The 72,089-nt window shown below is 34.6% G+C and overlaps 6 protein-coding genes and 1 non-coding gene across 9 annotated transcripts; 5 read left to right on the top strand and 2 right to left on the bottom strand.

Annotated features, from left to right (window-relative positions):
• Positions 1-99: 99 nt before the first annotated feature.
• Positions 100-172, bottom strand: TRNAR-CCU. Its single transcript has one exon. It is a non-coding gene; the product is annotated as a tRNA-Arg (tRNA).
• A 12,844-nt stretch (positions 173-13,016) lies between these two features.
• On the top strand, positions 13,017-13,497 carry LOC109175525 (monothiol glutaredoxin-S10-like). The gene has a single exon (XM_019324792.1). It carries the CDS (start codon positions 13,100-13,102, stop codon positions 13,412-13,414), a length of 315 nt encoding a protein of 104 aa, XP_019180337.1. The 5' UTR covers positions 13,017-13,099; the 3' UTR covers positions 13,415-13,497.
• Positions 13,498-16,703: 3,206 nt separating this feature from the next.
• On the top strand, positions 16,704-17,012 carry LOC109175384 (monothiol glutaredoxin-S10-like). Its single transcript, XM_019324648.1, has one exon. The coding sequence runs from the start codon at positions 16,704-16,706 to the stop codon at positions 17,010-17,012; it is 309 nt and encodes a 102-aa protein (XP_019180193.1).
• A 7,978-nt stretch (positions 17,013-24,990) lies between these two features.
• Positions 24,991-29,242, top strand: LOC109175385 (serine/threonine-protein kinase CDL1-like). The gene is made up of 5 exons (XM_019324649.1): positions 24,991-25,092; positions 25,246-25,397; positions 28,079-28,268; positions 28,368-28,759; positions 28,847-29,242. The coding sequence occupies exons 1-5, from the start codon at positions 25,029-25,031 to the stop codon at positions 29,240-29,242; spliced, it is 1,194 nt and encodes a 397-aa protein (XP_019180194.1). The 5' UTR covers positions 24,991-25,028.
• A 3,384-nt stretch (positions 29,243-32,626) lies between these two features.
• Positions 32,627-35,659, top strand: LOC109176284 (lipase-like). 3 transcript variants are annotated; one of them, XM_019325747.1, is made up of 11 exons: positions 32,630-32,931; positions 33,035-33,106; positions 33,236-33,321; positions 33,620-33,685; positions 33,811-33,858; positions 33,953-34,017; positions 34,091-34,163; positions 34,244-34,405; positions 34,594-34,788; positions 35,013-35,101; positions 35,218-35,659. In XM_019325747.1, the coding sequence occupies exons 2-11, from the start codon at positions 33,040-33,042 to the stop codon at positions 35,429-35,431; spliced, it is 1,065 nt and encodes a 354-aa protein (XP_019181292.1). In that variant the 5' UTR covers positions 32,630-32,931; positions 33,035-33,039; the 3' UTR covers positions 35,432-35,659. The 3 variants fall into 3 exon arrangements, with proteins under 3 accessions (XP_019181293.1, XP_019181294.1, XP_019181292.1); XM_019325748.1 differs by lacking the exon at positions 34,244-34,405 and having other exon boundaries at positions 32,627-32,931; positions 34,091-34,177; positions 34,533-34,788; XM_019325749.1 differs by lacking the exon at positions 33,236-33,321 and having other exon boundaries at positions 32,629-32,931.
• Positions 35,660-37,092: 1,433 nt separating this feature from the next.
• On the top strand, positions 37,093-38,346 carry LOC109175386. Its single transcript, XM_019324650.1, has one exon. The coding sequence runs from the start codon at positions 37,093-37,095 to the stop codon at positions 38,344-38,346; it is 1,254 nt and encodes a 417-aa protein (XP_019180195.1).
• A 4,596-nt stretch (positions 38,347-42,942) lies between these two features.
• On the bottom strand, positions 42,943-55,495 carry LOC109175967 (non-lysosomal glucosylceramidase). The gene is made up of 18 exons (XM_019325354.1): positions 54,815-55,495; positions 53,236-53,346; positions 53,051-53,107; positions 52,834-52,910; positions 52,648-52,747; positions 51,486-51,559; positions 51,114-51,214; positions 50,915-51,018; positions 50,538-50,591; positions 50,384-50,439; positions 50,249-50,287; positions 48,648-48,789; positions 48,266-48,450; positions 47,840-47,907; positions 47,563-47,635; positions 46,245-46,306; positions 44,035-45,337; positions 42,943-43,500 (listed from the first exon to the last, which is right to left on the bottom strand). The coding sequence occupies exons 1-18, from the start codon at positions 54,893-54,895 to the stop codon at positions 43,242-43,244; spliced, it is 2,946 nt and encodes a 981-aa protein (XP_019180899.1). The 5' UTR covers positions 54,896-55,495; the 3' UTR covers positions 42,943-43,241.
• Between the last annotated feature and the right edge of the window lie 16,594 nt (positions 55,496-72,089).

Genomic DNA, 72,089 nt, shown 5'->3' on the forward strand with positions numbered 1-72,089 from the left:
GTACTTTAAATTGTAATATGATAAAAATATGGATATATGGGTTAAACATCCATAATCGGGCTATTATTTGACCAGCGTTGGAGCGAAAGCCTTTTTACTCGCGTCAGGTAGGGGTTGAACCTACAACTTTCTGCTTAGGAAACAGACGCTCTATCCACTGAGCTACAGACGCACATGTGAATTTGGCTTTGAGAGAATTTATTAATTATTTCAAAGATTCAACACATTAATATAATACAATATAAAGAGGAAATTTCAATTTTGGTCATATGACTATAGGGGTCTTGTTAATTTTAGTCCCTGACTTTTAAAAGTGTCAATTTAGTACCTTAACTATGTAATTTTTGTTAATTTTGGTCACTCCGGCCAAATTTCGCCAGAAATTTTAATAATTAAAATAATGAGGATATTTTGGTCGTTTCACGCCTCTTTTATTCTTCTCCAGCGAGTCTATATCTTTCTCTCCCGTTTCCGGCATTCTTTCTCCTTGTAAACCCTATCTTTAATATCATCAAGCCTAATTTCCCCATCATCTTAGTTCATTACATTCGCCGTAAATGGGAGAGGAAGGAATGGACTCGCTTGGGAAGAAGAAAAGAGACGTGGAATGATCAAAATACCCTCATTATTTTAACAATTAAAATTTTCCGGCTTAATTTGCCCGGCAAATTGGCTGGAGTGATCAAAATTGACAAAAATTGCATAGTTAAGGTACTAAATTAACACTTTTAAAACTCAGAGACTGAAATTAACAAGACCCCTATAGTTATAGGACCAAAATTGAAATTTTCTCCAATATAAATAACAAGTATAGATTATTATTTTTTTGGTGAGGAACAAGTATAGATTATACTTTACAAGCTACATATTTCTGCAAACAAATACTCTTTGTTAAAATATTAAAAAAAATTATCAATTTTATTCCATCCCCATCACTACTTCACACAAATGTATCAATTATTGCTATTTCTTAAATTTGTTACTCAACTTTTAATTTCTCCAAAATCAATCATCTTGCTCAAAAAAAGAAAAAAAAAGAAAAAAAAAAAAGGAGTTAGTACCTAAAACGGTCATCGACTATAATGATTTTTTTCAATTTCGTTCTACACGACTTTGGTGACGTAATGTAGTTCCAGACTTTTGTGTTTTTGCTCAATGTAGTGCTTCGTTTGTTATGCCGCCCATTTGGTGTTAAATAGAGGGACAATTCAGTAATTTCAATATTGGCATTTCTTTACTCCTAAACATGCGAAGTGCAAAATCCCTCTTTCTTTTACGAATTACTCACAGAATTACGATTCCAAACCTACACATATGAAATTTGATTCGCAGGCCTGGGAGTAATTCGTAAAAGAAATAAGGATTTCGCACTTCGTAGGCTGAGAGTAAAGAGAGGTCAATATTAAGTTTACTGAATTGTCCATTTATTTAACAACAATTTGACCGAATAACAAACGGATGACTAAATTGAGCACAAACACAAAAGTCTGGGACTATATTAGGACACCAAAGTTATTTATGACGAAATTGAGAAAAATAACTATAGTCGAGGACATTATATTTTGGTATTAACTCAAAAAAACACCATGCTTAAATAAAAGTAACATTACTCATAAATTAAACTCTCTTGGTTGCCAGATGACCCCAGCCCAATGGTTCAAACCATTATGCCTGTGGAATTGAGTAGAGCTTTGGTGTCAGGTTTGATCGACCCAATCTCTAATATTTGGGATCTGGATATCTTATCTGCTGATATTTTTATTTCGGAGGATGTGAATCGCATTGTTAGGATTCTTGTTATCCCGGATTATGAGGATTCTTGGTATTGGTTGAGTGATCCTAAGGGGCAGTCGGTGAAAAGTGGCTATAGGCACATAATTGGCACATTTGACAATAACCCGGTGAACTTTGATAGATGAGTTGCTTTATGGAGTTTGAAAATTTCCCTGGAAGACTTTCTTATGGAGAGCCCTGAGTGATATCTTCCATATTACTACAAATTTACTTTTAAAGAGAGTAGAAGTGAATCCCTTGTGCCCTATGTGTAGTCTTGACCATGAGAATGTTATGCATGCATTTGTTTTGTGTGATTATGCTAGGCGCGCTTGTTTGGCATGAGTCTTCTTTGCCCATCACAAATGTTGTTGGAAATACTTTTGCTATGTGGTTAAGAATGTGTTGATTTCCATGACAGAGGATCAAATTGGAAGTGTGGCTGCTGTCCTCTATCACATATGGCGTGCCAGAAATCAAGGAGTGTGGGACGGGTCTCTGCCTCGGCCCAGGAAATTAAAGTGTGGTGTGCGGCTGCCTCTTCACTGCAAGCATATCGCCAAGTCCACCAGCGTGCTCCATCGCAGCCGGTTGCTATCTCCGAACCCGTGGCTGCTCCTCGGCTTCGCTGTTTCTTCGACGCGGGGTACCGGCCACGCACGGGAGAAGCATCGTTTGGGGCAGTTTTGGTAACACACAGCGGCTCGTTCGTAGCGGCATGCAGCGACAAGCTCGCAAGTTGCTTCTCACCACTCATGGCGGAACCATTGGCTTGTAATGAGGTTCTTTCGTGGCTCAAGGAGTCGAGGATTGCAATGTGTTGGCTGTGGATCTATTCACCGATTGTTCGGAACTGCATAACTGCGTTCTCTCCAGGAGTTCTACTGTTTTGTCCTATGTTGGGTTGATAGTTGATCAATGTAGGGCATATCTTTGTTTTCGTATTGATTCTTAAATTTCCACTCTAGAGTTTTAAATTCTCATGCTCATATTTTAGCATATGAAGCTTTTGCTCAAATTAACTCTATGTACTAAGATTCTGTTCCTCCTGACTTTATCTCTTTGCTCATTCATTAATATACTCCTGCAGTTTGCTTTCAAAAAAAAAAAAAAAAACCTCTTAACGCAATTATGGGTTAAATAACCATTCTTCCAAAAGGCTGAACCCCAACCCTAAGAGCCCCCCACACCCTGGCCCAGAGTATCAAGAGGCCAATACTCCTATGCATGGCAAATTATATCATGCACCGCGCGTCCTTTTGTTAAATGAAAAGAAACGTTGTTTTTTTTTCCGTCGTTTCGCACCCTTTCGCAAAAAGTAACTCTGTTATTCAGTGTCATTTTGTATACACTGCAGTTTCAGTTCAACACAACTACAATTTCATTTCGATATAACTATAGTTTCATTCGATATTTATAGACTCAAATATGTGAAAATGTTATTTAATTTTATTTTATATACACTATAGTTTCATTAAAACACAACTACATGATCATTTTGATATAATTACAGCTTCATTGTACAATATAAACTCAAATATGTGAAATGTTATTCAGTTTCATTTTATATACACTGCAGTTTCATTTCACTATAACTACAGTATCATTTTGATATAACTGCAGTGTTGGTTTAGATATACTGTAGTGTCAATTGGTGTTTAATACACCAAACAAGCGGACTCCGTTAATTATAACGGCGGGCCGTTTATTTACTTAAAGAAACGACGCCATTTTTTACCGCGATACACATGCACTGCGATCTATGATATAACGACTATCTATGCATGTATATACTATAATACTAGAAGTCTAGAACCCTTTGGGGTTTTAGGTGCTTATTACGGGCCTACTAATTGGGCTGGGTTCTTATAAAGTTGTAGACAGGCCTGGGGCCAGCATAATTGTGGAATGTACTCAATGATTGACAAAATGATTCTTCAGTTCTGCAGATGAAGCTTGCTTAGCTTACTGTGTTAGGATTAAGCGCTAACTTGAATTTATTCTCTTACATTTACGTATAATTAGCATCACATAGCTTTCATCCACTAATCCCAACCCTTCAAGTCTTGTTAAGATCAAACACTTATCACTACATCAAAAATTATATCTAGTAGTGAAAGCACAATTTTATTTCTTTATATTTGCTTAGCGACTAGCACCGTACGTTTCGATAGCAGGACACTAGACTTACCCACCAAACCTCCGTGCAACAAGAGGAAGGGGAGGTGACAAAGAGAAAGAAAATAAGTTAACAAAGAGAAAAAAATTAATATAGTCATAGAAAGTAATCAAGTCTAAGAATACTATTTAAGTATTATGATTGATAAAGAGATTTTGCTGGATTTGCTAGGTGAGAAAGAAGCTGAGGAGGATGGAGGCATAGTGCTCTCAATGGATGAATGTGAAACTTTAGAATATATAGTGATGGATTGAGCTTAAGAGAATTTGTCAATGGTGATCACTTGAAGAAATATAGTGATAGTAAAGCGTATAGAGAAAAGGGAGCCCTCCTTCCTAAATCTCTCATTGAATTTTCATGAAAGTTACTATTGAGTTAGAGACATTAAATAGAGCGGGCACTTCTTGGGAGGGAGAGTTTGGATGGAGTAGCTCGTGCCAAGGCACGTACTTCTTGGAAAGAATTCAATTACAATGAGATTTGGATTGGATTTCCAAGGCACTTTTTGAACAAACTATATTTCTGTCTATGAAAATATTAGAGTGAGGGGTTTTAAATGCTAATTGTACTTCAAAGAGTCCATATATATTAGTCATTACAAAATACATCTTAAACTGTGCAAAAAGTATTTTAACAAAGTTAAATGTGTATTTTGTAGTGATTAGAGATATGATTGTATATTCTCAGGATACCATGTCACCTGGTATCCCAACCAATTAAATTTAACAATTTCGTTGATTTTGAGAGAGAAAAAAATTAGATCATTTGTTAAATTGAATATTAATGAGGAAAAGTATAGACTACGACATTTAAATATATATAATTGAAAACCTAAAAACACATTAACTATTATTAGATTATATAATTGAGAACCTAAAACAGGTTTCTCACACACACATATAGAATTTGGATAAGATGGGGATTGTGTTTCCTATGCGGACTTGCACTTTTAGAGTTCTTGTTGTGCACTGGTGTTCTCTATATTATTTTATATTTTATTTATTGATTATTCTAGATGGTTTAGAACAAGTCTAGAGAGCGATATATATATATATATATATATATATATATATATATATATTTGGGGGGATCAAACTTGTTAGATTTTGAAACTTTTTGCAAATGAATTGACTTGTGAAATTAAGATTTTCACACTATTCCATAAAGTAATGTTGAAATCTTAATTACTTAGTCCAAAGAAATTTTAGTGAGTACGCATATGAATAAATTAGTTAACCCTATTTTAATGATTTAAACATACTTTTGATCTTGTTAAATTAATGAAGCAGTAATTTGTGAGTGATATATGGATAAAATGCAATAAAGTAAAGAAAAGATAGAGATTTTTATAGTGGTTCGTCAACTGCCTACTACTCTCTTCTCTTAGAACACTTATGAGATTTCACAAAGTATTTTCACCCTAATAAAAAGTGGTGAGCGCTTGTGCATGCTTAAATCACAAAGCCAACAACAAGTCTCAAATAAGTTTTTAGAAGTCTACACTTGCTACTCTTTCTCTTTCTACTTCTTCAAGTAGTGATTTTGGTTGGTTAACATAGGTGTGTTGGTCTTCTCCAACTTGTTGACTCAGCTTCTAGATGGTAAATCTTTTATCGTTGCTTGAGTCTAGTGTTTTGTTCTTAGCCTTTAATTTGTCTTAGCAATTTTCTCTCTTTTACTATTTAGCTAGATAGCACGTACTTGAAATCTATTGCTTCTTTAATACTTAGAAATTTTCTCACATAATGATGTACTAGCACTTTATTTCATCTTGGATTGAAGTATTTATTTATAGATTCTTTGAATTTGTCCATTGGAGGGAAAGAAAATTCAAATGGTAGTTTTGACTAATGGGTAATGACCAATAATAATTTTTGCATTTTAGGTTGTCCTTTGATAGAATTTTCACCCGTTCGTCTATTCATAGACTCCCTGAATTATCTTTCTGTTTTGCATGTTAGATTGTCCGCTATTAAAAGTTTTTAATAATTATAAAATTGACCCAGTAATTTTTTTTATTAAAACTCTCGACCATTAATATAATGAACACTAATGAACGATTGAATCAGTCTTCACTTTTTACCGAAAGACCTTGTACTCATTTTATATATATATATATATATATATATATATATATATATATATATATATATATATATATATATATATATATATATATATATATATATATATATATATATATATATATTACTCAACTCATGCATCTTCACCCAAATTTAACCTTATAAGTTTTTTTTTGAAGGTCAATCTTGCGATTGTATTAATGAATCAAAGCCGAAATAGCGTCAGGTGGGATAGCATCCCAGTACATAGCTTGATCCTGTGTAAATGCTAATGTAGCTAAAGTATGCGCATGTAAATTAACATGTCTAGAGATGTAATCCAAAGTAATATGATTAAATAAAGACATAAACGTTCTGCACTGGTCAATTGTGACCCCAACGTACGAATGGATCAGCGTGTGATGGTGTCGTATAATCGTAGCCAACTCCATGCAATCCGTGAGTAAACTTACTGATGTGTTGTTTCGTTCAAGTAGCCAGGATAGTGCTTCCTTGTAAGCCTGAGCCTCCGCCATAAGTGGTGAAAAACAAATCGGTAATTTGCCATTCCTTGCTGCCACAAAAGAGCCATCTGGCGCTATTATTATCATGCCGTATGTAGCCTCGCCCGTATCGTGCCGGAAACCCGCGTCTACATAACACCGTAGACCGCCCTCCCCTGTATCATTTAAGTGCTCCGATGCCGCTGCCGGTTCGGTTCGGCGGACCTGGGCAGCGCCGTATGCCTGTAGTGCTACGGTGGCTGCTCTAGCTAACTGGGCAGGCCGCATCATTGATCCCTTCCAGACAGCTGAATTCCGGGTTCTCCAAATATAATATAATATTGCTACCATTAACCGGGTCTGCTCCTCCGTTAAGACCCCCATAGCCCCTTTTAGCCATGTTGTAAAAGAGTCTGCAATAATATTAGTAATAGGCAATTGTGTTATATTCCAAACAAGTCTAGAATATTCACAGAGTACTAAAGCAAGTAACACATCTTCATGATCTAAACCACACATTGGGCATGTTGGGTCCACCTCCACCCTTTTAAATATCAAGTTAAGGGTTGTTGGCAAAATGTCACATATGGCTCTCCACAAGAAAGTTTTCCACTTTGGGGGTACTTTTATTTTCCATATTGCAACCCATTTATCAAAATTTGCTGGATTATACTCATAATCACTCACAATATGCCTATAAGCATTCTTTATTGTATATGTCCCCTTGGGGTCACTCATCCAATACCATGAGTCCTCATACTCAGGACTCGCAGGGATCATATTTATTCGCTCCACATCTTCAGGAATAAATAAGTCAGACAAAATATGTGGATCCCAGGTATGAGTCTGTAAATCAATTAATCCTGCAACTCGTGCCTCTCTCAATTGCTGTGGCATTTCTGTTTGAATCAATGGACTAGGATTATCTCGTAACCACGGATGTCCCCATATTAAAGTTGTCTGCCCATTCCCAATTCTCCTTCGCACCCCTGAGACTACCATTGCATGAGCTGCCATTATACTTCTCCAACAGTAACTTGGGCAATTACCAATAGTTGCATCTGTAAAACTGGTTGTGGGATAATACCTTGCCTTATAAATTTTAGCCACAAGTGATCCTGGGTCCGTTAAAAAACGCCATGCCTGTTTACCCAGCATAGCTAGATTAAAAGCCCTTAGTTCTTTAAAACCCATACCACCATACTTCTTTGGTATGCACAACCTGTCCCATGCCTTCCAATGTATTCCTCTTTCTCTTTCATTCCCCCACCAATATTTATTCATAGTTCGCTCAATTGACTAACAAACTGCCTCAGGTAACAAAAAAACACTCATCGAATAGGTAGGCATAGATTGCGCTACACTTTTCAATAACACCTCCTTACCAGCCTGAGAAAGTAACTTTTTATTCCACGAACCAATTCGTTGCCTGATCTTTCCCTCCACATACGAAAAAACAGCTCTCTTATTTCTCCCTACAAAGGAAGGTAGGCCCAAATATTTTCCAAAATTGGGTGCTTGCACCACCCCCAAACAATCCGCTATCCGCACCCTGTCAGCCTCCTGGGTATTTCTGCTAAAACATATATTAGATTTATTATAATTCACCACCTGGCCTGAAAATTTCTCATACCTTGCAAGGCACTGCCTTATAACTCCCGCCTCCTGGATATTTGCTTTAAAGAATAGAAGACTATCATCCGCAAAAAATAGGTGCGATACAGGTGGCGCCCCCCTTGCAACTCTGCACCCATGTATTGAGCCTGCCAACTGTTCATACTGTAATATCATCGAGAGAGCCTCTGCACAAATAATAAATAAATACGGAGAGAGAGGGTCTCCCTGCCTGAGTCCCCTGGTTGGTTTTACATGCCCCTGCTATACCATTAACCATTACAGTATAATTAACAGTCGTTACACACAGCATAATGAGCTTTATCCACTTCTCACTAAAACCCATAACTGTCAGCATCCTTTCAAGAAAGTTCCACTCCATTTTCTGTCATAGGCTTTTGACATATCTAACTTCACAGCACTCCACCCCACTCTACCACATTGTTTTCTATTCAGATAATGCCCCACCTAGGCTGCTACTAGAATGTTGTCAGTGACTAGCCTTCCCGGGATAAATGCACTCTGGGGTTCCGATATTAATCCTCCCATTAGTGTTTTCATCCTATTTGCTATCATCTTGGCCATGCATAACTCTGTAAATGACATTGCTCAACGCAATCGGCCTTAAATCGGCAATTGTCTCAGGCATCTCCTTCTTCGGTATCAAAACAATGTTAGTATCATTCAATCCCTCGGGAAATACACAGGAATTCAAAGCATTCGTTATAAAGCCAGATACATCTCCTCCCACTATCTCCCAAAACTGTTGGTAAAAAACCGGGTTTAACCCATCCGGACCCAGTGCCTTATCCGGATACATTGAAAAGAGAGCCTCTTTAACCTCATTAGTTTCAAAAGGGCGGTCAAGCATCACATTCTGTTCTAACGTTACTCGTGGGGCTAGGACCCCAAAAAGTGGATCATCACAACTCAATCTACTAGAGGCAAAAATATTGTCAAAGTAATTTTGTATAGCAGCATGCATATCATCCCCCTCCACCCAGTTACCAGCATTACATTTAATACTAGAAATAAAATTCTTTTTCCTACGTGCAGAGGCATACCTGTGATAAAATTTTGTATTCGCATCAGCCCCGCGTAGCCAGTGCTGCTTAGCTCGCTGCCTCCAGAACACATCCTCCTGGGCCTCGATTCGTTTCAGGAAATTCTCAATCTGTTAGTACTCAGCTAGCGCTACCAAATCTCGCCTATTTCGTATGGCATCCTGCCTCTGCTGTAGCTGGTTAATTCGTTTCCCGAATTTATGAAACTGGTCTCCCCCCACTGCATTAATTTCTCTCCACACAACTGCTGGCAATGCAGCAATCCCTCCGTCTTCCCCTCCTGCCAGGCCGTTTCTACTACTTCTTTGCACCCCTCATCTAATAGCCAAGCCATTTCAAACCTGAATCTCCGCGGCCCCCTTCCCCTTGGCATGCAAATCGCATTAATACTGAGGAAAAGGATCGAGTGATCCGAGGCCCGGGTTCGAATATTCTCCAACCATGCATTCTCATTGAGCAGACCCCAATCATTCGTTATCAAAGCCTTGTCCAACCTTTCCTCTATCCAATTCGGCGTCCCCTTCCCCTTCTGCCACGTAAATTGGTGGCCTCTCATTGGCATTTGCATCAAACCACAGTCATCCACAGCATCTCCGGAACCCCGTAACAGACTATTGGGATACGGATTTCCCCCCTTCTTCTCGTGCTGATATAGCAGATTATTAAAGTCTCCTATCACCACCCAGGGCAATAAGGATCTAGTCTTCAGAGTACCAAGCAAATCCCATGTCTCCTCCCGCCTACCACGCTCGGGGATACCATAGATACATGTCATGCGCCATAACTTATTAAACAAGCTTACTTCCACATCAATATGACTCTGCGAGTAGCTTAAAAGCCTCACCGTATTATTCTTCTTCCATAAAAGCGCCATCCCTCCACTCAATCCATCGTTATCAACATAAAACAAACCTTCATACCCAAGCGTAACCCGGATCCGTTCTGCATGTATCCGTGGTACCTTGGTCTCCATCAAGTACACAAAATCCGGCTTCTTACTGGACGCTAGGCCCACAATCTGTCGAACTGTGCGTGGATTGCCCAAGCCACGACAGTTCCAGCTCAAAGTACTCATGATGATGGGCGGGGCTGAACACCAGCTCCCGCCATGGACAAGTTTTTTGAACCATCCGTAATTGTTACCTCATCGTTTCCACTATCTTCACCCCCCTCCGTCCCATATCTACGATGCTTTGCCGTAGCCACCACCACCTCATCCTCAGACATACTCGTGGGTGTGACACCCCCACTTCCCTGCCCCCCATCTACCACACGTAGTTTGACTCCCAGTGGTCGTGGTTTCCCGCCAACCGGAACAAGCCAGCTATCCCCAACCTCTCTAGGAGCGCTCCGGGATCCACCAGCTCGCATATCCGGGCCGTACAGGTACCTTTCCACCGGAATTCCAGCCTCCCTAGCGTGTATACAGAAAGTATGCAAGTGACCCATACAACCACAAAAATAGCAAAACTTATGCAGCCGTTCATATCTAAAATTTACCCATGCTGTAGTCTCATCTCTCTTCATCAACCTCATCCTTCTTCTAAGTGGCCTATCAACCGAGATTGACACCCGAATACGGTGAAACGTTAGCCATGGCGCCCCTTCAAATCGGTCATCATGTTTAACAAAAGAGCCCAAAAAATTCCCTGCCTGTTCCAGAATTGCATGTGACGTGTATCCCTTTGGCATATCATGCAACTGTACCCACATGTCAATCATATCCAGCTCTACATCCACATGATTTACCCCATCCAACACCTCTCGACACACAAGAGCATTATTCTCAAAAGCCCAGGGTCCCCCATCCAGCACGTATTCCATATCCGTCTTATGGAAAAAAAAAACAAATAAGAACAAACCCCTTTGAATCTCCGTTACCTGTACTCCACGTACCGGTTGCCAAACAGACGCCAGAACCTGCCTCATAAAGTCCAGTTTTATCATCTTCTGCGTCAAAAACCGCCCGACAATCCTCCAAGTCTCCTCCTCCTCCCCATCACCCTCTACCCCCGCCTCTCCACCCTCCGGCATAAACACCGCCCCCTCCTCCTCCATCAACGCCATCTCCGCCCATCTATCCGTCAACTCCGCCACACCCCCCACTACCCCTTGCTGCCGTGTAGACCCCCCATCCCCCCTCCCATGCTGCCCCGTACCCGTACTGCCTCTAATCCCTCCTCTACCCATACTGCCTCCATCTAAACCTCCCACGCCATCCCCATGCAAACCGCCTAGGCCACCTGCCAACACAACTCCCCCACGCCTGCCACGTTCCCCCCTTCCTCCACTTTCCCGTACTGCTTCTGTCGGCTGGAATCTCTCATTCGCACCATACTCCCTAATCCCTCCTCTACCCATACTGCCTCCATCTAAACCTCCCACGCCATCCCCATGCAAACCGCCTAGGCCACCTGCCAACACAACTCCCCCACGCCTGCCACGTTCCCCCCTTCCTCCACTTTCCCGTACTGCTTCTGTCGGCTGGAATCTCTCATTCGCACCATACTCCCTCCGTACTTGCCCCCAACCAACAGTTCGCCGAGCGTCTTGCGTTCCTTCTATCGTCCGGCGGAAATCAACACCTTCCGATAATTCCCTATCTTGTGTTTCCTCCATCTCAGCCAGCCCCTCGTCACGTCGGTTAACCTCGCCATCCATAACAACATTATCGGCCATCTTTCAGGGAAGATTAGAATAAAATTTGTCTGAAAACCTAGGAAAACCTTAGTAGGTCTGCAAAAACCCTAGAGAGAATCTAGAGAGAGAATTATCACTTATAAGTTAAGTTAGCATATATCATGGATCGATCGCTTTCACAGTTCACGTGACCGAAGAGACAAGTTAGGATGCCTCTTCTGGAACTGGACCAATCTAAACATAACATATATTCTCTCTTCATCACCTTTATTGTGATGTTCCCATTTTCACATAACTTCAATGCTTTGACACTGCATATACGCATGCATGCATATATCCTTCACTTCCCAATTCCCATTACACATCATAAGTTGACATTCTTTAATTAGGGCATCTAACTCTAATTCTCCACACATTCATGTACACTGTATTTGGTAACAAAATGTAATTTCAATTCAATTTCCAATAATGTCACACGTAATAATTATATTGCCCAATATGTCACATTTTACTCTTTTATTTATTTATTTTTACAATTCAGGCCTTAAATGAACCAACTTTCTCATTTGTTTATTTTCTTCTTTAGTATTTTCTTATATATATAAATTTTATATACTAATACTAAACTTAAATATTATGAATATATATATATATATATATATATATATATATATATATATATATATATATATATATATCATTTTAAATTTTTAATTGAGATGAAATAATCTTTGAGATTGATTTCATAATAAGTTGGGACCTTTAAGAAGTATGGAGTGCTCAAGGTTGGGTCACAATCAAATAAGGGGTTCAGAATCAATTTATGGGGGCCTATAGGTACTCTCTTGGCTACTATCAAAAGGAAGAGCATTTTAATTTGCACACCTATCACAGCATCTATCTAAGCCAAATATATATCTCAAAGAACTTCCACTTTATATATATTTATACATTTTGTAATATTCCACCTTTAGTTTTCTTCATCACCAATAAACTAACTATATATTCCGATTATTTTACATAACCTCAAGCCAAAATGTAGGGGATTTTGGAATTGAGAATTCAACCTTTTAGAAGAATAAGATTATCCAATATAATCCAAATCCACCACAATATTCCTGGCTACCTCCCTATATAAACGCCACAAAACGTAACCCCCAACACCATCTATCGCAACTAAACCAAATTAAAACACAAAACACTGTTATTATTAATTGTTTGGTACGTTTGATCTCCCCGGCGGGCGGCAGTAGTGGCGGCGGAATGGATCGCGTAGCGAAGGCGGCGGCGCAGAAGGCGGTGGTGATCTTCAGCAAGAGTTCGTGCTGCATGTGCCACGCCATCAAGAGGCTGTTCTACGAGCAAGGAGTGAGCCCCATGATATACGAGCTGGACGAGATGGATAGCTACAACGGCCGGGAAATGGAGCGAGCCCTCCTCCGCCTCGGCTGCAACCCCGCCGTCCCGGCGGTCTTCATCGGCGGCAGGTTTGTCGGCTCCGCCAACACCGTCATGACCCTTCATATTAATGGCTCGCTTAAGAAGATGCTCAAGGAGGCCGGTGCTCTCTGGCTTTAGCTTATCTTTCGTGACTTATTTAGCAAGCTAGCAAGGTCACTTTAACTGTACTTTTTAACCAATACTTTGACCTTGTTGCTACACCTTCTCATCTTTTTTTTTTTTTTTTTTTTTTTTCACTCTTTGATTTTGAACTTTATATATCAAAACAATATATGCATGCATAAATTAATGTTGTATAGTGGCCTTAACCCGCCATTTGATTGGAAGGAGGGAATTAGGGGGAAATTAATTGCAATTGTATGAAATTAAAGAGGAATAATGTGGGAATAAAATGAGAATTTAAATTACAATGTTTGGTTGAAAGAATATAATTATTGGAAATTTCAATTCCAGTGGTTGGTATCAATGAGAATTGAAAGGGAATAAGTAGTATAAAGAGCAAAATGTCCATACTTAATATACAAATTAAAACAAATGAAACATCAATTTTATATGTTAGAAAAGATAAAAGGGTAATTTTGTCTCAAAGGTATCTTTTTTGTTTTTTGCCCCCCCCCCCCCCCCCCCCCCCCCCCCAAAAAAAAACCACAGAATTGAAAATACAAGAGGAAGGCATGAGATTCAAATTCCGTGAAAATGAGAAAATTACAATTTTGTGAAATTGCATGCAATTCCTTCTTACCAAATCAATGAATTTTCGAATTAGGTAAGAATGAAATTCTAATTCTCTCCAACCAAACGGGCTATAATATGATTATGCATGTACTTAACATATCATTAATATATAGTAGTACCGATTTATCTCTTTTGTGTGATTTGTGGCTATTACACAAGAGCAAGATTTATCCGATTTAATTAACCCGAATGGACAACATATTGACTAGGAAGGATAAAGCTTTGTATTAATATATTGTGTAAGATGATTACAAGAAGGATTGTGTATTTTAACGAGACAAATATAAAGAAATTTATATTGAACTTGGCCCCATAATCGCCCCCAGAAAAAGGTGGGCGGTTAGGGTCCTTTGACCACGACTCGCGCCCAGCCAGACCTTAGCTGCCTGAGGCTGAGCATCGAGCTAGGCCGCCTTGGCTGCTCGAGGCCGATCACGAAGCTCAGCCTCAGTGCTCGGCCTTGGCCGTTTGAGGCTGAGCGCTGAGCTCGGCCTCGAGGCCTCAAGACCAGCCACGGAGCTGACCTTGGGTGCCCGAGGCCGAGCTTTGAGCTTAGCCTAGCTTGGGGTCTCAAGGCCGGCCATGGGGGCCAACCTTGGGTGCATGAGGCCGCGACTGTTGGGATCGGTCTCGGGGCCAACCTCGGAGGTTGACTCGGGTTGTCTTGACTCGTCTTCTCGGGTCGATTTGCTCCAGACTCGTTCCCAATATATCCATCAACACTGTTGGTTAGTGACAATTTCTTCAATTCATTATAGAACAATAATTGTAAACAATAATGAACGGGTATCAAAATTGCATCTAGCTAGTGAAGATGATTGTGTCAATAGGCGCAGAAAGTTACCTCATATATATGTAACACTTTATTAAAAGCTAATGCATGCTATATATGCCAATGATTCTACCTACTTGAATTGGTATCTAAGTATTCTACGCCATCATAAAAGTAATGCAAAGTCTGGGGAATTTAAATAAGTTAATATTATCCCCAATTTTGAAGTGACCTCCGATCCCAATATATGTGGCGATACAATTATTATGACGAATTGTAATATCATTTTGGGTTAGTTAATGGATATATTCTGCATGCAATACAAACAAAAATTATAATCTTCTCTTGGTGCCGTCTCATCAGGTAACGGTATATTCTAACTAGGATAGCTCGTCCATTCTGACATATGATATTTATAAATTATGCCTGTGAGAACTTAATTACTGATTCATTACTCAGGTGAAGAGATCAATATTCGAACCTCGACAGCGACAGTGTGAGAATTATGCCTAAAGTATTGGACAGATCCTTTATGTACACACCACCATTTGACCCTGTTGATCGAGCCATTGAGTCATCGATCCTCCCGAATACTGAGGTTGGGGTCCTTGGAGTTGGAGATTTAACCTTCTGGAAGAAGAATATTTATAAATTATAGGCTGCGCTGTTGGGATGTGAAACATTGTCAATTCTTTGGACAATGGTCCTACCATTTAGTGTCTAGGTGTAGTTGTATTTCTAATCAAACTCTTTGTAGTTAGGTCGCAAGGTCTAACAATGATGTAAGAACAATTTTTTTTGATAAAAAAATAATAGTACAATATTTGTAAAATAATGTATAATTGTACCATTATAGAAATACAAACAAAAAATATTAATATCATAATGACTTAAATCATTTTCAATAATGTAAAAGCATAATTGAAATATTGAGTCATGTTCTAAATAATCAAAAGAATATTAATTATCCAAAAAACAAAAAAAAAAAAACAAATAAAACAAATAAACTTAACCTAAATTTGTTTTTTTTTTAAATGCAAGAAAATGATTTTCAAGGTTCCTTATTTATAATATCTGGTGCTCAATTTTGAATGCTATGTATTTAGTCGGGCCAATTAATTGACCAAAGTTTATATTAAATTTTATATTGTATTTTTTAATACACTGTAACATATTCGTAGTATATATTTAACACTCTAACACTAACATTTTTTAATACACTCAAGTGCCATTTTTGCCCCTTATTTTCAGTAATTGATCATTCTAGATAGTGTTATCATATTAATTAGTTCACAAGTTCTCATGAAAAGCATAGTTCTCATTTGAAAATAACCCCTCTCATTTTTTACTTGATTTCTTATCTATCAAATCTTGCAGATCGATAGTTTAAATTTGTCTATAGGTTCGGGAGTAATTTTCATATAAACCGAATTATATATATATAATGTCCTTTTATTTTTTATGACAAAAATTGTTGTAAATGATATTGTAAAAATTCCAATTTAAAAACCATTCTACACATAAATTGATAAATTAATTTTAGAATAATCAAGACTTAATATGCCTACTAGATTTTTAAATTCTAATGAGCATTAAAATAAAAAAAAATATATATATATAAAAAGTAGTCAATTACATCATATCGGTAATATCACTTTGAAAATGAAGGATTTGTATAGTAGTGTACGTTGTTGTCGTTGCGTTAAGTGATAATTAATGAAGATTAAACCACAAACCTTCACCTCTCTATATAAACGTCACCCGGACCGTCACAATGCAAACTAGCTCCAAACACCATCACAAGGAAGAAACCAATTAAACACACATATATTGACATATTATATTGTTTCTCGATCCGATCCTTTTCTTCACGTACTGCGAGAAAGCCGATCGACCCAAATGGACCGCGTAGCGAAGGCTGCCTCGCAGAACAAAGTGGTAATCTTCACCAAAACTTCGTGCTGCATGTGCCATTCCATAAAGGGGCTGTTCTACTCCCAAGGGATAAACCCCATGATATACGAGCTGGACGAAGATAACTGTAACGGCCGGGAGATGGAGCGAGCCCTCCGCCGGTTAGGGTGCAACCCCGCCGTCCCGGCTGTCTTCATCCGCGGCAGGTTTGTCGGCACCGCTAACACCATCATGACCCTTAATCTTCATGGTTCACTCAAGAATATGCTGATGGATGCGCGCTGCAGGCTTTAGCTGATTAGCTTAGCCTGAAAATATTATGTATACTCTTGTCAAATATATTTTTTTATTTTCAATTTCTACTTTCTTTCTCAAATTTTTGATGACATTTCAAGCGAGCGAAAGCATAAAAGGAATAGAAAATGAGAGTATATTCAAACTTAATTATGAACATCCCTATTCTTAGAACCAATACAAATGACAAACACCTTGTGCAGTGAGCATGGTCTAGCCTTTGTGGTTCATGTTCAGTTGAGTTACCATGATTTACATCCTCCCAAATGCTTTGTCGTGTCAGGGTGGGGGGCCTTAGGGTTGAGGTTCAGTCTTTTGGAAGAATACAAATGACAAACAGATATATATGGACTATATATGGAGGATAATAGGAGATTCAGCGTTAAGAGTTGTCATTGCGGCCAAGAGTTTGCCATGGCGTGGAATTTTAAATCCCAACGAAACAGAAGCTATATATATATATATTGCTATTCGTAAAGCATGAAGTTGGCTGAAAGACAAAAATCATGACTTTGTTGAGGTGAAAACTGACTATCCTATTTGTAGATTATTCACTCCCTCAGCAACTTTGGGGATTCCTCTTTTGTTATGCTTGTTCATGATATCAAGGAAATGCTGATGAATTTTAATCACATTTTCATTAGGTTTATTAGGCCATCTGCGAATCAGACTGTTCATAATTGAGTTCGAGAGTCTGTTTTTTTGTCAAATTTTATAGAGTGGTGAGCCTACCCTTAAAACTTTGTTGTAATATTCTCCGTTTGGATTTGATTGAATGACATGCTTTGTCTTTGTGTTTAAAAAAAAAAAAAAAAAAAAAAAAAGGTAATTTTTGTTATGCTTTTTAACCAATACTTGACCTTGTTGCTACAGCTTCTCTTATTCTCTTTTGTACTCTTTAATTTTGTACTTTTAAAATTATACATGAAAAATGTCACTTTTAAGTTAATTTTTGTATAATATTTTCTTTGATAATCTTTTGTATTTTAATAAATATTATATATATATATATATATATATATATATATATATATATATATATATATATATACACACACACATATATATATATATGTGTGTGTGTGTGTGTATTATTTTATATTGATAAAATAATTAAATTAAACATTTTTTAATTGGCCTGTTTGTGGGTGTGTGCTGTGTGCCGCCGAACAATAGCAGAAGAATAAAACAAAATTTCAATTCTGCCGTCTTGATTTCGTGTGCCGAATGCCGAAGCTGAAGCCAAAAAGAAAAGGCTTCTGCCTTTGTAGTTTGTTTATTTCAAACCACGAAGAATGTTAGCCATTTTGAGGGCGACGGCAATTTCATTTTAATTGGATGGTATTGTGTGAATTTGTTTGAAGTGAAAATTAATAATTGTCCGTGAGGTAGGTCGGATCGGATCAATATAAAAATGTAATACTTATACTAAAAAAATATTTTTACATTTTGATGTAAAAGTATTACCTTTTTTCTCAAAAGTATTACAATTTTCATTATAAGTAATGTTTGTGAGGAAAAAAGTAATACTTTTAAATCAAAATGTAAAATGATTATATTTTTAAAAAAAGTAGTACATTTTCCCATGTAAATATTTTATTCCCGGTTTAATATTATATTTTTCAGTATAAGTATTACATTTCATCTTGACTTAACCCGTATGTACAAAGATAGGGTCTCACACCAATTTTTGTCAATTTTTTTTTTTTTTGTGTATAAATTAAAATTAATTAATTAATAGTAAAATAAGTATGTACTGGTAGTTATTTCTTAAATTTCACAAGAATTATAAATCACATCAAACTTTATGATATGCTTTCATTTCTAATAGTAAAATGAGTATATATATATATATATATATATATATATATATATATATATATATATTGGTAGTTATTTTTAAAATTTCACAAGAATAAGTCACAACAAATTTTATGATATGCTCTCATTATTTTTGCATACATTGATTTCACATAACGTTAGAATCATTTATGGGTTTAATTGCAATAATGATTTATGGTTTTTATTACCTTCCCTTGATCTTTATTTAAAGAGTGGTGTAAATGCATGTTTTGAATCGTTTTTACTATATTAGTTAGTGCCTTTGGAAAGCAAGTATCCTTTATATAATAAAGCTATATGGTTTGGAAAATAATTAATGTTACAATTAATGCCACAACATTCTTTATTATATATAAAAAAAAAAGCACAACATTTAAAAAATAAAATAGTTATATATTATATAATCATATAAAAAATATACTTTTGAAAAATAAAATAGCTATATGTTCAATTAGAGTTTAAATTTACACATACGAAATTTAAAATTTGCTTTCTAAATGTAATTATCTTAGTTATTATTTGTATTGTGAAAATTATAATATAGATGAAATACAATTAAGAATAAATCAATGTAATTATGTAAATTATCTCTATAAGTTTATTTGAATATGCACATAATTAGAGATTATATTAACCATACAAAATTATAATTATAATTTTAATTTTAATTTTGTATTTTATAAAAATAATAAATACTTGACCAATGGAAGCTCAAAAATATTATTATATTAAATAATTTAAAATATTTTAGTTTTTTATTTTTTATTTATATTTATAATAATATAATTTTTTTCCGTGCATCGCGCGGGAGAATTACTAGTTGAAATAGTAGAATGATTAAAGCATTGAAGCAACTGAGACGCCGGGGAAAAGTTTGGAAACACATCATTTTGGGAGAATCTCTTGCATTTTTATCTATTCTTTTTAACTTGTATTTTTTTTATAACTAATATAATTAAGAACATTTGTGCCTAGTTCGTCAATTCCTAATTAATGAAGTTAATGTTTCTTTGAGTTTTTGTTATCTTGTGTTGCATTTGTGATTTATATTGTTGAATTGTACTGTGTGTATATCTTATTAATAGATGAGTATGTAGGAGATGAAATCTCATGTTTACCCTTGGTATTGTAGAGTTTTTGATGACTTTCCATCTAAGAAATCAAAGATAGTCAGATAGACACGCCACTAATTGAGTAACTGAGCAATGATTTATTATTGGGTGGGGTATATATGAGGACTCAAAACAAGAAAATTTTACTTTTTGTAGGTAAATAATTCAGTCTATACTTAGAAATAATTTAAAAATAAAACACGCATTTTCCTATATTTAATAATAATTTAAAACGAGATTTAAGATTTACTTTCTCCGTCTCATTTTATCTGTCCTACTTATTATTCATGAATCAAATCAATTATTTCTTCTTTATTTATTTCTATTAGTATTTTTTTTATAATTTTTAAATTTATTTTATTTTATTTAATAGTACTTTTAATATAAATTCTAAATATATAAATTTTATATACTAATTTTAATCTTAATATTATGAAAAATTAAATTGTAATAATTTCAATCAAACCTAGTTAATCCAATCTTACTCATGGATGAGCGAGTTGGCATTTAAGATTTTTGGGTTGAAAAAACGTACAGGTTGATGCGCCGCCTTAAAAGGCAGTGACAGGTGGAGATAAAATGTCAACTCCTTCTATACATACAGAAAATGATTCGTGGTCGGTCTAGCTGCATATATGCATCAGCCTACAGAAAGATCATTGCTTTATTTTATCCTTCAAGAATCAACACTAGTAACGCAAATGTGCATAGTTACATATAACATACATATACATATATATATGCGTGCATTGGTTGAACTCAACTGTAAATGTGGTGCATATTACTACGTTTTTCAATTCTTTATATATGCAATATATAAAGAATTAAACTGATGAATATATTGAAAGCAGATTCAGAGCAAATCGATCAAAAGAAATGGAGCAAGGCAAATCGAACTAACTTATGAGGTTGGCCCCGCAGCCGAGCGCAAGTAAAGTAGGACCTTGTGGTCTAGTGACACCAAATTGTTTTTCCATATGGGAAGTTGTGGATTCGAGTCTCGGTGCGGGCGGTATTAACTATTTGTGCTTCAGTACATTGAGAAATAGTCTCATATGGAGGTTGTGAATTTGAGCCTCAGTGCGAGCAATATTAACTCTTTATGCTTCAGTACGTTGGGAAAGTAATTATGAACATACATTGCATTGTAATAAAATCAGTAGTACTCACAAAAAAAAAAAAAAAAAAAAGGGGCCACTAACCGCCACCATCTTAATGGTGGTCAGGTGTTTCCCTCATCATCTAGAGTAGATATATGCTTTGATAAATATAGGGAAATGTATTTGCAATTGTTATATCCTTTACCACCATCGTCTATCTTGCCAGATTGAACTCTATCCATATCAAATCATTCTAACTTATTTTTCTAAAATTCTTTTTTTCTCTAATATAATTTAATTTTTTTCATTTTCCTTTTGTAAAAATAAAATTAAAGTATATATATATATATATATATATATATATATATATATATATATATATATATATATATATATATATATATATATATATATATATATCATTAAAAAGCTTTTTAATAGATTTAAAAAAAAAAAAATCATACACATACTGGTTTTTTTTTTTCTAAAAAAAATGTAATTAACCTACAAATACATTAAGTCATTATTACAAGTTTATTTAAATCACTTCTTTAAATTCTTTATTGTAAGTTCATTAAGTTAATACAACAAGTCCATTAAAGCGCTACTATAATTAAATCACTAAGATGCATTTATTGTTGCTTTATTAGATTATTGCATGGTAACTTTTGTGTGCATACCAAGCTAAGCTAAGGGCCTTCTGTTTCAAATTTGATATATATAGGTGATTTGAATGACTTTGTTTTATTTTAAGGGTTGTTGTTTGTTGTTGTGCATGTATGTTTTTTTTTTTTTTCTTTTTTTAAAGGTCATCTCAACTTCACTGGATTAATAGAGTCACGCAATCAACTACAGCCGGCAGGGCCGTTCCAATAAAAATGGGGTCCTGTGCGACATCGTAATTTGGGCCCTTTTTCAACTATTTCATATATATAAATAATAAATAGTTGTACAATTGTATAAATACATTACACTACTCTAAAGGATCCAATCTCTTACTTTGCCACAACTATTTGCAATATCACCCTAATCGGTGGTCTAGGCGGCTGGCAGGCTAGGCGGCCGACTAGGCTGCCTAAGTGCCATCTTGGACTTCTAGGCGCCGACAAAATCGCCTAATCGGTCAATTAGCTATTATTTCATTCTTTTTAAATAAGTTATTTCACTCAAAACTACATTATTTTGAGCGAAATAACCATAAATTGTTCAAACTCATCTTTTTATAGTTAATATTTAATATTTTAGTATTAACTATTAAAGTATTAAATAGTTTATAATTATCAAATTTTAAAAATTTTAAACAAATTTTTAAAAAATAAAATAAAAAATACATGAACGTCGAGGTGCCCTAGACGCTAGGCTCCCCCGAGTGCTCGAGGAGTGCCTAGCAATTTTTTCAATCAATCAATCATGTATATAAGTATACAATTATTTATTTATTTATTTATTTTTACAATTGTGCTCCCAATTGAAAAAAAAATTATATATATATATATATATATATATATATATATATATATATATATATATATATATATATATATGTATGTATATAAGTATTTTTTTTTTTTACAATTGTGCCCCCAAATTTGGGGCTCAATTGTAAAAAAAAAAAATAAATAAATAAATAAAATAAAATTATATGTATACACATACTATACAGCAGGCTACACTGCTTGCTGTATACTATATGTATATATCTTTTGTAATTGGGGCCCCCAAATTTTGGGGCCCTGTGCAAGGTCCCTGGGCAAACATGCCCAGAGACGGTCTTGACTACGGGTAAAATCCTAGTCTTCATGTGTTCAAAGGGATCCAATCAAGAGACATTCTTGAGCCTTTTTTCCATTAGGTAGGATTTGAACATCACACTATGGACGTGGACAAACCAATTATGCTAAACTCCGAGAGCAATATTATTGAGTTATTTAGTTGTGGGTAGGGTGCATGCCTTTGCTATTTAAAGTTTTTTTTCCTCCTCATTTTTTTTTTTTTTTTGAAGTTTTTCCTCCTCATTTTTTCTTTCCTTGGTCATACCTTTTTTTTTTTTTTTTTTTTAAAGCAATCAAAACCTGGTATATTAAAGATAAACCGCAATAGAGTCAGGAGGTATAGAATCTCAGTACAGAGTACTAGACTGAGCAAAAGCTACGGATGCAAGAGTATGTGCTAATAAATTAGCTGACCTAGGAACAAAATTAATAAAACATTGATTAAACGAGGACATATAATTTCTACACTTATCATCGACACCGTAGCCAATATAGGAACATAGAGTAACACTGGCAGCTGACAAGTAACATTGTACCACTAACACCCCTCGAGGCAGGACAACACTTCTTTGCACGCCATAGACTCTGCCATAAGTGGGGATAGCAATCCGGTAGGGTGGTGCTGAAGGCAGCCTCGAAGCTTCCATCCGAGTTGAGGAGAACAGCACCCGCCAAGGCAGACGGCTGACGGGCTGATCGCCACGCGAGTGAACCAGACGCCAAGGCCGTACAGCAGAAGACGTAGCCGAGACGACCCTCCTCGGCATGGGCAATGATGCATCCCACACGGCTTTGTTTCTTGTATTCCAGATGTTGTATAACAAAGCAGCTGCTAACATAAGGCCGTCAGTAGGTAAAATATTCATAACACCTTCAAACCACATAGGGATCATATCCTTGGTCATACCTTTAAAAAAAAACCCAAAAAAAAAAAAACATTAACGCTGATGAACCAACTAGACTCATAATAGGAGTTCTTTCCCTAATTTTGGAACAATAAAATCTCCATGTTTAACTTTTTAACAAATGGGAAGCAAAAAAACATATCACATTTTTCTCCTGCAAAAAAAAAAAAAAAAAAAAAAAAAAAAAAAATTGTCAGAATTTAAAAAAAAAAAAAAAAAAAAAAAAAGAAGGGTGAGACGCGCAGGTGCGTCTCACCCTTCAGCCTGGCGGGCGCGTGTAACACACGCGCCCGCCAAGGCGTTTCAGAGTGGCCGCCAACTAGCGGCCACTCTGAAATCAATTGATTAAATTGATTTTGGATTGGCAACGGCCTTTATTTTATTTTTTGTTTTTATTTTTATGATTTTTATATATTAATAATATGATTTTTGTTATAATCATGATTTTTACATATGATTTTTGTAATTAATAATTATGATTTTATTTGCTATAAATAACACATTTTTCACAATTTTTAATATTTTTTATTTACAATTTTTACATATATTAATTTACATATTATTTTTAGGTATCATTTATGTTTATCACTAAAATTATAAATTTATAAATAAAATAAATAAATAAATAATTAAAATATGGAGATAAAATGGTGGGTCCACAAAAAGTTGTTAAAAAACTTAAAACTAATGGGAAGAAGAGATTTTGTGATTGAGTGAGATAGTGGATGATGAGGTGGAGGTTGGGGCCCACAAAAATTAGGAGTAAAATCTCCAACTATTGAGGATGCCCTAACAATCCTTGACAGCGAGACCACATATGACAGGTCCCTAGTAGTACTTTGCAGGCTCAACAAAAGATTCATGCAATCTATATATAATACACCCACACACGTGCATGTTTTTTAGTTAGCCGCATAAGCGCCCACCTAGACCGTTTAGACGCTAAATGCTACTCTACCACCCACTAGTGCCTAGCGCCTACTACAACCATGTTTTTATCTAATGGAAATATTATTATTATTATTATTATTATTATTATTAGTCAAAGACTTATGGCACTTGGACTCCTTATCCCGATTTCTTATCACCTAAGCCTACTAAACCAATTTTCATGTCAGTTGACTCTCTGTATGACCACAAAAAAACCTGGAATTTCTCTTATTTACGCCATTTATTTTTATATATTTAATTATTTCAATTCCATGGAACACTTGCCCGCCCACGTAACCACGTCTGATCTCAGGTTTTAAATTCTCCAGGGAATCAATCTATCTCAGAATTTGACATGGGTCCGTGTTTTACCTGCCTTGCCTCCTCAAAACACAAATATCTTCACAATCTTATCTCAGGTCAGCTTTTTCTATCTATTATTTTGCGTAAATTCTAAATTCTAATTTCTAATGCAGAGCAGAATTTTATTTTTAATTTATTATTGATTATTGGTTGATGATGATGGAACATTTAACAATTTGAGTGTTATTTATTTATTATATATGCAGCAGATCACAAGTCAAAGGCAGTACTAATTCCTACTATAAATTACTTGGCATATCAAGAGCTTGCTGCTGCAACCCAAAACTTTAGTCCTGAGTGTTTGCTTGGTGAAGGCGGGTTTGGACGGGTTTATAAAGGTCACATCAAAACTACTCACCAGGTCATTCACTACACCGGCCTTCATTGTGCCCGGAAGGGAAATTTATATATACATATATGGTTTCCATTATTTTGGATCACGAGGAAACCCGCACATGGTGTGCACGGATAAACCCTGCCATGTAACTCTATCCGACAAAAGATTACAAGGAGACAAATCAATATAGGTTGTTCATAATTGTCTGGCTCGACTTGATCAAACTACGAAGGCTAATAGACCCCTCTCATTAGGAGTCAGGACTTCTCCATAATTGACTAGTTCAAAATTGAGAAGGCTAATAGACCCCTAGCTCTCATTAGGAGTCAGGACTTCTCCATAATTGACTAGTTCAAAATTGAGAAGGCTAATAGACCCCTAGCTCTCATTAGGAGTCAGGACTTCTCCATAATTGACCGGTAGGCTAATAGACCCCTAGCTCTCATTAGGAGTCAGGATTTCTCCATAATTGACCAGTACCAAAATCGAGAAGACTAATAAATCCCTCTCATTAGGAGCTCCCTCTCATTAGGAGTCGAAGTTTACAACTTCTCCATAATTGACTAGTTCAAAATTGAGAAGGCTAATAGACCCCTAGCTCTCATTAGGAGTCCATAATTGACCAGTACCAAAATCGAGAAGACTAATAAATCCCTCTCATTAGGAGCTCCCTCTCATTAGGAGTCGAAGTTTACAACTTCTCCATAATTGACTAGTTCAAAATTGAGAAGGCTAATAGACCCCTAGCTCTCATTAGGAGTCAGGACTTCTCCATAATTGACCGGTTCAAAATCGAGAAGATTAGGAGTCAGGACTTCTCCATAATTGACCAGTACCAAAATCGAGAAGGCTAATAAATCCCTCTCATTAGGAGTCGAACTTGTAAACTGGGGTTACCAAGTCAACAACTTGACCAGCTTGCTCGGGGTATAGGTATATGGTTTTCATTATTTTGGGATCACGAGGAAACCCACACATGGTGTGCACGGATAAACCCTAGCTTGTGACCCTAGCCAATAAAGGATTACAAGGAGGCAAACTAATATAGGTTGCTAATAATTGACTGGCTCGATCAAACTAAGAGGCTAATATACCTTCCTATTAGGAATCAAACTTCTCCATAATTGATCCCTCTCATTAGGAGTCGAACTTGTAAACTGGGGTTATCAAGTCAACAACTTGACCCGCTTGCTCGGGGTATATGGTTTTCATTATTTTGGGATCACGAGGAAACCCACACATGGTGTGCACGGATAAACCCTAGCTTGTGACCCTAGCCAATAAAAGATTACAAGGAGGCAAACTAATATAGGTTGCTAATAATTGACTGGCTCGATCAAACTAAGAGGCTAATATACCTTCCTATTAGGAATCAAACTTCTCCATAATTGATCTGCTTCAAATCAAGAAGACTAATAGAGGACTTCTCCATAATTGACTGGTTCAAAATCGAATTGACTGGTTCAAAATCGAGAAGACTAATAGACCCCTCTCATTAGGAGTCGAACTTGTAAACTGGTGTTACCAAGTCAACAACTTACCCAGCTTGCTCGGGGTATAGGTATATGGTTTTCATTATTTTGGGATCACGAGGAAACCCACACATGGTGTGCACGGATAAACCCTAGCTTGTGACCTTAGCCAATAAAGGATTACAAGGAGGCAAACTAATATAGGTTGCTAATAATTGACTGGCTCGATCAAACTAAGAGGCTAATATACCTTCCTATTAGGAATCAAACTTCTCCATAATTGATCCCTCTCATTAGGAGTCGAACTTGTAAACTGGGGTTATCAAGTCAACAACTTGACCCGCTTGCTCGGGGTATATGGTTTTCATTATTTTGGGATCACGAGGAAACCCACACATGGTGTGCACGGATAAACCCTAGCTTGTGACCCTAGCCAATAAAAGATTACAAGGAGGCAAACTAATATAGGTTGCTAATAATTGACTGGCTCGATCAAACTAAGAGGCTAATATACCTTCCTATTAGGAATCAAACTTCTCCATAATTGATCTGCTTCAAATCAAGAAGACTAATAGAGGACTTCTCCATAATTGACTGGTTCAAAATCGAATTGACTGGTTCAAAATCGAGAAGACTAATAGACCCCTCTCATTAGGAGTCGAACTTGTAAACTGGTGTTACCAAGTCAACAACTTACCAGCTTGCCCGGTATATGGTTTCCATTATTTTGGTTTCCATTATTTTGGATCACAGGAAACCTACACATGGTGGATCACAGGAAACCCACACATGGTGGATCACAGGAAACCCACACATGGTGTGCGGATAAACCCGGGCTTGTGACCCTAGCCAATAAAAGAATCCGGACTTGTGACCCTAGCCAATAAAGGATTACAAGGAGGCAAACTAATATAGGTTGCTCATAATTGACTAGCTCGATCAAACTAAGAGGCTAATATACCATCCTATTAGAATCAAACTTCTCCATAATTGATCAGTTCAAATCGAGAAGACCCCTCTCATTAGGGGTCAGACTTTTCCATACTTTTCCATAATTGACTGGTTCAAAATTGAGAAGACTAATAGACCCCTCTCATTAGGAGTCGAACTTGTAAACTGGGATTACCAAGTCAACAACTTGACCAGCAACTTGACCAGCTTGCCTGACGTATATGGTTTCGATTATTTGTTTATGAATAATTGAAGTATATATTGTGAAATGATCATGTGCAGGTAGTTGCTGTGAAGCAGCTTAACCAAGATGGGGTTCAAGGGCAGAGAGAGTTTTTTGTGGAGGTTCTGATGCTTTGCCTCTGCCATCATCCAAATCTTGTCAACTTGATAGGTTATTGTGCAGATGGGGATCAAAGACTTCTTGTTTATGAGTATATGGCGTTGGGCTCTCTTGAGGATCATTTGCACGGTTAGCTTCATATCCACCTCCCTTGTGCTTCAATTCATAGAAAATATTTCTTCTTCTTCTTCTTCTTTTTAATTAATCAAACACTACTACACATAGCAGATCTTCCACCTGATAAAGCACCTTTGGACTGGGATACAAGAATGAAGATTGCAGCCGGCGTAGCAGAGGGGTTGGAGTATTTACATGACAAAGCTGATCCCTCGGTTATATATAGAGATTTAAAATCTTCAAACATCCTTCTTGGCGAGGGATTTCACCCTAAACTGTCAGATTTCGGACTTGCAAAACTGGGTCCTACTGACGGTAGGTCTCATGTCTCTACACGCGTGATGGGCACATATGGTTACTGTGCCCCCGAGTATGCCCGCACCGGTAAACTCACTCCCAAATCTGATATCTATAGTTTTGGGGTCGTTTTGCTCGAAATCATCACTGGGATCAAGGCCATTGATCCCTCAAAAACTCAACCAGAAGAAAATCTTGTAGCCTGGGTACATACATATATACTCCTTCTGTCCAATGTTTACTATTTTTTGGTCAAATCGAACCAGATATTAACGAGATTTGGTTGGTTGCAGGCTAGGCCCCGTTTGGGGGACAAAAAGAAAGCCTTTAAAACGGCGGATCCACTGCTGGGGGGGCGGTATCCCAAACGGGCATTTTATCAAGCACTAACAGTGGCATGCATGTGCGTACATGAAGAAGCTGCATCAAGGCCTTTAATCAGAGATGTTGTAACCGCTCTCACACATCTTGCCTCCGGTGACACTATTGCCGGCGGCGGCGATATAGGCAGCTCCTCCGGTGACAACACTAATTGTGCAGATTACTGGACTCCACAAGATTCAGATAGGACAGAGTTGATATGGGGTGGGGATAAAGACAGGAGAAAGCGTGCTGTTTTAGAGGCAATGGTTTGGGGTGAGAAGGGGCCGCAGGAGAATAAAGAAATTGTTGAATGGAGACATGATTAAGCCTTCCTCGATCGAATCAGAACATATATGAAGCAGAAGCCCAGGAGGAGGAGATAATAGAGAAGATGGTTTAAAAAAAAAAAAAAAAAAAAAAAAAAAAAGGAGATAAGAGAACATAATGTATAAATTAAAGGGATTTTTTTATTCTTTCTATTAAAAATGTTAAAAAATAATAATTTAAGAATTAAATTACAATTTTGTCAATAAATTGTTATCTCTCTTTCATATTAAGGCTCAGTGTACTACTGGTTAGTATCCATGGAATGTGTCCATTTCCTGTGGCGGTTGCTTGTATATATATCCTTATGAAATTATTTAGTTGTGTGTACCCTTATGAAATTATTTAACGGAAGCTATACAGGTGTTGTGCACATGATGGAGCATCATTTGTAAGTGATAGTGTGTTGATTGTTTTTAGTCACCGCTTGATTTTTTTATACGCTTACGCTTGTGTTTGAGGCTACCTTGCCTTGTTCCCTTGCCGTTGAAATATCAATCGTTATATCCTGGACGGGCGCATCATAATGGCGCTGTTTCTTTACTTAAAAGAAACAAGGCGCTGTTAGTGTTAACGGAGTGACACCCGACATTGCCTCACGTATTATTTTTATATTATCAAATGAAATTGCAGTTAAACTGACATTGCCTCACATGTTATTTTTATATTATCAAATGAAACTGCAGTTATCTGTAGTTGTGGTGAGCAGTATATATATAAAATAAAACTGAATAACATTTCACATATTTGAGTATATATTGTACAATGAAGCTGTAATTATATCGAAATGATCATTTAGTTGTATTTTAATGAAACTATAGTGTATATAAAATAAAATTAAATAACATTTTCACATATTTGAGTGTATAAATATTGAATGAAACTGTAGTTATATTGAAATGAAACTGTAGTTGTGTTGAACTGAAACTGCAGTGTACACAAAATAAAATTAAAGAACACAGTTATTTTTTGCGGAATGGTGCGAAACGGATTTCGTTTCTTTTCATTAAATAAAACGACGTCGTTTTGATGCGCGGTGCATAATTGATTATGCACCGCGGTGCACGATATAATTTGTCTTGAAATATATAGGGGTCGTTTACTTCATTCTTCTGTTTTTCCATTTCCAGTTTTCCATTTTTCTATTTCTCCAGTTTTCCTTCTCCATTTCTCCATTTCTCCAGTTTTCCTTCTCTATTTCTCTAGTTTTTTTAATTTTCATTCGCTATTTCTCCATTTTTTCATTTTTCTAATAATAATAATAATAATAATAATAATAATAATAATAATAATAATAATAATAATACACCAATAAAAACCTTACACTAAATAATTTACAACCGATTACAAAACAACATACCCAATAATAACATGTATACAAATACAAAAGTGATTTTTTTTAAGTAATAAGCATATATTTTTTATAAAAATAAATATTATTATTTGTAAATATATAAGAAATCTATATTCAAATTTTATAATTACAGCTAAAAATACAAAAGTGAAGAAATCATTGCAATAAAAATTATAGAAAAAGTAATAATAATAATAATAATAATAATAATAATAAGAAGAAGAAAGAATTCGAAAAAAAAAAGTGGGGAAAAACGAAGGGAAGAAAGAAAGGGGGAATAATAATAATAATAATAATAATAATAATAATAATAATAATAATAATAATAAGAATTTGAAAAAAAAAAAAAGAAAGGAGGGGAAAAACGAATGTAAGAAAGAAATAATAATAATAATAATAATAATAATAATAATAATAATAATAATAATAATAATAATAATAATAATAATAATAATAATAATAATAATAAGAATTTGAAAAAAAAAAAGAAAGGAGGGGAAAAACGAATGTAAGAAAGAAATAATAATAATAATAATAATAATAATAATAATAATAATAATAATAATAATAATAATAATAATTAAAAAAGAAGAAAGAATTCGAAAGAAAAAAAAAACAGAGGGGAAAAAACGAAGGGAAGAAAGAAAGGGGGGAAACAGAAGAAAGAAAGAAGCTGTGAACTGTGAAGAATAAAATAGGCGCAAGCAGGAATCGATCACAGGACCTCACGCACAAATGTCACTGTTCACCCGTGCATTCCATTCCTCCATTTGGAGAATGGTTATTTGGCTTTCTCCAAATTTGTATTAGAAGTGGAAGAATGGAGATGAGATTGGATTTGGAAGAATAAATTTAGTAAACAAGTTTTCCAATTTCCATTTTTCCACTTCTTCAATTCTCCAATTTTTTGGAAAATTCTCTATTTTTCCAAGTTGGTAAACGACCCCTAGCTTTTTGTTATGTTTCTTCTTAATGCCTTAGTGCTTTGGGCCTACATAACGGTCACTCTACTAGAAAGTCAATTAGGCCTTTTAACTTTTGAAAATCGCAATTAAACACAAAACCCTAATAGTGATATGCTATAGCAAGGAGCTCCGGTGAAATTCGGCGAAGGCGTGACCAGATCGTCGTCTCCCCCAACTAGAGAAGGCGACCAAACCGGTCACCTTCTCTATCGCTGGAGTAGTCGACAGAGAAGGCGAACGGTTTGGTCGCCTTCTCCGATCGACGGTGACCAGTTTGGTCGCCTTTTCCTACGACTTGCTATAAAGTTAAATTTATATGTAAATTGTGAACATTCAATATATAAATTGTGTATTTTGACCAGGGTCCACCTTGCAAGGTGATTCCTGGGTCCATGACATAACTTTTGACACGAGCACACAATGTTAACATATATGTAATTTTTTTTTTTTTTTTTGAAAGCAACCAAGATGGTTTATATTAGAGATAAGGTGAAATAGTGTCAGGCGGGATAGCATCCCAATACATAACAGTAGACTGATCAAAAGCTGAAGATGCTAAGGCATGAACTATTAAATTTCCTGATCTAGGAACGAAACTAATAAAACAACACTCAAACAAAGTAATAATAGACTTGCAACTATCAATGGCATAGCCACCGTACGAACGAATCGGTCCAATGGTGGATGATAAATAATGCTTTAGGGTCAGACAATCCGTGATAAATAATTGATTACATTGTTTTGTATTTACAAGTTCATTTCAAATAGTGCAATCACACAATATTGATATATTATGATTTGATGACCATATATTGTATTCACAAATTTCCTTTTACACCTACTATTATGTGATTTGATTTAAAAACACAATTTATATTCTAAAAGTTCACAATTTCAGTATTAAAAATATACAATTTATATGGTATAACAACTCTCTACTCATAGGAGTCATAGGTAGTTATTCTCTAAAAGCCGCACGTGGTCCAACGAGCATATCCAAAATCCTAGTCAGATCCACTACGACTCTACGAGTACACAATACATATTTCTCCTTCCTTCACGCCAGCGGCAACGTATAAACTATAAATACCCCAAATTTGACCACCACAAGAAACCCCGATCGCCGGTAACAAATCCTAACTTCCCTGGAAATTTCGTATTCCATTTAGCCTTCTCTTCGCCGGCTCCCAAGTGCCGAAACAAATCTCAACCACATATTGGTACTTTCTTCACGAATTTGCATTTATTCTGCCCGCTCGCCGGCTATCCTGCCGTTATCCGTTACCGAATCGTCGCCGGCGTGCGGTCATTGGGAAATACTGAATTTCCTTTCCCGTCGGAGCTCCGGCTTTGCATTCTGGAGCATCTGCAGGTAATTGAGCTCGCTCGTTTTCGTTAATTTCTACTTATTTTTAGTGCCAGTATTGTAATCTATTTAATTTTTTTTTCTCTGTTTCCGCATTTAATGTTTATAGGGGAAATGGATTGGAAAAATTTGTTAAAGGTAGTTATATTGATGTGCTTATTTTCGCTCTCACCTGGAAGAGGTAAGCCGACGTATTGATCAAGCATAGTTTCTACTGATAATTGTTTTTGGATTGGATGAGCACTTTTATTTGTAGTGTGATTATAGATATGTACTTATAAGTAGTTTCTTATGAGTACTTTGGTTGTAGAACTTAATGTCAGGGCGAAGCTCAAATCTGATTTGGCAGTTTATAATCACACACTTGCCACAATCTTGGTAGAATATGCTGCAGCTGTAAGTTTTAGCTTCAATTATTTCCCTGATATGGTGTAATGATACTGATTTACTGTTCAGTTTGTGTCAAGTTTTCTCACTAGTTGGCATGTTTTCTTGCTAATCGTTTATTACTCTTATTCTGTTGTCAATGCTTAATTTTGGCTAATCAAATGTATGCTTGGTTTGCATTCTATTAGATATGCATCTGCTAAATTCGGATGCTTATTTAACACAACCTAGAGACATTGTGTTAGTATGATTTCTTCCTCATTGTTGGCAACTAGAAAATAATTGTAAATCACTGCTTCATTTGCAGGTCTATATGACTGATACCTTTGAACTATTTACTTGGACGTGCTCAATTTGTGATGATTTGACCAGGGTATTGTATTTGTATTATCACTATATTGAGCTTAACAGTTGAACTTTTCCAATTTAATTTGGCATATTATCATCATTCATTGTCAATAAGTACTTGCACTGATTGCATTTATTTTCTGGAAGCAGGGATTTGAAATGATTGAGCTGATTGTTGATGTCCAGTATTGTCTGCAGGTGTGGTCTGATGGCACTGCAGCAATATCATGTCTTTCCTTCTTCACTGATAGCTAGCTCAGTAAATAACTATAATTGTTTATATCTCATGCAGGCATTTGTTGGAGTGGATCCTAATATTAAAGCTATTGTTGTTGCATTCAGAGGCAGTACAACCAGGTTTTTCCAGTCCTATATAAGCCATTGTCCTTACACATTAATGTGTTTCTAGTTCTGATTATTTCCATTATAGCATAATGAACTGGGTTGAAGATCTATACTGGAAGCAGCTTGATTTTGATTATCCTGGAATGGATGGTGCAATGGTGACTACTTTGCCAATTTGTGTGGCTCTATAGAATTCTTTTATGATAGCTATAAATTTTCATATTCCTTCTGATTTCAGGTGCATCATGGATTTTATAATTGTTATAATGCTTCAACTATACGTTCTTCGGCATTAAATGCTGTTAAAGAAGCCAAAATGTTTTATGGAGATTATCAGATTATGGTGACAGGGCATTCAATGGGAGGGGCATTGGCTGCTTTTTTTGCACTGGATCTCACTGTAACTATTACCTAGATCTCCAATCTTTTAAATTAATAATTATTAATCATCTATATTAAGATTTTACCTCCACATTTATTAAATAGTAATGTCATTCACCTTATGCCATATCAAGCCCTTGTGCCATATATCAAGTGCCATGTACATTCTGTTGGTTTCTTGACAAATTACCTTATACTAATATTCAGGTCAATTTTGGTGCTGAAGAAATTCAGGTTATGACATTTGGACAGCCTAGAATGGGCAATGCAGCTTTTGCAACCGGCTATAGCGAGCGTGTGCCGAACACCATCCGTGTGACACATGGTCATGATATTGTGCCTCATTTGCCCCCTTATTTTAGTCTTTTCCCTTCAAAGACATACCATCATTTCCCAAGAGAGGTAATGCCAGGGTTTTCCCTCCTATGAATATTCTATTCTTGATAGTAAATCAGCTGAAGTTTAGTCTGCTTAGCTGGGAACCCGACATAGGATATATTGACAAGTTACTTGTGGTATATATAGATGATGAATGTGCATGGACCTAAACAAGTTTTGACAATATCTCATTTCTGATTATCCTCATCATACCTGGTTTACCTATTATGAGATTCCCGAAATTGTAGGTTTGGCTTTATAACATTGGTTTGGGAAGTCTAGTTTATACAGTAGAGAAGGTTTGTGATGGTTCTGGGGAAGACCCAACTTGCAGCAGGTAATGCTTCTCTTTCATGTGCTATAGGTGTACAATGTCCACCAGTCACCCAAAATTCATGCAGGAATTTAATTTTTTTCCCTCACTGCTGCATATCTTGTGTAATGAACTTTCAGGTCAGTGACTGGAAACAGCATTTCAGATCATCTAACATACTATGGCATTCGACTAGGAAACGAGGAATCAGTTTCATGCAGCATTGTCTTGGACCCTCGTGTTTCCAGTTACGCAACACAATATGTTAACGGGAATGTGATTTTATCCCGAGATCTGTATGCTTCAGTCCTAAGAATTAATTCAGATCATACTGATCAGATCAAACCTTTGTGATATTTATATTATTAGATCGATTTTTTGTCCAACTCCCTGAATTTCTCTATTGGGTGGGGAGTATATGTAATCATGTAAATAGTGTAAATTTATTGTCTATTCAACCACGCAAAATAGAATACTGACTTTAGCTGTACTTTGGAACATTCTTTAGTCGTCCGGGTTGGATTACTGTATCTTCTTCCATGTTTTATGGTAATCTAAAGATGCCATTGATTCTGATGATCATTGCTGTTTACTTCTTCTCCACCCACAAGCAACGACTTTTTTTTAATGCCAAAACTCTTAAACATTTTAGAAACTAGAGAAAACATAAATCTTTTCCAAGTGGCCGTTTTCTTTCCTCTCTTACCAAGTGAGTTAACAGGTTAGCTGGTTGCCAAATGAAGTCGACTAGTTTTCGAAGGAAAGGATGAGCGAGGAAGCAGCTCTCTCTCCCCCCCTCCTCCCTCCCCCCCCCCCCACCTCTCCCCCCCCCCCTCCCTCTCCCCCCCCCCCCCCCCCCCCTCCCTCTCTCTCTCAATGAACCGGCCTGGTGAGTCAATTTTAGGAAATAAAGGGGTTGATTAGTTATTTTGTGAAGTAGCTATTAGAATGCTCAATTTTGTGAATTAGCTATCGGAATGCTCAAACGAGGCCGTTGGATGCCAAGTTAGTTACCGAATTGGTTATCTTAGATTCTAGTGTACCATGCACACAATTTATCCAGAAATAATTGATGTGCATTTATGTTGGTTCGCAGGTGAAGATGGGTTCTTATTTGATCATATATATATATATATATATATATATATATATATATATATATATGGGTTCCAGTGCGATTGGCCTTCTCATATGTGGTTGTGTGGTTGTTTAGTTGCGTGATTTTCTTTCTTAAGGTACGTGGTTTTCCTTCTTAAGGTGTGTGGTTTGTGTGCTTAAAGTGCGTCAATGTTGAAACCTAAGTTGCGTCAACCTAAAGCTTTAGGTGAGTGGTTTCCTTCTTTAAAGTGTGTGGTTTGTGTACTTAAGGTGCACCATTTTGGGTGTGGCGCGAAGGGCCAGGCATGCAGGCTGAAATTCTGAGGAATTTTACTGTCATCTTCAATTCTAAAAATAGTAATTCTTCTCTCTTTGCGAGGGTGGACAAGAGGGTCACTGACGAGTTGAACAACCAACTGTTGCGTCCTTATACCACCTTGGAGGTGAAATAAGCTTTTTTCTCAATGGCCCTGGAGAAGGCTCCACGCCCGGATGGCATGTCACCGTCCTTTTACCAACACTTTTGGTCGGTACTAGGACATGACCTATCTATGTTTGTGCTTAAATGTATCGATTCATGCAGCTTTCCTCAAGGGCTGAATGAGTCCAATATTGTTCTGTTACCGAAGAAGAAGGTGCCGGAGAAAGTATCTAATCTGCGTCCAATTGCGCTTTGCAATGTCTACAAGGTGCTGGCAAAAATGCTTGCTAATCGTTTGAAACATGTGCTACAGTTTGTGGTCTCCAACTCTCAAAGTGCGTTTGTTCCCGAGCGGCTCCTTACAGATAGCATCATTGTGGCGGGGGAAATTGGGCATTATCTACGGAGGAAGACGTGTGGTGTAGGGGGGTGGGCAGCACTAAAACTTGACATGGCAAAAGCGTACGACAGGATGGAGTGACATTTTCTCGAGGGAATGCTGAAAGCCCTGGAGTTTGCGCAAGAGTGGATTCAGCTATTAATGTTGTGTGTCTCATCGGTGCGGTACACCATTCAGGCGAATGGCAAAGGCGTGGGAACAGTTTGTCCAACAAGGGGCATCCGTCAAGGGGACCCATTATCCTCGTACCTCTTTATTATATGTGCAGAGGGGCTCTCCATTTTGCTGCAACAGGCGGAAGGATGTGGGGACATTCATGGTATAGCGAGGGGGGCTCCGTCCATCTCGCACTTATTCTTCGCAGATGATAGCCTCCTGTTCTTTAAGGCTAATCAACGCAAGGCCCAAAAGGTTAAAGAATGCTTGGAAAAGTATAGCGGAGCTTCAGGACAATTAATAAATTTTGACAAGTTTTGTGCTGTGTTCAGTCACAATACCACTGCCGATCATTGGAGGCTAGTGTCTGCATGCGTAGGGGTGCGCGAGTTGGCCGACTTTGGTAAGTATCTTGGATTACCATCGGTGCTGGGCAGAAACAAAAACGCCACGTTTCACTACATTGAGGCTAGGATCCGAGAACGGATGGGGAATTGGCAGCACAAATTTTTATCCAAGGCAGGCAAGGAGGTTCTTCTCAAGAGCGTTGCTCAGGCGTTACCGATCTTCACTATGTCGGTTTTCCTTTTGCCTACCCGAACTTGTGATTCGATTGAGAGACTCTTCAATCGTTACTGGTGGGGTGGAAATGGATTAAACGCAAGAGGGATACATTGGCTAAGCTGGGCGCGTATGTGCTTGCCAAAAGATCGAGGCGGGCTTGGGTTCAAGAGACTACACCATTTCAACGTGGCACTCTTGGCTAAACAGGGCTGGCGATTGATGGTTCACCCTGAATCATTGGTCGCTAGACTTCTTAAGGCCAAGTATTTTCCTCATTGTGAGTTTCTGGACGCGAGCTTGGGAAGGAATCCGAGTTCCATTTGGCGCAGCATTCTGGTCGGGCAACAGATTCTTCGCAAGGGAGCAGCACGTCGAATAAGCAATGGAGCAGACACTAACTTATGGGATTGGTCGTGGTTAGCTAATGTAACAAATCCGTCTCTCATCACTCCGGTCATAGAGGAGCTGCAGGATGCGATGGTGAGCGGATTGCTCACAAGCCAGGGCGATTGGGACACAGAGCTTCTGGCGTACATTTTTTACACAGGCGATGTTCGACGAATTATTGCTACACCAACTGCAGTGCACATTCCTGATTCCTGGCGCTGGGTGGGTGTCTGGGTGACATGAAAGGTATGTACACAGTCAAACATGGCTATAAACTCCTCACTGAAGTGACTGAGGCGGATGAGTTACTTTCATCCTTCACTGCTTGGACGAGTCTCTGGAAGCTGCTAACTCCGCCAAACGTGTGAAACCTACTGTGGAGGTGTGCACGTGGGCTGTTGCCTGTTCGAGAGCAACTGAAATCTAAGCGGGTGTGGATTGGAGGAGGCTATCCGTTCTGCGATCATTTATATGAAACCCTGGAACACCTGTTCGGTGATTGCGTGGTTGCTCGCCAGTTGTGGGGAGTGGATGATGTGTTGCAAGGTAGATCTTTCTCTGACTTCATGAACTCCGTCCTGGGAGGTCCTTGCTTGAACCAGGCTCTACGGATGGCGGCCAACACCTGGGTCCTTTGGACGGCCCACAATGATTGGATATGGCGTAATGAGAGGTGGTCATTGGAGATGCTACGCGACCGTGTCACAACTCTGCTGGTATCATGGAAGACGACTTTTAGACGGTTGAAGCACAACCCCTTGATCAATAATAGTCCAGTTCGCTGGTCACCACCACCACACAATTGGCTAAAATGCAACGTGGACGCTGCGGTCTTCACCGATGGTGTGGGTTTCGGCGCAGTTATTCGAAATTCTGGTGGCGGCTTTGTAGCAGCGAAGAGTGGGCGCATGGAGTGCGATCAAGACCCTTTCATGCTGGAAGCGTGTGCGATCAAGGAGGCTCTCGAGTGGCTTAAAGGCCTAAATCATAATAACATCATCATTGAAACTGATTGCTTATTATTTTGTAATGCTTTCAATTCTGTTGGTTTAGATTTATCTTGTGTAGGTTTGGTTGTGAAGCAATGTTTATTAATTGCTAGGGACGTGGGGAATATTTCTGTTCACCATGTCAAGAGGTCAGCGAATCGAGTAGCTCACGTGCTTGCACGGGCAACTGGTTCTATGTTTGTCCTGGGATCATGGTCTGTGATCCCACCTACTTGTATTGCCGAGTTATTGAGCCATTAATGAATCTCGTTTGTTGGTTTTTAAAAAAAAAAGGTGCACCATTTAAATGCTTAAGGTGCGTCTTTTTTACGTGCACGGGCTATACTCACACCTGAATCATTCCCTATATATATATATATATATATATATATATATATATATATATATATATATATATAGGTGAAAGGTTCTCGTGCGGTTGAATGCTTCCCGTGCGGATGTGCGGTGGATTAATGTGCGTAAGATTTGTACTCAATGTGCGTGAGTGTTGTGCTTAATATGCCTGAGATTTGTACTTAATGTGCGTGAATGTGTAAAATGCAGGAGAAAATATTGATGTCAGCTTCTTCCCCATCCCCAGTAGCCATTTGCCCCCTCCCTGATGATGATGATGCGGAGGCGAGCTATGGAGGTTAAGAATTATGGGAATAATACAACAGAAATCCACACTTTGCTGCTGTGCAAATTTTACTGTGCGTGCGTTATTTATATAAACATTCAAGTGCATTGAAGGTAGCTGATAACCCAGAATCCATGGCCAAATTGAAGGAAGAAGTAATAAGAAGCTTGGGCGTTAATGTGCGTGAGTTTCTGTTCTGCTTCCTTCTGAGCTCGTAATTCTGAAATACGCACGCACATTAAGCACAAATCTCACGCATATTAAACACAATACTCAGGCACATTAAGTACAAAACTCACGCATATTAACATGACGCACATTAAGTACAAATCTCAGGCACATTGAATACAAATCTCACGCACATTAAGTATAAACTTCACGCATATTAATCCACCGCACATCCGCACGGGAAACAACAAATGCACCTGATCCCTTCTCTCTCTCTCTCTCTCTCTCTATATATATATATATATATATATATATATATATATATATATATATATATATATAATGTATTTGTGTGTTGCAGTAAGAAACACCATCAACTCTAGAAAATCTCCCAAAACCGTCACCCCTCTACAATGCACCAACAAATGCACACACCACACTCTACACAGGAAAAAAATGGCGGCAAATTATGATATGCGCACGTGCGCACCTTGCAAGGTGCGCACGACTCTAAAACGGCGTCGTTTTCCCTGAAAACGACGCTGTTCTAACTAAAAAAAAATTGTTCAAAAGGCCGTTAACGGCGTTAACAGTGTATTCGGTATGAAATTATGAATGTACATTTATGACATTATGAATGTACAGTTATAGAATTATGAATGTACAGTTATGAAATTATGAACTTACAATTATGAACATAGAGCTTCGAAAATTATGAATGTTCGGTATGAAATTATGAATATACAGTATGGAATTATGAATGTACAGTTATGGAATTATGAATGTACAGTTATGGAATTATGAATTTACAGTTATGAAATTATGAACACAGAACTCTGACATTATGAACTTACAATTATGAACATAGAGCTTCAAAAATTATGAATTTACAGTTATTGAATTATGAATGTACAGTTACGAAATTATGAATGTACAGTTATGGAATTATGAATGTACAGTTATGGAATTATGAACACAAAGCTGTGAATATATGCTCCTATAACGAAGCGGTTTGAAATTAAATTTAAAAAAAAAAAAAAAAAAAAAAAAAAAAAAAAGGAAGATAACGGTGCCTGACGGCACCGTTACCCTGCCCATGATGCACGCTGGGCACGAGTCCATAGCATAACGACTCAAAAATGGCACACCCATCGCTCACACTAAACCAGGTCTGGATTTTGGGGTGTGCATAGTGCCCAATAGCATAGGGCCTCAATTTTTAAAAAGGGCCCAATAGTTATTTTTGACCTAGCTACTTAAGAAATAAATAAAAATAAAAAATCTGCAATTAATCTTGAAACTCATCAGTTTTTTTCCAAATCACTTCTTTATCCTAATAATTAGGACCTAACACTTCTCTCTCCTAATAATTAGGACCTAATTAATTGAGCATGACACATGGCAAAACCGTTCCGTTTTTCCAACGGCACATATGATGTCTCAAGCCTTGAATCTGCAGAAATAACTTGAAATATGTACCATTCACCAATTCACCACCAATACCACCTAAGAAATTGATTATTCCCCCTAACAGATCGTTTTACTTACATTCCAAATGATAGCGGCAACAGGTAGCCACTAACCAGGTAGTTTGCTTTTTGTTTAGTTTAGTTTTTTTTTTTTTCCTTATTTGTTTGGATTTTGAAGATAATAAGTTAGTAGGATTCTTGTGATTTGATTTTAAAGATTGCGCTTATACTTTTGATAGGGTCTCATTTATTTACAAGAACGGTGCCACAAAAATCGGTCCTGCACTAAGCCAACACACAAGATAATTGCAACCCCCTAATAACCATAAAATAAAACCATGCAATACACTCAGACAAAACAGACAAAAAAAAACAAAACAAAACAAAAAAAACAAACAAACAAACAAAAAATCAAAACATAGACAAAACGCACAAAAGAAACACGAGCCACTCTACAGAGTAGCTAGCAAGAGCCCCCGCCTCACTACAATGCACACAATAGACCAAGTAAATGCATGCTAAACACCAACCACTCCACAAAACTCCACCGAGAACCTAGCCACTGTAAAATGCACCGCAACTCCACCAGAACTCTGCAATAGTAGAATGCACACAAAGTCACAAACAAATTAAATGCACACACGATACCTTACAATGCACACACCTATACAAACATATGCACCTAAAATGCACACGCCAGTACCCAAAAAAAAAATGTCATTTCCATCTTTTCCAACCCCAAACCCCCGCACCACCATACACAAACGACGCAAAAAAAAAAAAAAAAAAAAAAAAAAAAAAAAAAAAAGTAGCATACTTACCTTCATCCGATGATGCCATAACAAACAACCTTTAAAATCCATTAAAATAAATATTGACAATGCTATAAGAGAAATAAAAATCCTACTATAAATACATCACCTATAATCAAGCATAAGAGATGCATAAAATATTAAGAAGATTTTAAATGCACAAAAATTTAATACAACACTACTACAAAAAACATGTCAGTAGACAACAAACCAAAATGACACAACAAAACAAACAAGTGCACAATAACCATCTTCTATCACACCAAACCCTTGTCAACATGTCAATGGACACCAAACTAAAATGCACACCAGACCCAACCCCTGTCCCCATCCCCACGCCCCTTATAATCGAAGAATCCCCCGTGCCAAAACACCAAAGGATAACAACTTAAAATGCACACAATAGTACAGATAAATGCACACTATCTAGCTTCTCCAATCGCCGCACCACCATACTCAAATGGTGCCAAAAAAAAAATAAATAAATAAATAAATAAATCTTTCATCCGATAACGCATTAACGCTATAACAAGCGGCAACTGAACCACTAAAGCACAATATGAAAGAGCTACGAGAGAAACTACAATTCTACCATAATTACATCCCTTTGGAATCAAGGAAAAAATATGCATAAAATATTAAAAAGGTTTAAAATGCACACAAATTTACAATAACACCACTGCAAAATAAAAGTGTGAAAAAGGCAAAAAATAAAAAATAAATAAATAAATCACAACAGTAAACAGTCACGGAGATTATCATTTTGTTCCAAAAAACTTACGAGCTTAAATTACTTCTCATTTTGACATTTGCAATTACAAGAACCAGCGTCTTAATAGTATACAAAGCCTTGGGATGCCATTTTCTCAACTAAAACTACATCATGTGGGCAGATAACTTGTTTGATTGTTTGTACTTTGTTGGTAAAACAGGATTTTCTATTAGCTGAAAGAGGTTCCCTCACATTCCCTCTTTGGTGGGGAAGATTCAAGGAAACAACAGATGCAATGAACAATTTTCTACAGAGACTAACACCTAAACCGTCAAGAGTCGGCAATCATCAGCAAGCACAATGGAACACAGAATTCCCAAAGCACTTCGCTTTGGTTGCTATCTTTTTAACACCCGACTCGTGCGAAGGTTTTAGACCATGAGGTGATTCTTGTATTCTGTCCATTATACTGATCATAGGTGCTTCCAGAATAGCTTTGGGCATTGATAGAGCCCACTGCATACCCCAAATCGAAAGTGGTCTCATGTACACCAGAGATCGAAAGTGCCCATCCATAGTCCATCCTTCCGGGGTTTGAAACGAGTAACTGCATCACAAAATAGTGTGTATGGTAATTGGCATATCTTCTCCGTATTAAATGGTGGCAACAACTACTAAAGAGTATGTTATCAAGCACTTCAAAACGAAAATAAATTTTAAATTCTGCACAAATTACAGGTTTAGAAGCATCTAACATGCAACCTGATTGGTTTTGCAGACATTCACACAAGACTTCAAGTTCGCTCAATATAGAGAATGAAATCATCACAAGGGGAAAATACAAGTGCTTCTAGTGCCATGTTATTATTTGTGTCATGTAAACAATTCATATCTAATACCATTGGATACAATTGGATGGGACACTTGCAACTTAAATACGTAGTGACAATAAGGAGATTAATAGTGACAAGACTTTTTCAGTTCTCCTGCAAGCTATCAACCCAAAGCCTATTTTGAATGTGCACTCAAGTGTTATTAGCTAGATACTTCAATATTATACTTGAATGTGCACACTTGAAGACGAGGGAAGAACAAATGAGAAAGTGAAGATTGAAAGAACAAATAAACAATTAAGACTTACCCAAAACCCTCCTCAGACCAGCCTGCAATAAATATACCTTCAGCCGTTGTGAAGGCCTGCTCCTCCATCCCAGCATGAATCATGGTGGCAGCAACACCATAGGTGACCCCAGTCCAAATTTCACGGGACTGCATGCAAGTCTCATCCACCTTTCCATTAGGATGCATTCCATTTACTGCACCCATCCTCCCTCCTTGAACTTTCATGACATTGAAGTCATATATTTTTTGAAGGGTGCTTTGGATCTTTGCACTGTCAAAAAGATCAGGCAAACCTGAAGATGCCATATACCATTGTCCTGCTAGTTGATCAGCTTGGATTGATTTACTGTTACTGCTAGACCCACTGTCATAGTTAAAGTAAGAGCCATTCCACAGCTTTGTTTCAAAGACTGCCTTAGCCTTCACAAATTTGCCTTTGCACTTCTCTGCAAAAGCTATGTCACCAAGTTGCATAGCCATTGATGCAGCAGCTTGAAGTGCAGCAAGCCATAAACAACCGCAATAAGCACTTATTCCATGAACTGTCCAAGCATCATATGTTTGATCTGGAAATCCATCGTTTTCAATAAGACCATCATTGTCACGATCAAATTGGTCCATATACTCGATTGCAGCGCATACAGAAGGCCAAACATCAGTTCCGAAAGAATAGTCTCCTGTCGCAGCAAAGTCTCTATAAACTTGAAGCACAAACTTTGGATTGAGATCCTTCCATGTACTAGTATCATGTATGTTATATGCATTCATTTCATGCCATGGGTCATGAGTTCCAAGATCATGAGGTATAGCTCCTTTGACCTTTCGGATTCCACAATTTCCCTCAGCTAGAAACCGAACTTTTCTTCTATCTTCACATAGGACAGCTCTCGCAAACTCACGCTGTATACTGAGCTCAATTTTTGGAAAAAGTGCAAGAAGGGCAAATGATGCATAGAAGTGAACATCATACGTGCACCACATAATATATTCTATACCTTCCAAGTATAGAAACTTACCAACATCCTCATCCTCATCCTCATCATTCCCTGGCCCCAACCACTTATTTGAGGAAGTAGCAAAACGGCTGCCACCTTTATAACCATTACATGCAGTCTGTTCAAGGTGGGCATTATTCATCTGATCTTCTTCTGTTTCAGTTACGTTGACTTCATTGCTTTCTTCTTCTGTTTCAGTTACATTGACTTCATTGCTTTCTTCTTCTGTTTCAGTTGCATTGCCTTCATTGCTTTCTTCTTCTGTTTCAGTTAAATTGACTTCATTGCTTTGTAAAGATCTTTGCTTATGTTGTCTACTTTGTGAATCTGCATTTGAAAAGCCAGAATAAGAAAAGAACAAGAAAAATGACACTTCCATGTCTAATGCACATAAGAGATTGATAGGTTTAGCAAAAATTTTCTTTAGGAGCTAAACACTAATTAGTCAATACAACAATAACATAGATAGTTACTAAGTTAAGTTCAACATAGTGTTCAACAAATTTTGGATATGGTAAAACAAAAATACTTAGCCATCATGTCATATATCTTCTTCCACAATGTGAACAAATTTATTTTACTTACAAAATAACAACAATGGAGATTCTGCTTTGTTAATGTTTTCACAGCAGCAAATAAGTAACAATGATATAGTTTTGACGATTTAGTCAAATTTCTAGTTGTGCTATGAGTTCAATAAAACATGTTTATTGCAATTTGTACAGTAGTCATATTTCTTTTCATGAAGAAGTTTTCTGGAATGTGGAGATCATGTATTTATGCAGTAGACTAAACCAAAACTACAAAAAGGCGGCAGTCAAATATAGAGACGGCCACCTCCACTTCCACCATCACCCATAAAGAAAAGCAGAAAGATATAATGGAACCAGATTTAGGGAAAAAAAAAACACACACACACACACACACAATTATAGTAGTTTTAGAATGGATCAGCACGGAACAGTCCTTTCATTTAAATCTCATCCTTAGTTCATGTATGAATCAAAACCAATCCAATTGACATCAAAGTTTTGGCAAACAAAAGGAAAGCAATGATATTAAATTAGACAGTTGACTTATCAATGATATAAATATGACCCATTAGAGGTCCTGTAAAATGCAGAAGTCAACCATAAAAATAAAATAAGAATATCCAAACACAGGGATGCAAGTTATTAGATATTTGAAAAAAAGAAAAAAGAAAAGAGAAGAGCCAAGAAGAGATAGTGAATACCAATCCATACGGTCCCACCAGCCACCAAAAAGTATAGCTCATTAAAAAGTGTAAACTTGTACCTGAAAATATTAGGTGCAAAATCATGTATCCTCTATAAATAAATAAATAAATAAATTGCATGAAGCATACTCACGTTCTTTGGTATAAATGCATAATACAGTCAGCAGATTAGTGAATTCGTGCAACAAAAACAGAAAACTTCACTGGAATGTTCTGCAAGAATTTGTGATCTTTTATACTACCATGGATTTTAAATTTTACAGTGCACATTAAGCAGAAATTCAGATTTTGCAGAAGTAATCACACCACGTCATTTACGTTTGTGCAATGAAAACCAAAAACTTTGCCGCAAACTTATCTGTACGGCAATGGTAGGACATTTTATTACAATGACTCATGGTTTTTCAAAGTTCTCCTGCCATCTAAGAGATTCCCATTTTTCAGTGGTTTTCTTCTCTAGGTTGGAAAAACAGGGACATCACCATTTAAGTTGAAAAAAATTATCCGTACACAAATCTCTCCAGTTCATCACACCATCAACCTTTTTCACAGTTTCAGTCTTGCAATCTCAGAATTTTAAAGACTAATTGGACTTGAATATTCAACTATTAAGGTTTTTTTTTTCACTTTAAGTTGGGGAATTAGTAAATGACATTATAAGTGTAACAGAAAATAACTAAAATACAAGCCAAATCCTCTGGACTCCAAACTGAATGAATTCTCTTAATCACCATGCTCTGGTTATCCCTCTCTAAGAAGATGTTACCTAGAGGACAACAAAGTCAACTCTTTGCTCTAGAACTGACCAATTTTAAACAAAAGCTGACTCTGTTCTCGAGTGTATATCTTTCAATATGATAGCTTCTAAACCTATCTTAGATTAAACACATATATAACTGTCAATTTTTAAGAATAGCATTGAATCGACTAAATTACTCTCCTCAGTCTCCTGTCCATCCCATCTTATGTTATGGTGCTTAACTTTTGCCCCTCAAAAAGAAATTTAGTTTAACTAGCCTATATATGAGTGGTTTTAGATTTCAAATGCACCTAGTCACTGAAAAGACATACAAATTTCAGGAGTTTCATGAATAAATAAATAAATAAATAAAAAGGAACGGAAATGAGTTTCAGGGAGAAAAAAATGGAAGTATATTTCACATAAAGGAACAAGCATGTTCAGGCCCCTAAAGTTGGAAGCATAAATAAAGAGAAGAATGCAAATCAATAGTTAGCATCTAAGTTTCCTAAAGCATCACCACACAATAAAAACATGTCAATATTTACCAAATTAGCAACAACTAAATCATATTACCATTCTGGAAGCTTTGGATCATTAAGTATAGGATACTGCCATTTCTCAATCTCTTCTTCCCATAGCTTATAATCTAATCAAGATTTAAACAGTTACAATATGATAGATCTTTATTTGAACACATAAAAGCCCACTGAAAATAAATAAGATAAATAAAATACATAAATGAGTAGTAGTCTGAACTCCACTATCGTAAGTTCTTTATTAGTCCTTGGCAAAAATAGAGTACAGTTAAATTGTAAATTAATCAGAATCAGGTGAAATGAGCTCTACTTACTTGTCAATGAATCATGTACTATATCTTTAGCAGCCTTTTCTGAGGTACCATAGTATTTTGTATACCTCCTGTGAGCAGTAAAAAAAATCAAGTTGAGAAAACAAAAGAAAAACTACAGGAGTAGTTCCAAAAAAGTATTCTCTCTTGTTCTGTTGGTGTTATAAGGGTAAGCAGGTGGCAAAGGGGAAGGGTGAACCACATTTTTTTTTATAAGACTTTGCTTTTTATTAAAATCAAGTTCATTTGAAAACCGAAGTTTCTCTACAATGAATTCATGATCTGACATAATTGATATTCCAAGACATAATTGATATTCCAAGAATTCAATGAAATATCCCTGGAGCTTCCAGCATGGCAATTGAAGTACAAGTACAACTGCAACTACATAATCAGATATTAGGCAAGCATTCATGCTTGCAAAATTACCTGAAATATGATTTTCCTTTCATGAATTTTACTTGAGGAGATGACCATGCTACAGCAAATGCAACAGTGCATTTCCCATGGGGTTCAACCCAGGTCGAAGCAGAAACTGCAGCACAGTGTGTCTCACCAGGTGATGATGCTATGCTTGGACCCTTGCTGAAGTTCTCCCGATCAAAATGCCCATCCTTCAGACATGCAGATGAGACAACAATGACAAATGTATGCATGGGATGATAAACATGAACCAAAAGAATGAATTAATTCAGGCACTGTAAAACACTTTGGGGTAGGATTGGTGCAACAAAGGACCAAAATATACGATCAAGATGATTTCACAGTATAAGAATAAAGCCCCGCTACGATCGTGATATTTCAGTTTTACCTGTGCCATTTTACCCCACATATCTTTAGCAGTTATGCAACTTCCTTCAGTCAAACCGAAACATGGTAGCACAGTAACGCTCACATTCTGAGTCTCACATGCAGCAATAGCAAATGTAACAGGAGGATTGCCTTTTGCGGTCCTGAAACCCACCAATACCATCAGGTTTGTTAATTGTAGCAAAATTTAAGATTGAAGTGACCACATAATAATGCTATATTGACTTGTTCCCATAAATTGAAGGATATCTATCTTTTAAAATGTAGGAAAAATGCCTCAGTTGTGACCGAGATGTAGATCTAGTCCTTTAATTATTTGAAGTGAACATTTAATCGCTCAGTTATTATCAAAGTGGAAGATTTGGTCCTTGCCACCAATATGCTTATATGCCACTTAAAAAAGTGGGTAATTTGGTTCTTGAGCAACCAAATCTACCACTTCCACAATAACTAAGAGACTAAATCTGCTCACAAATAACTAAAGAACTAAATCTACACAATGGACAGAAATGAGAGCCTAAAAGTGCTATTTTCCCAAGTATATATATAATATCAGGATACTAAGAGCCAAGCCAAAATTAGAGAATGCAACACTGGGAATATGCAGGGGGATCTTCACCTCCCCCAACCCCGATTCTCCTCCCTGAGACTAGCCTCATCCCCTCAAAGATTATATAGCTATAAAACAAATATATATAATTTTGAAGCTAAATAAAATGATTTTTTTGGGTAAGTGTGTGTGATGTTTTTTTTTTTGGGGGTGGGGTGGGGGGTGATGAGATAGAGGCATAGGGTGTAGCAGGAGAGTACTCCTTGTACCCATCATCCCATCCCTGTTCCCTAAATATCTTCCCCATCCCCATCAAGTTTGGGTGTAATTGTCATCCCTAGCCAAAATCAATATACACTCACTAGCACAGGACTGATAATGAATGTAATCAAATAGTGGCAACATAAGATGTGGTGCTCAAACTTCACCCCTCTAATAGAGAGCAAATGATAATCAGAGCATGCATCACAGTGCCAGAGACCCCCAACAAATACACGTCCATCATTTTACAGCACTAAAGCTTTTAAAATGGATCAAACTTCCATTTCAACCCAAGTCTACTCTACACCTGTGTCAAGAAATTATTTTTGTAACAGAAAGTTCTCCTAAAAGCCTTGTGGTTACATTTAAAATGTTCACCATCCATATTGTTAGTTGAAACAATAACAATTAGCGACACTCCAGATAAAAGGAAGATGCTTCCAGTTCATTCTTGCATTCATCCAGACCACTAATCATATTCTCAGAAGCCTTGGCATGCAAATCCCTCTACATGGATGCAAGCTATAGTTTATAGAGTTCATGGACTTAGAGAAATTAGCCCCATTATGCACTAGATGAGTTAACTGGTCTTCAAGAAAGTAGCAAAATTTTTTGCATTGAATGAATAAATCTAACTTGGTGAATGGCAGATCAGAAGAATTAGCCTAAATAGATATATGACAGATAACATTTTTGAAGACTAGGGTGCATGAACAGCCTCAAAACTAATACGGCAAAAGCAATCTATGCAAACCAACCCTCATGTATAGCTATAAAGGTTAGAAACTTGCTTGTGATGTAGGAGTACGCCGGAGACTCCATCTTCACCTCTGTCATCCAATAGAAGAGAGAAGGCATTAGAAATCAAAACTAAATTAGCATTTTGATTACATACACATAACAAGGGATCAACTATCAGTACTCACATAAATGGTTCATTAACATGATCTCCTGAAAGGTGGGAGACACCACCAATTGAGTTCTGTACAAAAGAAACAAATGAAATTGAATACACTGTACCACAATGTATATCCCCAGAGACCAAATCATTTGAAAGCCACATGGACTGGACACCCTTACCGCCCATGTAAAAAGGAGGCTGACTTTTGCCCTTTCCTTCCCAGTGTTCACCAACTGCAAAGGAGACAAACAAGGATAAGAATATAAGCAAAGCATTTATTTAGTCCCATGAGTGATTCTAATCCATCATAACAATCACTTGATAGAGCTGCAGGTCCCATATGATGCACTTTTCACAAATATAGGATTTATCTAAAGGATCATATCACCACCTAGACTGCGAACAGTTGCAGAATTTACCTATTGCCAAGGTTATGAAGTGCCAAAATAAACTACATGCATGAAGAACCATGAAACATGGTTGGTTACTTATATTTTATTCAGAGAAAATATGAAGCATTATCAAACAATTAATTTCAAGATTTAAGTGTCCATACAGTGTAAACAAAAACAGCTGTGGGAAGACTGCTCTCTCTGTAATTGTGTGGAATAAATGGTGAAATCTGCCGACAAGACACTTTAAGTTCGGGATCCGGTTCACCTGGATAGAAGGGTGAACATCATCCAAAAACATTATGAGTAGAAAAATTGTGCAAGTCCTTTTACTTAGAAGAAAAGAATATATTAGAGAAGTACCATCATAGACGGTCCAAGCCCTAGGAAACAATGCATGGTATGTGGAGTGTTGACCACTCAGATTCCAGCCCCACGAAGATATACCATGATCACAAGGCTTCCTGTAAGAAAAGTATAATTATATGTAACAATGGTATCTTATTTTCTCTTTATTAATTCAGTACTGAAAGTAGGCAGAACAGTAATATATTCTAAACCCTTAGGCTAGAATTTCTTTCCATGTATCTCTTGGTATACCTTTCCTTTACTATTTCCTATTACTACCATGTTATCACTGTTTCTAATTAAGGCATTTGTTGGAAAGTTGCAAAATGCAAAGTGAACAACCTGGTGCAATTTCATTGAACAAACATCCATTACTTAGTTTCTTACCCTAACCCTTCATGTTGGCCCGGTGATAGAACTGATGCATACTTCTTGTTTCCTCCATCTCGAGATATGAAAATCTGGCATACCAAAAGAAGTTGTTACAAAGTGAAAAGGAATAACACCCCATGCAATATCTCTACAAAAATAATCATGAACTTCTTGTAGTTACGAGATGATCCTTACTAACAATACAACATTACATAATATAAAATCCAAGGCTTGTTAATAGGGGTTTGGGTACTGTTTTCTTTTCTAACCCTTCTCTGATAGTGATATAGTCCAACAAAGATAATGCAGCAGCTACAACCTACCTGAACATGCAAGCCATCCTATGGATAACTTTTCCGACTGTAGGAAGATATACAAGATTTAACACATATATCCACCCTCAAGACTGCTTCAGTGGTTCCTTTTCGATAACAGCCATATATTATGCTTATTATTTAGAGTTAAAATAAGAATAAACAATGAGGCTCTTCTTAGATTCCACTCACAGCAATTTGCAACAGAGACAAAGTCACAAAGGTGAGGAATAAATTGATAACTTCAGTCAATTTCAGACAGAACTAAATTCTCATGTGTTCTATACTTCTATATGACAGGTCAATTGGAAATGGACTAATGTGATTCCGGAAAGATTCTAACATAACACTTCACTATAGGTATAAAAGCTAATTTCTCTTTTGTTTTGTTTTTTTTTTTTTTTTTTTGATCCTATATTACTAACTTATTTGGAAAAGCAAAGAAGAAGTTGCCACTACTTGTAGTATAAGTAAAATGAACTGAAAATCAAAAGGAGCCAAGTATCTCTTATGTTGACAAAATGTTAATTCACTTTAATGAAGTTAGTAATATTGGAAGTTAGATCGACCATAATTTTTTTAAATTTGGAAGAGTTTGAACTTTGAAGTATGATGAAAATTTATATATAAGCCTAAACTAAGATTAGACAGCAGCAAGACCATGAGAGAATGTGTAATGACATGGTGATTTCTGGTAAAACATTTACAATTTACATCTGGTCCAAGAGTTTGTAACAACCTCCACAATGTTACGCATAAATATTTGCATACATAGATCATAATGTCTACCACCATATACAACCAAACACACATGAGTGAAATATTTAAATGGATAGATGAAAAGTTTGAGGGAAGAGCTTTACTGAAAATTGATTGGCCATGACAGGAGGAGTCTCACAAGCTGCAGGGAGAATTTGAAAATGCCTAAACTCGCCTCTAAAACCTCTAGATATGCTGCCACTCCTGTAATTTATATTTGAACCATCATCAGATACCCTGAAATTTTCTAGGCAAAAGTGGGATAGTTGTTTTATAGTCCATCCTCTTACCCCATGCCTCCAAGCGGAACACCCTGGGAAGCTGATGGCCTGCAACGTTCTCGGGTAAAAGGATCAATTGGTGCTTTCTGTCCAAAGAAAAAGAAAGATGACCCAACCAAAACAGCACTTGGTATATTGCCCCACTTAATAGAGTAGCGGAGATATTTGCCCACTCATAAATTTAAATGATTAAAATTACAAAAATGTAGCTAAATTAGAGGGTTACCCTTCCATGGGAGGCCTCTTCTCTTACATATGACCATAAACGTATACCAAGTCGAATCTACAAATAGCCAGAAAAATCAGGAACTGAGGATTAATGAGTATGAGTATGAGTACTGAGATAATTGATCATTTTAAATTTATAGATTCTCTAATCTATGAATTGATTCCACGAAAGAAACTCAATACCATTTTTATCGCTTCAGTAAACGTAACACTAAATTCTTTAAGAATACTGGCATGGGTGTTTAATTTCCTTCTCCAGGCTTGAGACGGTGGGGCAGCACTGTCAGAATCAAACTAAACCAAATAAAAAGAGATATTAGTACCACCATTAAAAAATAATAATACTAAATAAATAATAAAAAGAGTGCGAGAAGAACAAGAACAGCAGCAAAAGTACTAACTGGGATTTCATTATAAAGTAAAGACAATGTTTTCAAAAGCATAATGAAAGCTAAATTACATCCTTCAATCATAGATAACACCAAAAGGAGATGCAGAACCATCACTTGAAGGAAGTAGATGGAAGAATGGCTTGATTAGACAGTGACAGAGAGGAGATTCCAGATTGTTATTAATAGCAACATTAAAACCTACAGCATGTCAGCCAAAGCTTGATTCTATTGTAACTAAGTAAATCATTCTTTCCTAACTGTCTATGAAAGCTAGGCTGTATAAAAAAGCCAAATAACCAACCTCAGTATGGCATGCAATTCTCAAGTATAATGAGAATTTAAAAAATAGTATTCTAGATAAATATGCTAAATCAAGAGATAGTTTCAAGGAATATTTAGGACAATAATACAAACACTGTGAGAGTAAGAACTTGATACTTTACTTCACACCTTTCAGAAAAAAAATGCTCATAAATGCTTCATGATGAAATAATCCCCCAAATCCAGTTCTCTTGCTTTCTAAGACTTTATCCCAATTTAAGTAGCATCATACTCCCAAAGAACAGCAAGATAAGAAAAAAGAGGCTAAAATGATAGGATACAAAAGTTTCCATATGATGAGAATCTGAAACAATGATCACAGTTCAATATAAATTAGAGAATTTCACTTCGTAGCCACTGATCGCATTGTTCCTTTCTTGACTACTCATTGTTTTGATTCTTAGTTTAGTTCCTTTAAGAAGAGGGGAAACTTGAACTAAATGTTCAACAAATATGCTAGCAAATTGAGAAGATGAGATGGCAAATAACTAAAAAATGATTTTCCACACCACAACCTTCTTCACATTTATTCACGAATTAAAATAACACCATTCCACTCTTTCTCTCAATTTTACCAAAAGTTGCCAAAACATTATTTATCTTAATCTCTTTTTTTTCTTTCTTTTCCTATCAATTATCTACCTTTCAAATGTAGCAAGATAGTAATAAAAATCCAGGCCTTATTTATACAAAAACACAAACATCAATTATTCTACCTCATTTGATGCCACAATTAAATTGAATGCTTTTGCATTGTCTGTAATCGGATTTTTTAAAAAACTTTAAAATCTTTTTTTTAATCAGGCTCTTTTCCATTTTTCCCCAGACTCCTTGCCCCCTAAACAATTGGGAGCAAGTGACCTGAGCCTTACCAATATGCTCTTAGACTGCAAAGTACAATTGTTTTCAATAGAATCAACACATAAATGCCCAACTGCTCACCATAAAGAGCACTATAGGAAAAAGGGATGACCAAGGAAATACAAATTATTAACCCAAGGGATTAAAAGGATTCTTAAACAAATTTTAAAAGATAATGAAAATCTTACCAGATGCAAAGTGGCACGAGTGATGTATTCCTCTGGAGGCCATGAGTTCTTTCTACAGTGAAACAAGTTCCCACTAACCATTTTCACTCCAAAACCTATATTTATATAGGCATATATGTGTATATATACATATGTGTGTTCACACACACACTGTTAAACCCCTCACCCAAACTCAATCCAAAATCCTATAACCCATTACTCACATCCCACAGCCCGTAGATACACATACGTATAGAAACACCCCAGTGTGCAAACATATATAATCAAAAGCTTTCAACTAGGCGGAACAAAATTATGATCAAATTTGACTTTGATCCAATCCCAGGACTTGATAAATCCTCAAAACACAAGTAGTAAAAGCGACCAAAGTGTTGCGGGACGATCAATCCGTAAACCTGATGTTATAAGATCGGTGTAAGGTGCTACTCGTTTTGGGATAAGAGAGATCCAACACCTGTAGATACAGAGTCCCGAAGCTCCGGTAATTGCTGCCAGGTGTGACGAATATATGAATAATATGTTATATGCGTATGTATATATATTCTCTCGTATTGAAGTTTGGAGACTGAAAATAGAGAGAGAAAGAGAGAGAGAGCTGTGAAGGTGAAGGCTGAAGGTGTGAAGTTTTCTAGAGAGAGAAGTTTGCTGCAGAAGTAGTGTCTCTGTTTCTGAATTGAATACTGGTATGAATTTTAATTACAGAGAGAGACAGCAATTTAATTTGTGGGAAATTTCGATGGCTACTTAATTTTAAATTTTATACATTTCTCAAAAGATTAAATCCTCAATTTCGGCCCGATAGCTCAGCAGATAAGATCAAATGTCGGTGTTGTAAAATTCGGCTCGATAGCTCAGCAGATAAGATCAAATGTCGGTGTTATAAAATTCGGCCCGATAACTCAGCAGATAAGATCAAGTGTCGGTGTCTACAAAGAATCTACGAATATCCCGATTATCATTCTAAATAAGTAATTATATCAATTTTTTAGACTGAAAATGTTTGAAAAAGTATAGAACATATACTATTTTGTAAAGAAGGATAAATATTTAAAGAAAAAATTATACATAATTTCTTGAGATAAAATTAAAAAGTAAAAAATGTCACTTAAAAAAATACTCTAAACGACTCAAATTTTATCTATTAAAATTAATTTTTTTTATTCATATGGTATTTTTTATTTTCACCATCCGATCATATAATTGTATTATAATATAAAATGTACTTATCATATGTTCCATACTGATGAATTATTTGGTATTTGATAGATCTAAGCTATCCAACTTACAAATTTAAAAAGTTTTGTTCCAACCAAACATATTCAAATTATTTTTGGCTGATTCAAATGTCAAAATCTTAAAGTATTAAAATAGTTTTAAATATTCAAAATAAAATGTGAATATCACTTAAACCAACCTAACATCCACACTTACACAAACATGTCATTGGAGTATGTATTGTTTGATTAATTTGAAAGAATTATACTGATAAAGATATAACTTATTCATGAAGTTATTATTTAAATAATTTTCTTTTTGCTAGTATTAAATATTATGAATTATAAACATTCTTTCCAAAAGGTTGAACCCCAACCGTAAGGGCCCCACACCCCGACCTGACAGAGCATCTAGGAAGATGTAAATCATGGTAACTAAACTGAACATGAACCACAGAGGCTAAACATTTGCTTACTGCGCACAAGGAACCCACCTCACTTTGAGAGGTTGCTCCCACACTGCCGCTGGTGAGACACAATCCCAGGTCATTCTTTCCAACTTTCACTTTATAAACATGCAGGAGTAAATTGTAGTAGGAGGTTATTTAGAATAAATCCTTAATCGTCACTTTTAGCCATAGAACATAATCCTTTATATAATAAAGCTATATGGTTTGGGAAATAATTAATGTTACAATTAATGCCACAACATCCTTTATTATATAAAAAAAAAAACATAACATTTAAAAAATAAAATAGCTATATATTATATAATCATATAAAAAATATACTTTTGAAAAATAAAACCATTTATATAATAAAGCTATATGGTTTGGGAAATAATTAATGTTACAATTAATGCCACAACATCCTTTATTATATAAAAAAAAAAAACACAACATTTAAAAAATAAAATAGCTATATATTATATAATCATATAAAAAATATACTTTTGAAAAATAAAATAGCTATATATTATATAATCATATAAAAAATATGTTCAATTAGAGTTTAAATTTACACATACAAAATTTGAAATTTGCTTTCCAAATGTAATTATCTTAGTTATTATTCATATTGTGAAAATTATAATATAGATGAAATACAATTAAGAATAAATAAATGTAATTATTTAAATCCTCTCTATAAGTTTATTTGAATATGCACATAATTAGAGATTATATTAATCATACAAAATTATAATTTTAATATTAATTTTAATTTTAATTGTAATTTTGTATTCTATAAAAATAATAAATACTTGACCAGTGGAAGCTCAAAAATATTATTATATTAAATAATTTAAAATATTTTAGTTTTTCTATTTTATATTTATATTTATAATAACATAATTTTTTTTTGTACATCGCGCGGGTGAATTACTAGTTATAACATATACATACATACCTATATATATATATATATATATATATATATATATATATATATATATATATATATATAGGTTTAAGTTCCAGTGCAGGTGAATGCTTCCCGTGCGTTTGTGCGGGTGATTAATGTGCGTGATTTTTGTACTTAATGTGCGTGAGTCTTGTGCTTAAGATGCTTGAGGTTTGTGTTTAATGTGTGTGAGTGTGTAGTGCTTAAAGTGCGTGAGGTTTGTTAACATTCACTTCCCGCAAACATTCATGCACCTGGGTGCACCTACTTATAACTATAGGTGCAAATATTTATAACTATAGGTACAACTACTTATAACTATAGGTGCACCTATTTTCACCTAAAGTGTATGTAATTTTGCCTTGTTAACATTCATTGATCTGAGTTCAGCGGGTAGTAATACCCTTGAAAACCACCCGCAAACATTCATGCACCTAGGTGCAACTACTTATAACTATATGTGCAACTACTTAGAACTATAGGTGCAACTACTTATAACTATAGGTGCACTTAGTATTGATGCTCAGTGTAATTTTTACTTGCACCTATAATACATTTTACATGCACTTGTAATACATTTTACTTGCACTTCGATGTTCAATTATTTACAAAAATACTACTGCTTTTTTTTAAAAAAATCAGTGTTTCTCATTCATTAGATCTGGACACCTGGACGGACAGAATCCATTCTTATTTCGCGCCTGGGCGAAGCATTCGCACCTGAGTGCGATCCTCATTATATATTGTGCTTAAGGTGTGTGTGTTTTTGTGCTTAAGGTGCGTGAGTTTTGTGCTTAAGGTGTGTGAGTTTGTGTTCTGAATGTATTTTGTTTGTGTATTTAATGTGCGTGTGTTGTGTACTTAAAGTGTGCTAGTGTAATACTTAATGTGAGTCCACCCACACAACCACACGGGAAGCACCACCCGTACCTGATCCCTTCCATATATATATAATCTGTTTCAAGTGAGAACATATGTTTGCGTGTGAACATGTGAACTCTTATCTACCATTTAGATGAGGGATTAAACGACCAAGATATTTAGAGTGGTGCATCCGATGCAATGGTATAGTGGTGCAGGTGTAGTGATGTATATTTATCATGTTAAAAAATTATAAACCACAAGATCAACGATGTACACAGATTCACATGTTAACAGAGGTTCTCATTGAAACTAAACACACACACACACACACACACACACACACACATATATATATATATATATATAGAGAGAGAGAGAGAGAGATAGTTAATCAACGATTTGGTCCCCAAAAATAATTATTTTTAGTCGATTTAATTCCTCTGACCGTCGACGGAAGACGGTCTGAGGGACTAAATCGACTAAAAATAATTGTTTTCGAGGACTAAATCGATGAATAAGCGATTAAAGGACTACATTGACAGTTCGTTAATAATTGAGGGACCAAATCGTTCATTAACTCTCTCTCTCTCTCTCTCTCTCTCTCTCTCTCTCTATATATATATATATATATATATATATATATATATATATATGCAAAAAAAATTAAAATTAAAATTTTGGGTGTGATATTGTCAGCAAAAGTTTTTAATCATACACATAGTGCACCCTCTTTTTAAGCACTTTAAATTCTATACGAAATGGAATTACTTTTGGTGAAAAACTTTAAGAAATTAAATAAAGGGATAAGGGTCAAATAGACTCTTGAACTAGTGATGAAAGTGTAATTAGTCCCCTTAACTACAAAAAGCTTCAATTAGACACTTGAACTTGATAAAAAGAAACAATTAAACCTTTTTACAAGTTACCCATCAGGTAATAGGTTAAAATTAATTGACTTGACATCTATTTAAATAATTAAATAATTTTTTTTTAATTATTAGCTGCCATTGCAGCTTGGTAGCCAACCAAGCTGCCATGGCAACGTTGTCTTCCTCCAGGCAGCCATTAATGGCATCTAGAAGAAGACAAATTAAAATAATAATAATAATAAATAACCACCGTCGGAAGACGACACCGCTATTCGTGCAAGTCGCGAAGCGCATGCGGAACGGGCACGGAGAAAAAGAAGTGTGGAGGAGAAGCAGGTTGATCCCATGCTGCTAGACAGAATGCCACTAGAACAAGAGTGAAGAAAGAAGACTCAACCTAGTGCAAAGCTTAAGGCTGGAGGAAGAAGAGTCGATGAATTGAGTTCTGGCAGATCTTTTTTTTTTTTTTTCTGATATTATTTTGATAGCCCGTCCCCTAGTAATTTTAATTCGACAAAAAGTTCCTAGAAATAAAATTACAAAATTTGATAAAACATTTTATAGCATGAAAAATATTTATCAATTTAATATTAAATGTGTAATAAATAAATCACTTATATAAAAAAATTCATAGAAATAAAATTACAAAATTTGATAAAACATTTTCTAGCATGGAAAATATTTATCAATTTAATATTAAATGTGTATTAAATAAATCACTCATATAAAAAAAATTCATAGAAATAAAATTACAACATTTGATAAAAACATTTTCTAGCATGGAAAATATTTATCAATTTGATATTAAATGTGTATTAAATAAATCACTTATATAAAAAAAATTCCTAGAAATAAAATTACAAAATTTGATAAAACATTTTCTAGCATGAAAAATATTTATCAATTTAATATTAAATGTGTATTAAATAAATCACTTATATAAAAAAAAATTCATAGAAATAAAATTACAAAATTTGATAAAACATTTTCTAGCATGGAAAATATTTATCAATTTAATATTAAATGTGTATTAAATAAATCACTTATATAAAAAAAATTCATAGAAATAAAATTACAACATTTGATAAAAACATTTTCTAGCATGGAAAATATTTATCAATTTAATATTAAATGTGTATTAAATAAATCACTTATATAAAAAAAATTCATAGAAATAAAATTACAACATTTGATAAAAACATTTTCTAGCATGGAAAATATTTATCAATTTAATATTAAATGTGTATTAAATAAATCACTTATATAAAAAAAATTCTTAGAAATAAAATTACAATATTTGATAAAAACATTTTCTAGCATGGAAAATATTTATCAATTTAATATTAAATGTGTATTAAATAAATCACTTATATAAAAAAAATATTTCATAAAATGAAAAATATCATTTATGTTTATATAAATCACATAGAAATTTATCCACTAGTAACCAACTAGACGAAAATAACAATAGAATTAAAGATATAATAATATTACATAAGGTCAAATATGTTATCAATACTTCATCATTTGAATGGTTTCATTAGCATATGCTATATGAATCAAAATTTGTTGACCATTTTTTTATTTTTAAATAATTTTATATAAGTGTGATTAATTAATTAATTAATAAAAAATTAAGTGTAAGCCAGTAACACATAATATAACCGGGTGAAATATTTGATTTTAAAAAATGAGTTAATTCCATTTTTTGTCTTAAATATATAAGTGACATTTCATTTTTTTTTTAAGAACATCCCCTATTTTTGGTCCTTTGTCAATTAGAGGTGGACATTTCGGCTCGTGTTCTCTGGGCCTAGTTGAACCGAAACCAAACCGAACAGTTAGGTTTTGGTTTATTATTAAAAATCGATTGGTTTTATATTGGGAAAGTGGCACTTTTTCCCCCTTTGTTATATACTTATAGCACTTTTTCCCCCTAAATTATTTAAGTAGCAGTTTTTCCCCCTGATATATTAAATGGGCATATTTACCCTTAAAATAAATATTTCATTTATTTTTCTTCTCCAACAAATTATAACCACGATTTGAAAAAATAAAATACATTAAAAGTGTTAAATTTAGAATATTTTAAAAATAAAAAATAAAATTTTAAAAGAAAGTTTGAACCAACCGTTCAAATTGGATCCAAAATCGTGAACCGATAGTTCAAAATAAAACTCAAATCGCGATTATATATACTTATATGTGAGAGTCAATATAAATGCAGAAAAAAACATCCACTATTTGCAAATATTATAATTCTAATTTAAGCTATTGCTAGTAGTTGTTCCGATTTGAACCTCCGGTTCACGGTTCAGGATCTATTTTTTTCCAGTTCACGATTTTAATAAACGGAAACCCAAATATTGGGTTATGTTATGAATCATAACCGAAATTTTTTAATTTGATTGCTATAGTGTTTGGTTCAGTTCAAACCGAACCGTGGTCATCCCTACGTATAAGCAATAATTTGTTGAAGAAGAGAAATAAATAAAATATTTGTTTTAAAGGTAGAAATGTCCATTTAATATTATCAGGGGAAAAAATTGCCACTTCTATAATAATTGAGGGGGCAAATGTGAATGCATGAATAACTCAGGGGGAAAAAGTGCTATAAGCATATAACACAGGGGGAAAAAGTGTCATTTTCCCTTTTATATTTTATAAACTAAATGATTTTAGTTCGGTTCAGTTAAAAATCGAATTGAACCAAAAAATCAGATGGTTTATATATATATATATATATATATATATTAAATAATTATATATTTTATTTATATCCAAATCCTTTTATTTTTACAAATTTATCCAAGTATATATACTAAATCCCCAATTCTCTAACTCAAATTTGCACACTTATTCTTTGTTCTCAATTTTTCTTTGCTAGTCCCTTACTTTGTTGTCGAATGGCAGGTGAAGAAGTTGGTTCATTGGACTTATTTTAGATTATTAAGAATTTTGAAATATGCATTTTGGACTTGATATTTAGATTTTAAATTTAAATTATTAGTTAAAATAAATAAATGATTATATAGCGAAAATAAATAAACAAATTAAATAACATTTTATCTAATAATTGATGATGTCATTTACTAAATAAAAAATTCAAATTGACAATCATAAACTACTGCGTACTTTGTTGTACTACGTATATAACATAACATATAATAAAACGGGAATAGACGGCGTCTTCCTAACAGCTCCGGTTTAGCTATGCGCGAGGTGGATGACGGTAGAGACGCGGGCGGACCGGAGCTGGAATGCAGATGGGTCCCACGTGGGGCCCAGTCAGAACGGGCCACTCCCACCGCCATCCATGTTGGACCCAGGACGGCACGCACACACCGACTAAGACTCCGTGGAAAAAGCACAGTCGCCGTTTGTTTTTTATATCAATTTAATTTAAAGTTTCGCACGAGGCTAGACTTTTTCGTTGGAAAGTAATTATTTTTCTTTTACTTTTTTCTTCCTTTTATTTTATTTTATTTTATTTATTTGAGGTAATTGTATATTTCTACTTGATTGTGGCGTTTGAAAGCAGCGTCTAGAGCCGACATAAGTAAAAACAGACAAATTTATGGCCGCCACTGGCCAGGGAGAAATTTTAAGGTATGTTTGGTTTGCACATGGGAATTTGAATCGAAATTGAAATAAGTATCAAATATTTAGTAATGAAAATGAATTTTGGTGAATTGCATGTTTGATAGTAGGATGTAATGAAAATGATTATCAATATTGCTTTTTGATTATGTATGAGTATGAGGAGGAATAATGAAATAAAACCTTATTCTATTAAGGGATGAATTTTTCAATTAAGGGAATAATATATTCAAAACTAAGGCTAGGCACTTCGGGTTTCGATTCGGTTTTTTCGGTTTCGGTTTTTCGGTTTTGAAAAAATTAAACCATTCGGTTTAAAATAGAGTTCGGTTTCGGTTTCGGTTTCGATTTGAAAAGTTCGGTTCGGTTTCGGTTTCGGTTCGGTATTCGGTTTGGTTTCAGTTCGGTATTCGGTTCGATTTTGGTGAAAGTCTACTATTTGATCGTTTCTTTTTTTGCCTAACTGATTGTTTAGTTGGCTCACTTGGAGTGCCACTTGAAGTGTTTTGTTGATGACAAGATGAAGAATCATTCATCTATAGTTAATATTTAAAAAATAAAAATTATTAAAACACCAAATGTTGGGACTTACAACTTCGAGTTGAGATTTGAAGACTTGAGGAGTTAAAATTATTAATTATTATAATATTTATATATAATACCAGCATTTTGTACGCGTGATGCACGAAAATTTATGTCTAACATTACAAAATTGATAAATGCAAATAATTACAAATTATAGTTCAAATTATATTTCGCAATTCCTTAAAATAGTAAATTTTAATCATCGTATTTGAAAATTATAGAGATGAACAAAATTTATATTTTTTTATTATTAATATAAACAATTTTGATATAATTTATATTTTGTTTTTACAATAATTAAATAATATATCTATAATTCTAATCTAGTACCTGGTCACATATATTGGTACGTGTGTGTATCTTTATATATATACACACATATATGATTTACTATTCATAGAAATTTAATTAAAATATAATCAACAATTAAAGTAATTATATAATGATTTTAATAAAATGATAATTAAAGAATAGGAAAAAGATATCATAGTTAATTATATATATATATATATATATATATATATATATATATATATATAGGTGTATGATAATAATGATAGAATTATGAAATTTTTAGAATTAAATAGCAACGGTGTAATAACGGTATAATGGTATTTTAGTCTAACAAGAATGTAGTACGGACAATTTTATTCATTATATTTGAAGTGTGCAACATTTAATGAAAAATGTATACCTTTATTACCATACAAATGTGAATATAGTCATAAATGCGGCTATAGTTTAGTGACCAAAGCTCTTAGTTTATAACCAAATGAGTAAGGGTTCAAACCTTATTTTAAACATTTAATATAATATATATCTATTATTATTAAAAGAAAAAAGAAAAGTGAAAAACCGATCACGATCGGTTTTCCGGTTCGATTCGGATAAATCCCGAACCGATCGGTTTCCTCAAACCAAAAATCGAACCGCGAACCGGTTCGGATAAACCGAACCAAAATACCCAGTCCTATTCAAAACACATAATAATGCTTTAAAAAGCTGTCAACCAAATAATAACAATGACTTTGATATCTATCCTTGATAGCTAAACCTGCCAACCAAACACACCCTTAATTTTATAGATAGGAATTCAAAATTATATACCATAATGCTTTAAAAAGCTGTCAACCAAATAATAACAATGACTTTGATATCTATCCTTGATAGCTAAACCTGCCAACCAAACACACCCTTAATTTTATAGATAGGAATTCAAAATTATATACCATAGTACTTTTTTTTTTGAAAACACCATAGTATTTAATTATATGTAGGATAGAACATATATTATCTGGTAAAGAATTATGAGTATTTAAAAAAAAAAAAAAAAACATTTTATGTATGAACATCACACATATAGTGCACGCATGCTGCACATACAGCGTAGTCAATAGTCATAGCGCAGTCTATATATTAATGTTTTTTATATAATTTTTGAAAATGTTGATAATGTAATAAATTCTAATTTTAATTAAATTACAAAAAATATAACGTTGATGATAAATATTAATACAGCTAGATAAATTATTAAATTAACTAAATTGACACCACTCATTTCAAAGTCTACTCGACGCCCTTGCTTCATTATCTCCTAAGACGCAAAAAATAAATACTTAAATAAATATACAATATGATACCATTCGATATATTTGGGAGAGTTGTTATCAAATGAGATCCAACCTACATTTTAATTAAATTACTTATATCTCATAGGATGCAGATACAAATATAGTATATACAAAAAATTCTACTATATATTGTAGATTTGTAGTATTATCTAATGTGTTATTGGAGTATTATAATATCACACAATATGATACGATTTTGACAACCACATACTTTGATTTTATGGATTATATAAAAATAATTGTTAAATTTATAGAAATTTTTACAACTTCAAAAGATACTATACCGACAATTATAAATAAAAATTGATATTAATATTTTCTGTAAGTAATTATTCTCTTACTTACAAAAATATTTTCATATATTTTTGTTTATATAATAGGTAGAATACATTTTCTACCCGTAAAATTTTATTAAATTTGAATTTCACTTACTACTGTTACTAGAGTACAAAGATTCAAGAATTTTGAAGAACTTATATAACGTCAAATATGGGCAATAGACAAAAATATATATGGCGCCCATGTTGTGCCAAGTGTAAAATTATACTCCTTTTGACATATTTTATTTTATAGTTTGACTTTAAAATAATGTCATTTTTTAAAAATTAAACATTAATATGTTTTTAAGCTTTTTATGTAACACTAGTATTTTCACCCGTGCGATGCACGGAATGGAATTGTTGTAATATATTAAGAATATTTAAATCGATATATAATTATTTAAGAGTTAATTTCACCAAAGGTCGTTTATCTTTTCTGACAATTCCAAATTTAATCCTAGACAATAGTTATTAATTATTACAATTTATTCTATGTTACAACTCTTACGTTAATATTCTTACTATTATTATTAACACTTAATTACTTTTAGATATTATTATTACCACTTATATTATTATTATTATTATATTATTATTATTATTATTGTTAGTTTCTTTTCAAGTACTGTTAGTATATAATGGTCGTGAGGAACAATAATAATATAACTATAATTAAATATTCTTGTATTGTATTCCGGAGTTAATGTCATTTTTAGTCCTAGACTTATTGAGACATTGACACTTTTCATCCTCCATAATAAAAATTTCCACTTAGTAGACATTGTTATTGATCGTTGGACAGTTTTGATCCTCCGCCAATGAAGCCGTTTGTTGACCGTGAATTAGAAGGGCTTTTCTATCTTTTTATGTCTTATATTACACAATTAGAAGGGCTTTTCTGTCTTAATTTCACCAGTATAGATTGTATTACACTATTTTATAATATTAGAATAGAATTTTAACGCAGAATTATTGTACGAATGGGAAAGTAGAAACCAATATATTTTATAAGAAGAGATATTTTTTAGGAATTGGGCGAGAAGTTAAAATTTCAGGATGTTGTTTTTATATATAGTATAGATTGTATTACACTATTTTATAATATTAAAATAGAATTTTAACGCAGAATTATTGTACGAATGGAAAAGTAGAAATCAATATATTTTATAGGAAGAGAGATTTTTTAGGAATTGGGCGGGAAGTTAAAATTTTAGGATTTTGTTTTTATATATAGTATAGATTGTATTATACAATTTTATAATATTAGAATAGAATTTTAACGCAGAGTTATTGTACGAATGGGAAAGTAGAAATCAATATATTTTTTTAGGAAGACAGATTTTTTAGGAATTGGGCGGGAAGTTAAAATTTCAGGATTTTGTTTTTATATATAGTATTGATTGTATTACACTATTTTATAATATTAGAATAGAATTTTAACGCAGAATTATTGTACGAATGGTAGGAATTGGGCGGGAAGTTAAAATTTCAGGATTTTGTTTTTATATATAGTATAGATTGTATTACACTATTTTATAATATTAGAATAGAATTTTAACGCAGAATTATTGTACAAATGAAAAAAGTAGAAATCAATATATTTTATAGGAAGAGAGATTTTTTAGGAATTGGGCGGGAAGTTAAAATTTCAGGATTTTGTTTTTATATATAGTATAGAAGTATAGATTGTATTACACTATTTTATAATATTAGAATTGAATTTCAACGCAGAATTATTGTACGAATGGAAAAGTAGAAATCAATATATTTTATAGGAAGAGAGATTTTTTAGGAATTGGGCGGAAAGTTAAAATTTCAGGATTTTGTATTTAACACAGAATTATTATACGAATGGAAAAGTAGAAATCAATATATTTTATAGGAAGAGAGATTTTTTAGGAATTGGGCGGAAAGTTAAAATTTTAGGATTTTGTTTTTATATATAGTATAGATTGTATTACACAATTTTATAATATTAGAATAGAATTTTAACGCAGAGTTATTGTACGAATGAGAAAGTAGAAATCAATATATTTTATTAGGAAAACAGATTTTTTAGGAATTGGGCGGAAAGTTAAAATTTCAGGATTTTGTTTTTATATATAGTATAGATTGTATTACACTATTTTATAATATTAGAAAAGAATTTTAACGCAGAATTATTATACGAATGGAAAAGTAGAAATCAATATATTTTATAAGAAGAGATATTTTTTAGGAATTGGGCGGGAAGTTAAAATTTCAGGATTTTTGTTTTTATATATAGTATAGATTGTATTACACTATTTTATAATATTTAAATAGAATTTTAACGCAGAATTATTGTACAAATGAGAAAGTAGAAATCAATATATTTTATTAGAAAGAGAGATTTTTTAGGAATTGGGCGGGAAGTTAAAATTTCAGGATTTTGTTTTTATATATAGTATAGATTATATTACACTATTTTATAATATTATAATAGAATTTTAACGCAGAATTATTGTACGAATTGGAAAGTAGAAATCAATATATTTTATTAGGAAGAGAGATTTTTTAGGAATTGGGCGGGAAGTTAAAATTTCAGGATTTTGTTTTTATATATAGTATAGATTGTATTACACTATTTTATAATATTAGAATAGAATTTTAACGCAGAATTATTGTACGAATGGGAAAGTAGAAATCAATATATTTTATTAGGAAGAGAGATTTTTTAGGAATTGGGCGGGAAGTTAAAATTTCAGGATTTTGTTTTTATATATAGTATAGATATAGATTGTATTGCACTATTTTATAATATTAGAATAGAATTTTAACGCAGAATTATTATACGAATTGGAAAGTTGAAATCAATATATTTTATTAGGAAGAGAGATATTTTAGGAATTGGGCGGGAAGTTAAAATTTCAGGATTTTGATTTTATATATAGTACAGATTGCATTACACTATTTTATAACATTAGAATAGAATTTTAACGCAGAATTATTGTACGAATGGGAAAGTAGAAATCAATATATTTTATTAGGAAGAGAGATTTTTTAGGAATTGGGCGGGAAGTTAAAATTTCAGGATTTTGTTTTTATATATAGTATAGAAGTATAGATTGTATTACACTATTTTATAATATTAGAATTGAATTTCAACGCAGAATTATTGTACGAATGGAAAAGTAGAAATCAATATATTTTATATGAAGAGAGATTTTTTAGGAATTGGGCGGAAAGTTAAAATTTCAGGATTTTGTTTTTATATATAGTATAGATATAGATAGATTGTATTACACTATTTTATAATATTAGAAAAGAATTTTAACGCAGAATTATTATACGAATGGAAAAGTAGAAATCAATATATTTTATAGAAAGATGGATTTTTTAGGAATTGGGCGGAAAGTTAAAATTTTAGGATTTTGTTTTTATATATATATATAGTATAGATTGTATTACACAATTTTATAATATTAGAATAGAATTTTAACCCAGAGTTATTGTACGAATGAGAAAGTAGAAATCAATATATTTTATTAGGAAGACAGATTTTTTAGGAATTGGGCGGGAAGTTAAAATTTCAGGATTTTGTTTTTATATATAGTATAAATTTACATCTTTTAATTTTTTTAAATAATAATTTGACATAGTGGGTTGTGGGTAAACTTAGAAAGCAAATTACATATTATTTATTTACTTTGTAATTCGTGAAAACAAAATTAGCATTATATTTTGAGGGAGAAAATTTGATTAAATATTTATAACTTCTACAGTATCCAAAAATTAACCTAATTTTTTTTTTCAAATGCATAAAATCAAATGATTTTTAAAGTTCTTGATTTATAATCTTTGATGCTTAACTTTGAATGTTATGTATTTAGTCGGACTAATTATTTGAACAAAGTTTATATTAAATTTTATATTATATATTTTTTAAAATATATTTTAACATATTCGTAGTATATGTTTAACAATTATGCCAACTCTAATTGGGATGGGGTTCGAACCCAAGATCTTCCTTATAGAAATTAATGAGTAAGTTAAAAATAATAAATAATTAACGGAATATTCTATTACTAAAGTTGGCCAATTAACTATTGTTTCATTGTTTTTTAAATGAGTTATTTCAGTCAAAACGACATCGCAAAATAACCCTAAATTGTTCAAACTCGTAGATATTTTTTTGGTTAATATTTAATATTTTAGTATTAACTATTAAAGTGGTAGGGGACTGACCAAATGGATTGCTCCATTCACATGGGTGGGGATTGAACCCCCAACCTCATGCTTAAGGGACAAGGTGCTGAACCACCACGCCAACCATGTTGGTTATTAAAGCATCCACACTTGTGCATATTGTGGGGAGATTTCAGCATTAATTCTTCCCTACATGAGATAATAACTAGTGTGGAGGGGGATAATTGAAAAAGAATTGTCCTCCAAATGTGAGGATATTGTCAGAAAAAAAAAAAAAAAAAAAAAAAAAAAAAAAAAAAAAGAAGAAGAAGAAGAAGAAGAAGCAAGGCTGTGCGCGTTCGCGCACAGCCTTGGGCAAAAGCCGGGCGCGTGCACTGCACGCGGAGGCGCGTCAGGCGCGCCAGTCGGCGCGCCTGACGCGTCTGATTATTTTATTTTATTTTATTTTTTGTTTTGTTTTTTTCTTTTTTTTTTTTTTCACTCCCCTCCCACATTCTCTTTCCTAATCACTCTTATCCCCCCCATTCTCTCCAACCAATGTGGATGCTCTTAAATAGTTTATAGTTATCAAGTCTTAAAAAATTTAAACAAATTTTTTAAAAATAAAAAATACACGATCACCTAGGCGCCGATTAATCCCCGCCTAGACGCCCTAGGCGCTAGGCGCTCCATAAGCGTCCGAGGAGCGCTTAGTAATTTTTTCAACCATGCTTTAAACTCAATTCAAGTCTTTAAGTTAGATAAGTCTAAAAATAAAGGGGAGAATTTTAATTAAAAAAAAATTCACACAATTTAGATACAAAATGGCTGAAAAATTCATTATATACATACTTAATACTCAACCAATACCCTTAGACATTCTTTTCTCTATACCAATTTATCTAGCTAGATTGATGAATTCTATTTATACGTGTTGGGTTAGACATTAATAGTACATTTTCTGTCTCTACAAACTTAAAACCTCTAGTTAACCTAAAAGAAATTTACGCTACATCATTTAATAGTACGTACTCATTTTTTACCTAGTAGCATGCTCTCACATGAACATTGTATACACAAGCTTTCTTTGTGTTGTATTTCCTGCAAGCATGCATAATCTTGATTTTAGAGAAAATGAACTAAAAAAAAAAATGGAATGCATAGATCGATCTACATCAATGATTTCCCTCACATGGAATAGTTGAACAGCACACATCAGAGATTCCATCCTTTTTCTTAAATAGGAAGTGTATAAATGTAATGCTTGGGAGTTGGGACATGGACAAACAAACAAACAGACTCCAATTATTTGGAGGATGCTTTTACTCTAATGGTGGATCGATGACGCTGGAGATCATAGCAGGCGATATGATATGATGTATTGATGTTGAAATTAAATATTTTATAGCTTATTCAGTATGACCTTAGAATATCTCCATGACTCTATCTGTGTGGGTTTTTATTACGTTTATGTCAGAAATTTTTTTTAAAAAAAAAAAAAAAAAAAAAAAAAGAGGCAACCACCTTCAACACGCTTAGTGGTGCGCTTAACAGTAACTTTTTTTTATTCATTTTGTGAGACTCATTTTTGAGACAAAAAATCACTATTCTTGTAACATTTTTTTCCCCTTCTTTCTCCATTTTCTCTTTCTTCTACCTCAGTCACAAACTCTGCAAAAAATAAACAAAATTCACAATTGAAAATGCCCTTAGCTCTAGCTAGCACCCAACACACCATATTAACCTCTATATAGTCAACAGATTTCTCCAACAAAACTACTATACACCACACCAGCAACGAAAATGTCCATATTACATCTTATTTTGTTTTTTCAAAAGTATTTTATTTTTCCCACTTTTGTCGTCATCTAAAATTGTTATTGTGTGGCTTGGTTTTTTTGGCCCAACCATATTAAAGTTTTGGTACTTCAACCTGTTTAATAAGTTAAAAATTGCGTTTGTTACATGTAGGCATTTAGTACGCCTAACTAAGGTAGGAAATTATAATCCTCATTAAAGTAGTTGGACCCTAGAAGGGATAGAGCCAAAAACTTCGTTGGGATGAAAAAATTAAGAATGTCTAACAAACATTTTATTCTTTATTTGTATTACATTTTTTAATATATGAATTAAATTTTTATCTTGAATCTCACAAACCAGGATCCCTGAGGTGCTCTCGCATAAGTTTTTGTCAAATTTATAAAAAAGACTAATTGTGATAAGTAAATAAAAATCAAGAATGTAATATGACAAAAAAAAAATAAAAAACAAGAATAAATGTGATAATATCACAATAATTTAGTACTAAAAATGAAATTTGTTCTGTTTATTATCATAGCGTGTATTGTGCGGATCGATTGAATAGGAAAAGAAGAGAAAAACAATGAACCACTTTGTAAATTAAAGTTAATTATTAATTAAACACACTAAAAATAAGAAGACTTTAAAAAAATTCTTTTCGACCGATCGATCTCTTACGTTTAGAGATGGCAATTTGCCCCGTTCCCAATGGGGATCCCCAATCCCTGCCCTGACAGGAACAGAGATGGAGAAAACTTTCGGAAAACGGGAACAGAGATGGAGAATATATGTAATTCCCCATCGGAGACGGGGATATCCCTCCCCGCCCCGTCCCGTCCTCGGAT

Source organism: Ipomoea nil, unplaced genomic scaffold, assembly GCF_001879475.1.
Source record: "Ipomoea nil cultivar Tokyo-kokei standard unplaced genomic scaffold, Asagao_1.1 scaffold0688, whole genome shotgun sequence".
Taxonomy (NCBI): domain Eukaryota; kingdom Viridiplantae; phylum Streptophyta; class Magnoliopsida; order Solanales; family Convolvulaceae; genus Ipomoea; species Ipomoea nil.

What these genes read in the sequence shown, in the direction of transcription:
- LOC109175525 (XM_019324792.1), top strand. Translation starts at nt 13,100, where the DNA reads ATGGATCGCGTAGCGAAGGCGGCGGCGCAGAAGGCGGTGGTGATCTTC.
- LOC109175384 (XM_019324648.1), top strand. Translation starts at nt 16,704, where the DNA reads ATGGACCGCGTAGCGAAGGCTGCCTCGCAGAACAAAGTGGTAATCTTC.
- LOC109175385 (XM_019324649.1), top strand. Translation starts at nt 25,029, where the DNA reads ATGGGTCCGTGTTTTACCTGCCTTGCCTCCTCAAAACACAAATATCTT. An exon ending in TCTTCACAATCTTATCTCAG is followed by an intron (nt 25,093 to 25,245) that starts GTCAGCTTTTTC and finishes TATATGCAGCAG; the next exon opens with ATCACAAGTCAAAGGCAGTA. An exon ending in AAGAAAATCTTGTAGCCTGG is followed by an intron (nt 28,760 to 28,846) that starts GTACATACATAT and finishes GGTTGGTTGCAG; the next exon opens with GCTAGGCCCCGTTTGGGGGA.
- LOC109176284 (XM_019325747.1), top strand. Translation starts at nt 33,040, where the DNA reads ATGGATTGGAAAAATTTGTTAAAGGTAGTTATATTGATGTGCTTATTT. An exon ending in ACCATCATTTCCCAAGAGAG is followed by an intron (nt 34,789 to 35,012) that starts GTAATGCCAGGG and finishes CCGAAATTGTAG; the next exon opens with GTTTGGCTTTATAACATTGG. An exon ending in GAAGACCCAACTTGCAGCAG is followed by an intron (nt 35,102 to 35,217) that starts GTAATGCTTCTC and finishes ATGAACTTTCAG; the next exon opens with GTCAGTGACTGGAAACAGCA.
- LOC109175386 (XM_019324650.1), top strand. Translation starts at nt 37,093, where the DNA reads ATGCTGAAAGCCCTGGAGTTTGCGCAAGAGTGGATTCAGCTATTAATG.
- LOC109175967 (XM_019325354.1), bottom strand. Translation starts at nt 54,895, where the DNA reads ATGGTTAGTGGGAACTTGTTTCACTGTAGAAAGAACTCATGGCCTCCA. An exon ending in GGCGTACTCCTACATCACAA is followed by an intron (nt 48,790 to 50,248) that starts GCAAGTTTCTAA and finishes GGTGGGTTTCAG; the next exon opens with GACCGCAAAAGGCAATCCTC. An exon ending in AAAGGAAAATCATATTTCAG is followed by an intron (nt 47,908 to 48,265) that starts GTAATTTTGCAA and finishes TACTGCTCACAG; the next exon opens with GAGGTATACAAAATACTATG.